Here is a 71911-nt window from a genome sequence, read left to right on the forward strand (position 1 = left end):
CCTGGCTTTAAAGAACACTTTTAACAGACCAAAAACAAAAAAACAACAAGCTTTTCAGTGCACATAAGGCTATCACGCTCAGCCAGCTCGATCACACGACACGCTCTCTTTCACATCTTTTTCCAAATGTCTTTTCTACGGATCGTGTTTCAGTGTTTTGAGTCATTTGGTCGTTTTGGAAATGTCTGCGACTGTCTTTTGGCCAGTCGGTTCGAGAGGCGACGTTCGTGTGGTGATCTGTGAGTTATGTCAGAGAGCATGGGAGTCTGGGATACAGCATGACCTGGCCAACTCACCCTCACTCAGACGGACGGGGGTGGCGGTGGGGGGGGGAGGTGGCATGGGACTCACCCCACCAGTTCCCACGCAGTACAGCTAGAACACTCGCTCACTCTCTCTCTCGCTCTCTCAGACACGTCGCTATAAAAAGAGCGTTAATAACGTCAAAATACACGACACATACATATGGATATCACAGCAGCCTGTTAATGTGTTATTCTACATTACATGGTGTACAAACTGCACACAAAGTTTTCTGGGGTATTTTTTTTTTATTAAAAAGGAACATTTTTGTATAAAATACAATCATAAATAAGAATGACTGCTCACTGCTTCCTGTTTGTAAAACCAGAAGTTCTGAGTGAGAGTTTCTTGACGTTTAAATGAGTGTTCACAGATGGATCTGGTTAATATCCTTACCTGATCTAAGAGTCACTTCACCTTGAGGAGAGTTGTGTGTAACCTTTGCCATCGCCTGGCTTTGTTTATTTTGGTTTGCTCTCTCAGTGCTGCATTGCTGAGTAGAATTTTATCTCTGGTGTGACATGCAGCTTGAACGCATCGTAATCAACAGCCAATCTCTGACTCAGACACATACACAGAAGCCCACACACACACACACATGCATACGCATACACATACACCTACCCTCTCTCCACAGTGTATACTGACACACTTTAACCCAACCAATCAGAGCTCAGAGAATCTCCTCCTAAAAGTGGGTGGTGGCTCTTAACAAGAAGTGTGTCTAAGGACAGAGAAACTTTTGGCAAACTCAGAGAGCTCTCTCCTTCTACTCTTTTTCTCTCCTGGGGCTCTCTATCTCTCTCTCTCATGCTCCTTCTCTTACATTCTCTCTCTCTCTCTCTCATCCTCACCCAGGTCTGCTCTTCTCTGTGTTCTTTGTGTTGCGTGAGTTCTTTCTTTCTTTCATCTCTCTGTGGGTGCTGTTGTTGTCTTGCTGTGTTTGGTGAAGGGTAGACAGACTCCTCATCTCTAGCTCGGATGGCTGAACTAGTAAGAGTTCGAAAGAAGCACCTGCAAACTCCCATCTCTAGGTAAGGGTACAACTTCAATTTCGGCAGAAGAGTTCAAGAGAGTCTGTGATGAATATCACAAATGTTTCTCTTTTTTGTTGTTGTTACTTGCTTGAATTTTGGACGAGTTTTCTGCAACTTGTGGAAAAATCAGCTTTCATTCTCCTTTGGCATCTTGAGCAGTTGTTTGGTTAGGGATTTTTGCCCTATTGTGTTCTTCAAACTCATGAATGATGAGGTTTGCTGAACAGTTGACTTTGCTTCAGTGACTAAATTTTTCTTATTTTTCTGGTTTTTCAAGTGAGGCAGACTATATCAGCACTCAACTTCAAATGAAACACTTTTTACTATATACAGCACGTGTGCTGTAAGTCCTTAGACTCACTGGTGTTGTTCGAGAGTCAGTGGTCCCATACACAGCAAGCTGTTGACAGGCATGTTAAAATTCATGACGTGGTAATGTCATGATTAATCGTGTAGATGGATGAGTCCATGTTGCGTAGCAATACAGTACTTAATCTTTGAGAGCGTGCCACTTTGTTTGCTATAAATTTTGTTTTGTTTTGTTTTTTTCTATATGTAAAATCACTTTTGAAAACTTTACTTCATCAACACAATGCCGCTATAAGTTGAATATAGAATGTTACGATTTGAGAACAATTCATTTGAACAACCACTTGTCAGGAAATGTTTGAACTTTAAGATGAATCTTGTAGAAATTCATACCTAGACCATGGCGATAGTGCACTAACATATACAAATATGCTGATGCGTAAGCAGTAGAAACGGTTAGGAACCAGAAAAGCTCCACTGCCCCATTTCTTTTTATAATTTCCTCCACCAAAACATCTCTCAAAGCAAAACAAGCACGTCCGAATTGAAAAGCCCAGCTTTGTGCCAGCAGCATTCCGGCACATGCTATTCCTGTGACTCAAATCCTGTGCCAGAGTGACAGACACTTGAAAAGCGGCGAGCCCTTTCTCTGAGAGAGGGAGAGAGAGAGAGTCCACCGCGTTTAGCTTGTTCTTAACTTGCGTTCTGGGCTCTGCTGAACTGTGGAGATTACTAATCTGTTGACTGTGTGGAGCCAAACATGACTGTCTTCGACTCTCACCACAGCTGTTTGGAGAAACATGACTTTAAAAAAAAAAAAACAAAACAAAAAAAAAGCCCCAAAAAACAAAGTTACACTTATGCACCACAAGTGTGCTTCAATGTACCTCCAGATTTTTCTTTCAAAAGTCTGTTTTTCCCAACTGCTTACAAATTGATTCAGTCTGTCGTGTTATGACGTATCCTGGAACCTCATGCACTGAAATCAAACTAAATTTTATCCTGACTTTCAGACAGAGAAATGAATCATTTTTATATGATGAGAGATTATGAAGAACATCTGACATATGTTACCAGATGTTAGTATCGTCATGAACCATCAGCAACATCAACTCAAACATATACTGAGATCTGGCATTGTCCATCGTGCTTACAGTGACTATTATATACATATATTTTGACTTAAAACAATAAAGAAGTAGGAAACTGACCAGAGTCACATTTAAGAATCTCTTCTTATATTCTGATTATTTTAATATCATATATGTGCGTGTGTTCAATTTCAAGCACATGCACTCAGATATGCACACCCTGATGTTGCGTCATAACTTTTGTGTGGTGAAAACCGTCGATAGGGCTGAGAGTGGCTAGCAATTTCCTGCCCCTAGCCACCGTCCTCAGCAGATAAAAGAACTTACCAGCATGTCAGTTTCCTCCTTTCTGAACTACCTGGAAAGCAGACTGTTTTACGTTTGTTTACGTGAATACACCTTGTGTGACTCGTGGGTTTATTAGCGGCAATCCACTGATGAGCCTGCATGTCAACCTGCTGTGACCTGTTTTAGTTCGGACATAGGTGGCAAGATTTTCCTCATTCATGGAGACGACAAAGCTTTTCTCACTGGGGAATCCTAAAAATAACCAAGACAAAATGTTTGAACGCAATAAGGGCTTCTCAATCCAAACCCTAGCGCCCCCCCCCCCAAAAAAACACCATTGTTTCCATGGCAACATGGTTATAGGCAACATAGCAAAGCAACCCATAAGGGCATAACCTAATGATAGGAAGTTGTTGCTCGTTATGGTAAATTTGACATTAATGACGTATCTTCATTACTTGCCACGCTCTGGCAGCATGGTATTTAGAATTAATGGCTTCCGAATCGCTGCTCTCCCGACTGTGGCTGAACTACGGATAACCCTATCTGTCTATGGCGGTAAATGGCTTCAACCTGTTGCCAAAGCATCATCAGCTCGAGAGCTTTTTCTAAAAAATATGGGTGAACTGCTGAAGAGTTTTCAGTTTCACGTGAAATGTTTACGTGAGAAGGTTGAATAATGTGAGGGAACCCGCAGACCGAACTGTAGACATTACTGGAGACATTTAGTAATGAAAACATACTGTGACTAGGTTTGTTAAGATCAAGAGAATGGGCCCAAACACAATAACAAACTTCAGGTAACTGGTTTCGTACCCCACTACCAAAAAAACAGTGATAAACCTTACAAGGGCAGCGCATTTCTGAAAAGCCTGCTGTAAAACATCTGGCCTTTTTTTGACATTTCATAGGTATTTAAGATACATAAGAGGAAAAATGTCTCATTTATGTATCACACTGTCATTTATACTAACACACACGCCTACACACAGACGCACGAACACATGGACACAAACACACATACACGTACACAATCAACACAAAGGAATGAGAACCACGTGTTACCAAGTTTTAATGTCAAACCCTTCAGTTGTCCTAGCACATTGTCTCTCTTAAGACAATCAAATAGGCTCTCTCTTTCTCTCGCTCTCTATGGAGTAAACATACTCAAACCTCTGTTCATCTCTGTTCGGAAACGATTCTTTTTTACCCTCAGAAAAGGGAACTAGTTTTGCTCTAGAGCTGAGTTATATCTGCACTTGGAGCAGTGTGTTTCCTCCACACCTGATGACAACAAAAAAATGTTACAATATGTTTACTGCTTTGGCCTAATGTTTAAATGGTCCCTACATGGTCGTTTTTATACTTTAACTGTTTTTCCTAACAAATGCTGTAAAACCAAAAACAGACACACACACACACAAGCACACACGTACGTGTGCTCTCTCTCTCTCTCTCTCTCTCTCTCTCTCACACACACACACATACACCGAGCAGAAGTCTAAAAACGTGTGGTTATACTGATCTGGTTAACATTGGCGGTTAACATTGGCTAGCACTGCAACAGAGAGGAACAGTTAGAACCATTTTGCCGTCACTTTAAGATGTTAACTGATCGTGTTTGCTATTCACTTATTCCCTCTGACCCAGGCTAAAGTCCATGGTCAGGCAGCTTGAGGATAACGATGTGGACTTCGAGGAGCTCAAAAAGAACCTGGACTACACAGCATCGTTGCTGGAGGCCGTTTATATTGAAGGAACAAGGTGAATTATTTGAGTTAAAGTGTTCAGTCATCAGAATGCAGTGTCTTCAAACGTTATTCTGACAAGAACAGTATTCAGATAACAGCATAAAGAAAGATTTTTTGGCGTTTAAATACTTGCCGTTTTTAGCGTCGATTTACAGTTACGAGTGTTTGCGCTAACAGTCAGGCTTGCAAACGAACAACCATTTTGTCCTGCTTAAATACAAAAAAGAAATGCTTTGAGTTCACCTCAAATAAATCACACAGGCTCCATTTACCTTATTACAGGCAATCTCTGGAAACCGAGGACGATCTTCAGCACCTCAGGTCGGACGGTGTGCCCACAGAGGTGCGTGACTGGCTGGCGTCCACCTTTACCCAGAAGGCTCGCAGGAACAGCCGCCGGTCTGACGAGAAACCCAAATTCCGCAGCATCGTCCACGCGGTGCAGGCGGGAATATTTGTTGAGAGGTTTGGAGCACTCATTCACCTGGTTCTGAATCTTTGCACTAGCCCTGCACGTCTGATGAATGTGAAACGACACAACGGACACAACTGTGTTAAAAGAAAAGACGTATATTTATGATGAAAGAAAAACCCCCATCAGTGATACAAAATCTGGTGTTTTAATTGAGAAATGTGCTCATGATTTTTTAAAACTCTTGATTTTGTCCCAGGATGTTTCGGAAAGCATACACTGCATCCATGCCAGATCAGCCTGCCGAGGTGGTACACTGTCTAAGGGTAAGACTTTGGATAAAAAGTTGATCAACTGTTTTGTATACACAGTCCTTACTCACAGCAATTACCTGAAAAGAAAGAATGAGAGAAAACAGTACTATTTTGTAATTGTTTTCTATTTAAAACCAGGGATGAGTTTTTAATGTGATAATGATCATTTCACTAATGTATGTTTTATAAAATTTTGATTCATATTTATTCCGCTACATCTTAGATTATTTTATTTTAGATTATTTTGACTTTGAGGGGTATTTGACTGAAAATAGAAGTAAATGAATTCACCTTTTGTTCTTTCATTAGGATGTGGACAGATGGAACTTTGACGTGTTTGCTTTGGACATAGCCACATCAGGACACGCCTTAAAAACACTGTTCATCGAGCTGATTATCAGATATGAACTCAACAGTCGCTTTAAGGTCTGTTTCATACCCCTATTTACTTTCTGTTCCACACACACAGAAGTATGCGTGCATACACACACACACACACACATGCAGCGCACATACCCTTTTCCCACTCACTCTCTCTGCTCACACACATACACACATACCCTTTTAAAATATGGCCTTAGTGCATGGTAGACAAGGGGATAAGACAACACTTTCCCCCTGTTGCACCTTGGTAAACTTTCAGTAAACTCACTGGTTCTGGTTAACTGGATGAACTGGATTAACAACTGTGAACTGGATTAACAACTGTAACAACAAAATAGAAGGATTCATATATTTTTTTAAGACAATACAGTAACAACCTTACAACACCCAACTCAGCATACTATTTGTACATTTCCTTTCCTCTGCTGTTGACGGTGGCCTGTATGTCTGCTCCACTTTTTTTTTTTTTTTGCTGCAGGTGCCCATCTCCTGTTTGATGTCCTTCCTGTGTGCGCTGGAGGAAGGCTATGGCAAGCACAACAACCCGTATCACTGTCACACACATGCTGCAGACGTCACACAGACAGTGCACTGTCTCCTCCTACGCACCGGCCTTGTGGTATTTCTCCCCTCCACGTTCACTCAGTACAAATGTATCTGGTAAAGAAAAGAGCTTTGGAAAGTGAAATCAGCTAGAAATCAGAGTAGACAAAACACAGACTATTGTGAGCACAAAGATATGAAGTTAAGGCAGTTAAGATTTTCACTGTGTTTTGATATAGCCTCCTGAGACTTTGCGAGCCACTCAGAAATTGTGAAGATGGTGAAAGTTTATGTTTTCAAGGTCAAACATCCTGTTTTAAATGATGTAAAATGGAAACACTGGTGGCATCTTACAAAAAAGTGTCAAACTTAATAATAATGGCGAATTTTGGCTCTCTTCTAACCTATATATACATATTTTTCATGTCTGTTTGAGACTTTTCTGAAATAAGTGATTCAATTTGTCTCCATGGCGCCAGGCTAATTACTTCAAATTTAATCTTTTCTCACTCAGTAAATGTGGACAAAGATTCAGTCTGACGGGGATGGTAACAAAATTGCTCGTTTCAAGTCAAACATAGAGATTAACATCTAAATGAGCTAAAATTGCTAAATTAAACCAATTGTGTAATTCTGAAATGCACTGAAGGCACGTTCACCCTTTTAATTTTCCTCAGTATAAAACTTTATATTTTTAATGTTGCAGTAATAAGATGTATCTTATGTTTCACTGCCTCTGCGTTTTTCTTGACTTCCCACTGTGCCTTTGGAGACTGATTCTCTGAATTCTCTGAAACCCAAGATTGACCATTATTGCTTTACTGCAGTATGCTGACCACGTTTGGTTGGTTGGGTGTTTGTCTCTAGGAGTCCCGTCTGTAATTCATCTGTCATTGTTATGATTACAGTTATTGTTATTTTTCCATGGATGGATATTTTTTCAGCTCCTTTGTCTCTCTCTCTCTCTCTCTCTCTCTCTCTCTCTCTCGCTCGCTGTATTTGTGTGTGTGTGCACATGTATTTGTGTGTGTGTGTGTGTTTGTGTGTGCGTGTGTATGTGTGTGTGCGCAGCATTGGCTCACAGAGCTGGAGGTCCTGGCCTCTTTGTTTGCTGCCGCCATCCATGATTATGAACACACAGGAACCACCAACAACTTCCACATCCATTCCAGGTATGTAAGACAAACACACACATACACACACACACACACACACACAGCGCTGTCACCTGGTTTTCATACAGGTAGGACTTTCATAAACTGTTAGGTGGTAAAAGAACCCTGTTCCAAACAAAGGAAGCACAGCTAAAAAAAAACAGCATAATGTCATTTTATTGTACTAATCAGCACTCATGTATTTTATCCTAGTGACTAGGCAATACTTAGAATCCATCTGTATGACACAGGGCTGTACATAAGGAGAGATTTGCTTATGACTGAAGGTTTTAAGCCTGTTGTTTTAGTTCCAGAACATTCTCAGTTTGATATGACTACGCGATCACAATCAGACCTCAGACAGAGATACTCCAAAGGTTCAGTTTGACATGATTTTTCACATACTTACGCTACAACCCAGATAAAATAGTTTCGAAGAACATTTCTGCATTTTTGAAATATTTTCATAAGAGTTTCGTTGGCCTGGTGTCTTCAGATGACGTCGGTTTCACAGCTTAACACAATACTAAAAACAAAACAAATAAACAAAAATCTCCTCTGGTGTGGTGTATGGTGTAAGTTTATTCAGTTGTATTTCGTTCCATATTAACAACTGAATTTCCTGCTTTAAATATGATTTGTTTTGGTTAGAATTTCCAACTTTCGAGATGTTTTGAAAGCAGAAAGGAAGGATGATGAACAATAACTGTCCATCATAAGCCAATAACTGGACATCTGATTCAGTATCAGAAAAAAAACAACATTCCTCTAACAAATGGAATAATCTAATGTTATAACGTCTAAACACAATACTCCCTCAGTTAGACTTTGCTGTTACTGGCAGATACAGATGAAAATATCTTCAGGATATGGCTATGCTCTTTATAGTTGTGTCTGTTGAAAGTATGTGAAAAAAAATAGCGTGATTTTGATAATTGGATGCAGTATCTATTTAAGTATATATCTTCATTTTTCACTTCAGCAAAACCACAGTTACCCCACATGTTTCTACAATGTTTGTACCCAAGTTCTTCATAGCATCCCCAACCAACAAAACCATAATTCTGATATCATTTTTTGGAGGGAGAAAGAGAAAGAGGAGAGAGAGAAATAGAGTGAAGCATGGAAGCAGAAAAAATGAGGAAAAAAGCTAGCTGCAGCTAGAGCAAACATGGCTCTTTGAGATGTCTAGTATTTTTAGCGCGATATTTTTCCACACACAGGCACTACAGTGCGCGGGTGCCTTGGCACCATTTCACTGTTTTTTATTTTAGGAACAAAAACAGAGCAGTCGGCCCTCGGTGGAGAGCTCAAGGTGAGAGCGTACACTAATGCCTCTCTCACAGAACCCCCAAAAACACGGGCTTTGCTCTGTGGAACACACACACACACACACACCATACACGCCACATCCACTGGAAAGTGTTTGTGTCATCACCAGGCTCTTGAAACATTCATGAACAAAGGCAAACTGCAAATTTCAGGAAGTCAAAAAGAGCTGCCTGTTTTTGCTGAGACTCTCTTCACTCTTGTAAAACTAGGCTTTGATAATGATGTTGAGAACTCCCTCACTAGTCACTCTGGTCTTCCAAAAGAACTTCAGTATTTCAAAAGAAAATGAAAATCAAATCTGCGTTCCACAATTCACGTAAATAAATCAGTGGAGGAGAAGAATGTATCTTATTGGTCCTGTTTTATTTGAATTAGGCCTCAACAGGAGGGTATGTATGTATGTGCATATGTATGTATATATATATATGTGTATGTATGTATGTATGTATTTATTTTTTATTTATTGCTGTACAGCACTGAAACATGTGTTTGGTCAGAGTGTGAGAATCTTTTACTGGGATGGGTCTGTAATCATCTCATAGATATCTTTCGTAAAAATCCATAGCTAAACATCCGTAGGTGTAGATCACTACGGAATGTATTTGAGACTGGCTGGGCCATCACTTGTTGTCAACCAGTTTACTGCACAGAGATACCTATCATCTTTTCCATTTTTCAATTATTATATTTATCAATAGGTGTGTACGTGTATGTGTGTGTGTGCACATGCATGTCCGTGTGTGTGGAGCCATGTGTGTGTGCAGATGTATGTGCATGTGTATATACGTTGCACTTTGTGTGGCATTTAAGTGTTTCTCTGGATAAAATAGTTGTGAACCCTATTCCTGAGGCAAATGTCTTAAGATATACTTTACAGCTATAATTATGTGTGTTGTGGCATGCCTAATTTTCCATAACTATTAAAGATGGAGATACAGTATGAGGCCATTACTCTAGCACATGGAATTTATTGATTTAATCAGAAAATGGTTCCATTTCTGAATTACTTATTTTGTTTGGCTTATTGCCATATTCACTCAGAAATACGAGAATATAACTATATACTTTACTCAAACCAATATCTCTTTTTTAACCCTTTATTTTTATAATAGCTCAACTAATATATCCTAACTAACTGTACCACAATAAAACATGCAAGGACACATACACACACACACACACACACACAATAACACATGCACAAATTCATTCATTTAATAGTTTGTTCATATTTGCATGTACTGTTTTGACATCAATATGGCTTGACATACAATACTTGTATCAAATTGCTCAATTTCCAAGACAGTCAGCTGCTTCACCTTTTGTTTAGTATACAGAATCTGGACAGGCAGAAGTCTAATGGACCTTTAAACTGAAGAAGAAGGGGGGGTGTGGTGGGCGGGGGGAGGTGGGGGGGGGGGGGGCATGCGTATTGTTTATAGTCTGCCCTCTATCACTGTGACAGGTCTGAACTTGCTCTGATCTATAACGACCGTGCGGTACAGGAGAGCCATCACCTCAGCGCCACGTTCCGCCTGCTCCAGGACGAACAGATGAACATCTTCACCAACCTGACACGAGCTGAATGGCTGTAAGAAACGCGGTGTTGTTTTTCTTTTTAGCCATTACACCCTCCCACATTACACAGCATGACTTTTTTTTTTTTTTTTTTTTTTTGAGGCGCCACGCAAATTGGTGTTCATTAGCTCAGAGGCCCTGCTATTAAGGAGAAATCAAGTTATTTATTGTTTGAGGTCAAATTTTGCTCTGATATTATAATGTTTGCCCATTAGTCTTCCTGCAGCCCTTGTTAGTTTTGCATTCTTTTTCTATTTTTTTTTTTTTTTGTCTTGATGAATAAGGTACTTAGGCCTATGTTCTGGTGAGCAAATTATCCTAGTCTTGTCACACTGTTCTTCAAAAAGGAACTGTCTGAAATGTCAAAATCTGTTTTTCACATTTCATTTAAATAAATCAATGACAGGAAAGAATCCAAACCAGTGATCTTGGTTTGTTTGAATAAGGCCTGAATGGGAAAGGTTCCTGTTTCATTGTAATGTTTCCATTAGTTATTTAGTTTAGCATCCTTTTTTTTTAATCGTGAGCAGATTGGTGCCTATCCTGTGTTCCAGTCGTAAATAAACATGTTTACTGAGCAGCTTCAGCACTGGCAGTCTGACAGTCCTGGTTTTCTGTGTTGTTGTAGTACCCTATTCTATGGCCTGTCCACTGCCGCAGTCATAGTTAGAGATGACTGTGGGCTCAGGAAGCGTAGAGCTCTGTAACGACTTTGTTAAGTCAGATGCGCTTGACGTATGCGTCCAATATGAAACTCACTGAAAAGAAAAATCCTGACCAATCTGAGCGCAGCATCAGGGGCCTCAGCCAGTCAAGTGCATCAATATCATTTTAAGGTTGGAAGGGAACTTGGGTTGTGTGATGCATATTGGAATCTCCATGTGTTGTAAAGGCTTCTCTAACACAGTGTTACCATGGGGATAGAGCACAGGGAGGGGTGGAGGGCAGAGCTCACTGGGGAAGCTGGAGTGTGAGTATGCAGTGTAATGTTTGTACTCTGGTTTGTGTGTTGTTGACAGAGAGCTGCGTTCTCTGGTTATAGAGATGGTCCTGGGTACAGATATGTCATCTCACTTGCTTCAGGTTAAAGCAATGAGGACCTGCCTGCAGCAACACGAGCAGTAATATTTTCAGTTTCTTCTTCTTCTTCTTCTTCTGTATTTGTTTGCTGTGACTAATACCACCACCACAATTCTCACACTGTTTAGAATTCCCTAACTGTCGATTAGAATGTGTTAAAGGCTATTTTTCAGCTCTCTTTCATGTGTGTGTATGTATGTGTGTGTGTGTGTGTCTGTGTGTGTGTGTGTGTGTGTACGTATGTGTGTGTACGTATGTGTGTGTACGTATGTGTGTGTATGTATGTCTGTGTATGTATGTCTGTGTGTGTGTGTGTGTGTGTGTGTGTGTGTTTGTGTGTGTGTGTATGTTTGTGTTTTGTCCACAGGATTGACAAACCCAAAGCTCTGTCCCTCCTATTACACTCTGCTGATATCAGCCATCCCACCAAGCCCTGGGCTTTGCACTCACGCTGGACCAAAGCTCTGATGGAAGAGTTCTTCAGACAGGTGAGCTGTGGCAGTGGCTAGGTCAGCTGAGCTCACCTGTTCTCTTACCTTTTAACTGACTGTGAAAGCTCGATCAACACGTTACATATAACTGTCTTATCAGTGTGCATGGGCACTGAAAATTGACCACTGAGAAACATTTTCCCTGTTCAAAAAGGAATTCCATTTACAGGTTATTTTCTGATAGACCACTGTGCAAATATGATAGGGACTCCGTTGTGAAATGTGTCTCTTTTCTGTACCAGGGAGATAAGGAGGCAGAACTGGGCCTTCCCTTCTCACCCCTCTGTGACCGTAGCAGCACCTTAATAGCTCAGTCCCAAATAGGTGAGACCTCTGCTAATGCAAGAATTTGCTTTTTAAAGTGCGATGTGTCATTAGGTTTATTTTATCTAAAGAAACTCCAGGATGTTTCTCTCAGCCTATTGTCAGAATAAAATGGCAATGAATGGGTCAAGGTTACGACACTCTTAAGAGCATTCGAGAGGGAAAAACTGAGATGTGGTGCAATGCGATGAGAAATCTTACTCACTTCCTGAAATGGCCAGCCACCAAATCAAACATCTTTTAACACTGATTTGATTGAGAGCCAAATCAGTGTTTCGAAAGCAGCTTTCCAAAAATAACACACTGCCATTTTCCAAGCTATATTTGGGGCTCTGTATGAAACATAATAATCACATTGAAAGCACATCTATGGACAGTCCTGTTCCCTTTTTCCTCTTGTGGTAATATGTCTGTGGATTTAATACTGTATATATATTTGGAACTAATCCTATTTCAGACGATGTGTTTGTCTGTAATGACATTTACTGACGAAGCATGTCAGGTTTTCTTGGATCCCCATTGCTTGTGAGAAAGGACATACCGTTTTTAGCTGACACATTACTCTAATAAAAGTCTCATTATGGCAAACATACAGGCTTTATTGATTTCATTGTGGACCCTACGTTCTCGTTATTAACGGACATGGCGGAGAAGATTGTCATCCCTCTGGTCCAAGAGAACCCTGAACCCCCAGATCCATGCAACCGACACAGGTACCTCCTGACACGACCTCCTCACCTGACAGCTACATGCTTCCTAAAACACAAGTTTGAGCACGGTGACAAATAAATGTAAAAAGACAACGTGCATTTAAAAAAAAAAACTTAACAGCTAGATTAGTTTATTGATTGGGCAATTCGACAGAGCCTCCGGAAACGCAAAGGCCTGGATTACATGGCAATTACAGAGTTCTTTGATTTGCTGAGGTGGTCTGAAACAGATCAATTAGAGACGGAAGAATGAGCTGTGTTTAAATCTCTCATGATTCATGTTCTTCTCATGCGTTCTTCAGTTCTCTGTGGAAGGAGAGCTCCAGAGGACTGCAGTGGAGTTTAGCCCACATTACCGCCGAGCTAGTCAGCTTCAGGTCCACTTGGACGCGACACACAGAAGATAACAAGTTCAAATGGAGAGAAAGTGAGACGAATGGTTTGTATTTTAGGACCTTGCATTGTCTTGTTTCTCCCATTGATTTCTAATCTGTAGCACAGAGAATGGCTGCTAGAAGACCTTGATTATATGCCTCAGTCCAAAGATGAACATCCCCATATACGCTTGCATACACCAACACTTGCTTTATCTTAAAGTAAATTGTAGCTTGAAGCGGTCCATTGAAGTACTACACTTTATGAGTCCTTCGGGGACTGTAAAGTCTGATGAGAAAAGTGCACAATCAGCTCCAGGCAGAGCACACAAACACCCTGGGCTGTATGGGTAGGAGCAGCTGTGGTCGTATGTCTCTTTGTATTTTGCCAGGCCATGTTCAACCCAATTCTCCTCAAACCCACCTCTCCTCAGCCAGCTGCAGTTTATGATGGGATGGTTACACCAGATAGAACGATCCATGGCAAAAGGCTCAGAAGTGACAGGGTTTGTCCCGTGTTTTTTTAATTGTGCTCCTGAAGTAATTTCTTTAGCGGCTTTTCGATCCGACGGCCAGTTTTAGCTGGTTGTACAGGTCATCCGTGATCTGGATGACATGGCCATCAGAGTTGATGATGTGTGAAGGTAACCTCAGTGGTCCTACCGTTGATCCTGTGTAGCTTAAGTGAATATTAGACACTGTTATGCCAGGTTACTTTCAGGGACACACTCAAAGCTTTTTTCTTTTTTTTTTTGGAGTTTTTTATGTGGTGTCCTTGTTTCATATCCATAGAGAATTGTGGATAAGTACACTCCCTGGTAGCCTGCTATTTTGGTGTGGAGGTGGAGGCTTATTGTTGCTGAAAGCTCTCGTTCTCACCCATCCAAACGAGGAAGAGTCCTACTTGATCTGGTTTTTGAATGTCGATAGTGCAGACTTCAGAGAGGATGCCCCTGAGGTACTTGAAGTGTGACACCACATTCAGTGTACTGTTTGAGATTGAGAAAGCAGATGGAACTGATGGAGGGGTGGATAAACACTGAAGCAGAACCCTTGTCGTTGAAGTCAGAAGCCCTTAATGTGCACACACAGACCCATTCTGATGTAAGCTCTTGCAGCAGCTGTAAGTATGGCTTAAAGAGCTTCTGTGGTATCACTGGTGGAAACTGAGATCTGGAGTACGTTCAGAGTTTGGCTTTGTGGTTACTTTGAATCTCTGAAAGCCAAGGTCATTCCATGTCCCTCTGTAGAATTGACAGAGACACACTGAATCGAGGTGGTGCAAGCACACAGCCTTCCCTTACCCCAGTACCGACTCAAATGGTGAGCTTCAAGGTGTAGACTCCTGGTCACCAACAGACATCTGGGCCATCATCCCCTCATGAGACTGAGTCAAGGTGCTGGTAAATTTCTTTAGGGCAGCAGTTCTGCAAGAGTACATTCTAGAGTTCATGGTGTACAATGTCAAAGGCGTCGGAAAGGTCTGTGAAGCCCATAAACAGGTCTTCTGTTTCTTCGTGTCACTTTTCTTGCAGTTGTGGTGTGATGAGGTCATGTCTCCAGTGTTTCTCTTCCACACTGAGGCACGCTGGATTTTTGTATTGCAATGTCTGCTCCATATAGATGTTACCATTCTGAAGGATCACACTCCTCCAGAAAAGAGTGGAGTGCTTTCCCTGCTCCCTGAGTAGTCCTTCATTCAAGATTCCAGTCTTGCTTAGAGCAGCAATGCCAATGTTATATTGCTTCAGCTCAGCCACAATTTCCACAAGGCCCCTCCCCAGTTGGGTTGAATAATGTAGCTCCTTAATAGAACTGTTCAGATGCACAGGAGTCTGCTGACAGCAGCTGCCACTCAAATCCCGAATGCTGACAATCAATAGCCTTGTGTCACTACCACGTAGGAGCCTGTCTGTTGGTTTCCAGATCAGTCTGCCCTGTCCATGTCAATTGGCACAACACACCATTGGCAGGAAATGCAGGAAGTCCAGATGCAAACTCATTGCAAAGTCAGCAGAGGGTACCTGTGCACTGGCATTGTTTGCAGTAGCATAGGGGTTGTGCTTGATTCTGAGGAGGTGTATTCAGGTGTATTCAAGGAAGAAATCCATGACAACCATTCCCTCCTCCTCACTGCTGTAGGAGGCTGCTGCAGCTCCAAACTGCCAGGGGACCACTTGTAGTCCACCTGCTGGCACTTGCTTTTCTTTCAGGGTGTGTTTCACTAGCTTTTGTCTCTCCAGACTTACCCACAAGGCAGGAGATCAGTGGTCAGCTGATACCAGGGTATTTCCAGGCACTGTGGGCCTGCACATCACACTTCTTAGGACCACTGCAGCTCCTAGATCCCCTCATGAATAGCTTGGTGTTAGAGAGACATTCAGTTACTGTGTGATGCCTCTTGGAGTGCTCTCTGGAGACTTGGTTAGAGAGATGCCACTCTCCACTGCCATGTGGGGGCTGCATCCCTTCTCACCACATGTTACTTATAGCAACAATGAGCTATAAGTAAGAGGGTTGCAAGCAAACAACAAGCAACGTATGCACCTTGCTTCTAGCCACAGTGCTACTGCACAAGATGCATCACATCACCCTGTGGCCATGACCACCAAAACTAACACACAGACACACACACACACACACACACACACACAAGCACACGTATGTGTGTGTTTGTGTACATTTTTGCTATTTCCTCCTGATTGCTTGTGTTATTTTCTCTCCCTATGTGAATTTGTCTGTCTGTGTTTTTCACCGTATAGGATCTACAGATCAGTTCCGGTACGAGAAGCCCCCACACAGCAAAGAAGAAGAGCTTTCAGAATCCGACTCCCAGGATTCCTCTGTAAACAACGCTCCACAGTAGTGAGAGTTCATACAGAGGCACTGGGGATCTGGTCAACGTCCCCACCTGTAAAACGAGTCGTGTGTGAAACATGCTGTCCATTCCAGGCAGAGCACAGAAGATTTATCACTACCCTCCTTCAGTGTACCAACCTCAACGTTTTCCCCGCGATTCGACAGTTCTGTAACCTGAAACACTTCTTGAACATGTTAGGAGTGTCAAGCAGTTACCCACGTCTAGAAATTACTGAAAACACAAGCAGTTTTATTTTTTATTCATAATTAAACCGGAATATTTAAGTTATATTTGTAAATGTACATTTAAGCATAAGCAATATTTGGTATAGACAGTGTAGACTGTCAGTTATATGTACATGTATGAGAGCCACTGTTTTAAGTCCCTATAAAGGAGACACAGCATGGTTAAGATCAGACATAGAGAGGTCTGTGTACACAACAGCTCAAGTCCTGCAGTAAGAGCTCACCAAACCACAGACAGCATCTAGAGGTAGCAATATGTCTGCAGCTTGTACAATACTATCCTATCAGGCCATAGGAAAGTATGCATGCTGGCCATGTGGTACTTTGAATGCCTTTTAGTCCTTTTCTACCATAGGGGGTTCCTTTTGAACACACTATTTAACCAGCTTCTAGTGGACTTACAGTCAAGCTTTGTAATAGCTATGTTCTTTTTTTTTTTTTGTAGTGAATACTTGCTGTAATGTAGATACTCTTATGTACTCAGATATATATGTATGTATAATATTTTCAATAAATTTTTACATGGAATCTGTGTTGCTGCAGTGTCTTTGTGATGAGAGAAGCTGGTGAGAGGGAGGTGGGCACACTGTTATCCCCATATCTGCCAGGGTCCGTCATATTCGCTCCTCTGATGAGTCTATGAACCTTAACAGAATGATGGAGTCGGTGAAGGTGCAGTATTTCACTTTTGAAACCGAAGGTATGTGCTGACTGTCAGGTCAGAGAGAAAGAGAGCTATGATGTGTCAGCAAGTTTTATATCTTGCCTGAGTTCATTCGATCTTTTTTTTTTTTTGCAGCTTACCTCTGCTGTGGAGCTCAGTCAAGAGATGGCTGAGAAATGAAATGGTATACAGTGCTATGCCGTGTCACAAAATAAGAGCAACTGAGTAGGCACTCTGTCAGGGTCTGTGGAATGGATTCCAAGGCTTAACACAAAAAAAAAGCACTGAAGAGTGTGAAAGTGTGGAGAATACCACTCTGCAGTGTGGTTTATCTACATATATTTGAAACTCCATAACACAGGAAATCTAATCATAATATGAAAACCACTTCCTCTGAACATATTACTTATTTACTATGATATACTGGGCATGTATTGTGACAGACTGCATGCTCAGTGTTTTCTTTAATATAGTCATTTATCAAAGGAATTCTGCATTTAGAAATTAGACTTGAGAAATTTAGATTCCTGTAAGTTCTCATACTGACTCCCTCAGTCTGTGTCCCAGTGCTCCACCAGTAGGAGGAGGTGTCGCTTAGAGTCAGGAAAGCCCCCCAGAACTCAACATCCACTCTCACCTTTTGGACATGAAACGTTAATCATATCTGCAGAGACATCAAACACTTCTGAAATATGTCATGTGCGGTAAACTTAAAAAAAAAACAGTGCATAATTGTAGGATAATTCTAGGTAATATGGGGAAATCAACACACACATACACAATATGTTATTCTCTATGAGGGTCTATGAGCACTCATAAAAGCATGTTAAATGTTTTAAAGTATGATTCTTTGGCATCATATCTGTAAGGCTCTCTCAGAGTTCTACATTGGAACTTTGGGAAATGCATTTCTGAGCTTGGTGAACAGTAAATAAAGCAGGGCTGTTATGTTTGTGAAATATTTATGTATGTTGTGCGGTATGCTCACTAGTCATTGGCCACTGAATAATTTATAGAGTGTCTTTCTATTTTAAGGGCAAGGTTGGTCGACCTTGCACCGGACATGGTCAGTGATGCAACGCTCATGTCAAATTAGTAAAGCTACAAAACGTTATGACCGTTTCCTACAGTGTGGAATAATCTGAAAGGGGGAAAAATGGATGGACCTTATTCACTGACGAGGTGAGATTTTTACTAGAAAAAAATATTGTCCTTCATTTTTAATGTGGCTCAGAAAAATCTATCATTTCGTTGATTCTATTCGCATCTGCAATAATTTGCATTTGTCTTTTAAAAGTGTCTAATATATTAATATATTAGGAGACCATATTTTCCCACTAAATATTAAACAAGAAACTATCACAGAATTTTTTTTTTTTTTCAACTATACAGTTTGAGTAAGGATAGAAAGAATGATTGAGAAACAGAGAGAGGTGGGAACGAGAGAGGGGGAGAGAGAGAGAGAGAGAACATTCATTGCTTTTTTGCTCGGCACTTTGAAATAGCTCAGCCATCAAAGGCATTACTTTGTGCTCTGGTTGCCTTTCATCTGTATATATATTGATAAACTTATTGACGTTCCATCATACACGCCAGTGAAGTCACTAGTTCTGTGAAATACCACCCCACTCTCTTTTAGATGAAAATATCAGAATTGTACCACTTCACTTGATAAAAAAAATACTCTTAAGTCAAACAGATTTGAGCACCAGTGAAAATATTTAGGCAGATTTATTAGAGGCAATGTTTTTTTAAAGAAATAAAAATGCTCAAAAAACAAAACAAAATCAACAAAACAAACAAACTATTCTTGAACACAGCTTTCAGTCATTCCTCCAAAGAAATGCATACACGTGTTTCACATCTGGAACATTATTAGACGGCTCTCTAAAGATGGATAAATTTCACATAGTGGTCAATAAGTCTACAACTTTAATTATAAATCACTTATCTTTTCACTGAAAGGGAAATGACTGCCTGTCAAGTACAATTCACACTGAAGAACAAAGGGCTAAAAAAAAAAAAACGCCTTTAAAGTGAAAATATAAGTCAATCTATTAGCATCCAAAAGCATGTCCAGTAAAACGGGAGGGGCTAGCACAAGTGAAAAGACAGAGAGTGACAGTGTGTTTCAGCGAGAGATCATTCAGCCTCCGAACAAAGCTTTGACAAAAAGCCCGTCAAAGATAAATGGCCCAATTCAGAATGAAGGGGCAGTGTTTAGATGGTTACAGAGCCCTGAGACAACTACACAGACAAAATGAATAGAGAAAATACAAACATTTTTTTGGCTGTGAATGTACACATTTGTGGACTCTTAAGGTGTCTCTTAATGTTAATCTTGCCCATCAACATTGGCACAGGTTCAGACACGTTCATTAAACAAAGGAAAAAATATGTTTTGCATCTAAACACCCTTTCTCGCGTGCCCTCTTCTGTCAGGGAAAGAACGTCAGGCAATGGATGAAAAGAGAGTGTGTGAAGAGATGGAGATGAAAAGAGAATGCAACCTCTTTCTCTGGAACTAGGCCATGCATCCTGTTGAGAGACTGGTTGATTGATACGAGGAAAGATAAGTTCCCATTCTGAATTCTGATGAACTTCACCAATCACCAGTGATAATACCCTTCTGCCGTACATTCCTACAGCTAAGAACCATGATCTATCAGCATATCTGAATACTACAACACATCATTATGTAAACAAATGCCAATATTGAAGTCAAGATACATTTTATGCTGTTAGAACCAAGACAAAAAAACAAAAAAAAACAAGTGAACCTCGAAATCAAATGATATGTATTTTCCTTTTAGCATGTACTTTTAAAAAATGTTTATCATCCTACATTGTGATGATATTAAAAACAAAAAACTCCTCTTTCTGCTAAACCACTTAAATACCAAAACAGAACCAGACTGGTAATGTACCCTGTTTTGTAAAGCCTGATTATAGGAGTGTAAGGGTTATTTACTCAACGGCAGTTCACGGGAATAAACAATGTCTGACAGGACAGAAGTGATAAGTAAACTAGTTGCCTTGTATACCGTATTTGAACATTAGGGCAGTGAGCATAAGCCAGAGATAAATGTTATTCCATAATTAGACTGAACAATAGAAACAGGCTCTCCGGACGTGTCTTAGCTGTGTTTATGTTTTAAAAAACCGCCGTTGCTCTCTGACGTAAATTGGGGTTGTTCAAGAGGCAATCCTACTTCTCTTTATCCGCAGTACTGTCTTTCAGCTTCTGCTCGTCTGCTTCTGAACTCCCAGAGCAGGGAGTTTTATCTGAAGGAGGAGAGAAGGAGAGAGAGAAAGAGGGAATTGTTACTCCACAGGGCTTACACTGAAAAAAAGATGAAGGGGATTCATTTCTTCTCAGAATCCTCCTCTAAGAGGGAGGTTTAAAGCACTGTTGTGTAATAATGAAAACAAACACATGCTTTATTTACTTGTTTGAACTTATTTTGAATTATTTATCGTTAAAATCAAATGAAAGTTATGCAAGTGGTAATTAATTATTTATCATTGAAGTAGTAAGTTTTGGGCCAATCTTTTCCTTTACCTTGGGCCAATCTTTTCCTTTACCTCAAAATAGACCCTATTATGTAATTTACTCTGTGTTCTTATGTTTGAAAATGACAATAACAACAAAAATGACAATAAAAGTATGGAAATCTAAAGTTACATTCATAAAACACAATTGAGAAGATCATTTCTATTGCAAATACTCTTGCAGGAACAGAGCAGTCTAATTTAAAGTGTAACTACAAAGATGTTACCGTGGCAGGTTAGCTGTCTGACAGGTAATTGCCAAAAGATTCAGGTTGTCTGTCTGACTGTACCTGCATGCATGTGTTGTTTTTGCGTTGCCTGGGAAACAGTGGAAGAGCCCACCTCTCCTGCTGATGGAGGTGGATCCACTCCCCCGGTCGCCTCTAATAAGCTCTCCCTTGAGAACTCTGTCAGTGGAAGGAAAGAAATTTTTCCTTTAATTCAGCTCCATCCCAACCAGCGTTGAATGAATTAGTCTCTATTGATCCATGCCTACCAGCAGCACACTCACTAAACAAACCCACCCCTTGTCTTAAACAAAGTACCTCTGGAAAAAAGGCCTCTTACAAGGTCTTGAAAATCAATTTGAAAATTATCTTGACATTTAGTTGAATGTTGTTAGAATGTTTGGTGAACTGGAGAAGAACCTTTGGGGGGGAAATAGAGGTGGTTATTGATTCTTTGTCTCTCAGGCCTTCTTTTTAGTTTTTCATGCAAGCAGAGACATTTACATTTTCTACATTAGATAACTCACGTTATCTACATTAGTTTCTGAGCTTTTGAATACTTTCAACATTGAGTAGGATTGTCTATGCTGCTTTGTGCTGGGAGACTCAAGCGGGGGGGGGGGGGGGGGGGGGGTCTCCAAGTATTTGTTCTGTTGTTCACACCCACATAGCTCCCTTCAGTGGAACGGTCAACTGTGCTCGCATTCTAATACAAAAGAGGCTAAGTTTCCCAACTCTGTCTTCTCAACGAATCAAAATCAGTCATTCAGCAATGCGTAGGCTCAAAAGATGCCATGGTTGTGATTTATTGCCTCAAGTCTAAGTAATTCAGGTTTCTTTTTTTTTTTACCCTTCTGCTCTCCAGGGTGTTTTTTTCTCTTTGTCTTTATTTCACTTGCTGTCTTTTAACAGGTGTTTAATATGTCTGCGAGCTGAGCTCTACCCTCTCACTGCAGTAGACCAATGCATCACCGAAAACTGGCTCTGGTCCCTGAGCAACCAGAAGTTTCTCTGGAATAATTAGATCTGAAGAAGTGTTTGATCCGAAGAAGTGATAGGCCTGAATGACCTGGACATTCACCTAGGAAACTGGATACTGTGTCAACACTCTACCAACCCCACAGTCTTATATCATTTAAGTTCTCCATTTTTCCATCGTTTTCACTCCTCCCCCAAATAAACTCCTTCAAAGGGGATAATTCTTTAGGTTAGTAATCCTGTTCACCTCATTCTCCACACCAATTTCAACTATGCTTTCTCTACACCTAAGGCTACTATGTGTTTTCTCTCTTTTTCTGTCTCTCTCTCTCTCTCTCTCTTTCCCTCTCACCTTCCATTTGGCAGCGGAGTTTCTGGAAGGCCTCTGCGGTTTCAGCGTCCGCCGTGCTCCAGGACTCTTCGTCGTCAGGCAGCTCTTCTCCAGCAGGCAAGTTGTCAGGGCTGGGCCTGTCCGACAGGCAGCTCTCTGAGGAGCATTCGTCTGCTGCTCCACCCTGCTGCTGCCTGTACAGGTGGTGTTCCACCAGGAATTGCAGCTCTGAAACAGAAAAAAGGGACGCCACGTAGTCAACAACAACGTCAAACAAGTGGCGTCAGGCTCTTGAACCCCAAGAACTATGAAAATGATTGTCCCACTGCTTGATGTTTGTTCAGAATCTCCTTTGAGTCTTGTTTTTGACATTGGACCTTGAATGGGATCTTGATCCAAAAGCCAAAACAGAAGATAAGCCAGCAAGTTGGAACCTTCCTTTTCATAGTAAATTGTCTTAACTATGGGTTTCTGCTTGCATCTCAAATGGTTTCATGTTAATCTTAATCTCTGGCGCATTGGTTTTAAGTGTCTCTAATCTCTGATCCATTCTACTTTTACAGTTTTTCTCAATTGCTTAAACACAAAAACTGGTTCCTTTAGCAATAAAAACTCACACTCTTACATCATTCCCAAAAACACACACACATTTCCGATAACCGTAAACACCATTCACCCGTTTCCACATGTTTCAATATTCAAAACTCTTTCTGCAAAACCTTACACAAAACTGGCCAAATAAATCATTCACTGCACTATATGTTCATTCAGCAAACCCATGCTCTCAATATAACTAACTCAAGCATCACAATCAAAACTCAAAGAGCACACCTTTCTCCAGGTGCAAACACTTAGCTTCAAAGTTGTTAACACACCAATCAGAATTGCAGGGTCAATGAATAGTTTTTTGACTTCTGTAGAGAATATTTGAGCTGTATGCCAGGGCTGACCCACATGAGTTAATCTTCACTGATGAGGCGTGGTTCAACCTATCAAAAAGGCGCAAAAGGGGGCGCAAAATCACTGGTCACCGTGCCATCATACAAGTTTCTGGCCAGAGGGGAGACAACATCACCCTATGTGCAGCCATCAGCAAATTGTGGCGTCCTCCACCGCCATGTCACAGTGGGTCCATACAACATGGCACAACTCCTTCAGTTTCTACACCAGCTGCACGATAACATTCTTCAACAGGAAGGGGAGCCAGGGCAACCGGAGCAAGCCCAATACGTTGTCATTTGGGATAATGTGAGTTCCCATCCGACTGCTCTGGTTCGTGCCTGGTTCAATGACCACCCCAGGTTCACCGTCCTTTTTTTGCCAGCATATTCCCCATTTCTGAACCCAATTTGGGAATTTTTCTCAGCATAGTGGTGGAGGGTGTATGACCACAACCAGGGGTGGACAGTAATGAAGTACATTTACTTGAGTACTGTACTGAAGTACATTTTTTCAAGTATCTGTACTTTACATTTTTGGAAACTTATGACTTTTACTCCACTACATTTGAAAGACAGATATTGCACTTTTCACTCCACTACATTTCTATGAAAGTTCTTGTTACTCGTTACTTTGAAGCATAGCTTTGAACTCAGCGGATAAATTTTTTTTTCTAAAAGGCGATAGGCCATATTGTGTTCATCACAGGGGAAAAACTGTAAACTGCTCCAATGCTGTCAGTCAAGTGTGTGCTGTGTTTTTTTAACAATTGAACTTGCTGGTTTTACTGATGGATGCTACTATGGCAGGTAAAGATAAAGGTTCCTCACCAGAGCACCCATGGCCATATCTTAAGTCCATGTTTGAGATTTTTGAAATCAACTGGTTTTGAAGCTAACTACTTCCCGTGTGCGTTCACGCGTTGTCTTCGCCTAACTTTTTTCGTAGCGTAGGTGGCTGTGATGTAGTGCTCACTGCTCACTTACAGTCATATTTGCCGCAGTAGATATGAGATGCGACTTGAAAATCGTGATTAATATGTTTGTAAACGTGTGACGAATCTTGTGACAGAGACAGACCACAACTGACATAAAAAAGAAAATGCACTTTTGAATACTTAAATGTTTTTAAAAGCAGGTACTCCAGTACTTTAACTCAGGTAAAAATTTAACTGAACAACTTTTACTTGTATTGGAGTAATATTTGACTAGGAGTATCTATACTTTGACTCAAGTAATGCGGTTGTGTACTTTGTCCACCTGTGACCGCAACCCCTACGCACAGCAAAACCTCCTGGAGGCAATGGTGGAAGCCTGTGGTGATGTGTCTGTGGAGTCACACAAGGGCATTTTTCCCGTGTTACCTGGCAAGAATAAACATAATGTGTGACGTTGATGAGATATTATGGCATGACCCAGACCTGAGACGCTGATGCTCATGCTGAGTAACCTATACGTTTGCTGCACTTGGAAATAAAGCTTTTGGAAATTGGATATTTTACTGTGCATGGACTCTTCTTTGTTTTGTCAGTGTGACATTTCAATGGTCAGGTTTTTGACCCAAGCAGCATATACAGTAGCATTCCCTTATCCATGAATGTAAGAGGTAGTTATTAGGGCACTGTTTTGAGTTTCTCTCGCCAGGGTGTTCCTGAAAGGGTTATCTGGATAGTCAGAACTGTGATTTTACAAACTTCCAAACTATTTCTCTGAAAACCTATTCTAAACATTTTGGTAGCAGTGTTTTGAATTAATCCCTCCAGTGTGTACCAAACAGTCATGTAGTCTGTGTTTTTGACAGCTTGTGTGTGTTGTCTGAGGGCAAAGTTTGAACCGGGGCCAGAAGTTAAATGTTTGTACCGTTGGGTGTGCATTTTTAAAATTGTGTGTGAAGATTTGAGAAAATGGTGAATTGTTCCAGGAATGGTGTCTAAGCAATTGAGAAAAACTGTAAAATGATTCTCTAACTCTAGACTAAGTAAGGCAGCAATGAGGTAATGACTGTGGGGACTAATATACTGAGACAACATGGGAATCATATAAAATAAACAAACGGAGTCATTCTGAGCGACATATCTCACAAGTACTGCTGGTGGCTTTATTTTTAGGAGTGCTTTGGGATGACGAGGGAATTTACAAAACCTACATTTGCTTTAAAACATTATGAGGTGCAGAACACTCAGACACATTCAAGGAAACTTGTAACAGCAGATACGTATTTTAATTAGTTACAACCTCGTTGTACTGCCGCATTGTAATTCAACAGCAGCATGAAAAGCACCCTTCATCAGGAGACTTTGTCTCGTTTCAAGACATTCATACAAAATTACAGATGATTAAACGTTTCATTCATTTACAAGGATACCTCTGGAAATTGGCTCTGACAAACTGAACCGCTGAGCTGAGGCAACCTGTAGACGGTTATGATCTGTTTCTTAAATCGGTAACAGAGCAGCCCGAGGACTAATCCTTCGGGTAGGCGGAGGTACATGCACACGGGCAGAATGATGTTTGAAATGGAAAAACCAGACCAATACATCACAATCATTGAGCTAACATTACTCTCACCCGGAAATATTAGCTTCTCAGTTTACACATTACATAAACAACGCCTTGGACTGGCTTATGTTTCAATGTTTACATCTTCACAGCTCTGATGGGGCGACTACAGCTTTAAGACTCCCACGCTGTAATCGAGAGACAATTCAGGGCATTATTAGAATAAAAAGAGAATAACAATGGTCATCAATGGAGAACGCACACTCTGAAAAGTTGGAGAGTAAACACACAAAAGCACTTCAGAGGTGCCCAATAACACGAGTTTTAACTCTCCACTACACATTCCCCTAACTCTTGTTTGAAGTACACACTCAAGCCCAATTTATACTCCTGCGTAGGTACGGCGTAGGCTCTGTATAGCCGCGTACCCTATGCCGTAAGGCTGAATTATACTTCTGCGCAGGCTCTACGTGGAGCCTACACCGTAGCCTACGTGAGTGGCCTATGCCGTTGTGAGCATTTATACTTCTGCATTGGTGTGTCTGCGTTGCTCTGTGATGAAACCTTCAAAATGCTGGTTTGCAGTGGAATTTCTATGCCAATGTGTTGATTTCCTCATGCATTACAAATGATGGAGTGGTGTTGGATAAAAAGTTGGAATTCAGTCATTGCACAGCAATATCTGTAAAACAAGCTCTGCGTTAAAAAGAAGGACTAGTTTCTAAACTTTGGGGGACAAACAAACAGAGCTCTCAAAACAACGAGCTAGTCCTTCTTTTAAACGCAAAACTTGTTTTACAGATATTGCTGTGCAATGACTGAATTCCAACGCAGAGGTATAAATGCTCACAACGGCATAGGCCACTCTGCGTAGAGCCTACGCGGAAGTATAAATCAGCCTTCAGGGAGCAGTATAAGCAGTATAAATTAGGTTTAAGGCTGATTTACACTTCTGAGTAGGCTCTACGCAGAGCCTACAGCCCAAATTTATACTTCTGCATCGAATCTACGCTGTACGTACGGCACAGGGTATGGCCTACGCACGCCTCCCTAGAAATGTAACTACGCGCAGACTAGGCTCCACGAGTGGCCTATGCCGTTGTGAGCATTTATACTTCTGCGTTGGTGTGTCTGCGTCGCTCTGTAATGAAACCTTCAAAACGCTAGTTTGGGGAGGGATTTCTATGCCACTGTGTTGATTTCCTCATGCATTACAAACGATGGAGCGATGTTAAATAAGAAGTTGGAATTCAGTCATTGCACAGCAATATATGTAAAACAAGTTTTGCATTCAAAAGAAGGAGTTTCTAAACTTTGGGGGACAAACTAACGGAGGTCTCAAAATAACGAGCGTACATTTTGCCACCGAAACTGAGTAGATCACGTTGGAGTAGGAGCTAATAAATGTTGAACAACAGTTACTTTTACTGAAATTACCGCAACACAGAAAATAGAGAAGACATCGGAGGAGATGGTGTGTATGACCATTGAACCGATTGAGCAGGAGGGTGATCCTACCAAGCGGACCAATCAGTTGTTATGGTCTGCTTCGACACGCGTCGCAGCAGCACGTAGTTATTTCTAGGGAGGTGCGCATCAGGCAACGGCGTAGAGTACGCAGCTACGCAGAGCCTACGCTATACCTACGGCATACATTCGACGCAGAAGTATAAACTGGGCATTACAAGGCCAATGGATGTGTTCTACCTTTCATGGTGGGTGTTCCTTTCGTTCCTTTCTTCCTTTGTCTGGGTGAGTTCAGCAAGGCTTGCTGGAAAACAAACAAAACAATCCAACAAACTCACAAATCTAGTTAATTCTGAACAATCACTGCGAACTCGAACCATCTGGGTTTGGGTTTCTGCCATAATGATCTGTTAAGTACCCTAAATGTCATCCGTTCAGTACACTTAATGCAGTCTTAATCACCTTTTGCTTTGTATTTCACATGACATTTTTTTTTCCTCCAGACAGATTCACTCCCATAGACTGATCTGTATTTTAATTATCACACAGTCTCACTTAGTCTGATGAGATGTTGTAATACAATCAAACCCCTAATAAAGCAAACAACTTCACTTGTGAGATCTGATTACATGAGGATTATGAAAATGTTCAGATTTGAGACGACATATGCTGACATACATGCCAGTGTGATGTTTAACAAGGGCTTATTATTTACACTTGAATGTCCTCAGATCTACAGAATATAAGCAGAGTACACAACTGTGAATTCATTTTTATGTTATGTGCATAACACTACCTTATATAACTGATTAGGGAGGCGATCTTCATCTATTTCTGCAAAAAAGAAAGAGAGAAGAGATTAGGAAACATCAAAAAATTTGAGTTAAGGAATTAAGTTTCCAGACATTTTGCTGGATGTAGGACAACAACGTGTAACTGAGCTCAGGCTTCACTGAAAACCAGTGAGAGATTATGGTCACAGCTGCAATTGAACAAGAGAAATGTGATACCTTTAATGACACAGACTAGGATACACCAAAATCAATATACATGACCGGGTAAGTAAGTCAGACATCACACACACAGTATACTCTCTCTCTCTCTCTCTCTCTTTCTCTCTTTCTCTCTCTCTCTCTCTCTCTCTTCTGATTCTTTTGAGAATATTAAGGCACCATCAAAAGGGCTTTACATTATGTACCACTGACTTTTCACTGTTTCATCTTACCTTCTCTATCTCTCAGAAGACTTACATACACACACCCACACACACACACACACATACACATACTCAAACAGAGATTAGAGAGGCAGTCCTTGGAGGTTTGTGAGTGAGCTCACTTGGTGTTCCCAAGGGCTCTCTCTCTCTCTCACTCTTGCTCTCTCTGAGGGATGGTGACCTTGTGATTATCCTGAATGCCACAGTGCTGCTCAGACAGATGCTTTGTCAACACAGCGAGCTCCTGTCAGTGGACCCCACACACATAAAGTCACAAAGTCATGAAGTCATGGTACACAGGGAGCTTCACTAAACATGTCAGGAGGCTCTTAGCATCATACACCACACAACACCCCAACAGTTTGTTATCAGCTGTTGAAACAAGACGACATATCTACAGAAACTAGGAAGCAGGAGAGTGCCAGGTGACAAGGTTAAACTGAAACGATTAACCACCAATCAATGCCCAGTCTGCCAAACCCACTCCCATACCAAAGCTTTAAACTTCTTTCTAGGACACCTTGTTGCCTAGCAACCAAAACATCCCCTGACACCAAACGCTGTTAAAAGTGTGTGTGTGTGTGTGTGTGTGTGTGTGCATTTCTGTTAAATATGTGTTCTGTGTTTGCATCCAAATTGCATTCCATAGCAGGGTTAGGAGGTAAGATAGGAGCTAAAATACACACAAACTATTTAACACACTCCACACAGAACCTCACACACATATCCTGGCAACTTTGTCAAATCGTTGCATACACACGATAACATCCAGATGAATTATTTTAGTAACTTGACCCACATGTGCACCTGTCTCATTTTCACTCTGCTGTCAGTCACAGATTTGGACAGCGCCCTGTATGTCTTGATGTGTACAAATAAAGGGGAAAAAACAGGCATATTTGAATAGCTTGGAAAGATTCTTCCAGTCCAATAGCCTGTTGTAATGGAGACATCTGGTCACATTTTTGTGGTGGTTTAGGGATGACAGTGGTACATTGTTATTCCTCCCAGAGGGGTATGAGTGTGTGTGTGTGTGTGTGCGCGTGCGTGCGTGCGCGAGCGTGTGTCTCATCTAATACTTCAGCTGTCACCTGGGGAAAAAGCTTTCACGGCTGATGGAACACAAACACTCCTTTACAAGTTCCAATGATATTAGCTATCACACTATGAATCAGTCTTCGTGATATGGTCTGGATGCACACATGATAAAACTGATATAAAAATATTATTAAAATGCAAAATGTTTAAGCATGTTCTTACATGACTGATTCAGTGAACAGGTCTCTATCCTAAAAAGACATCAAATATTTGAAGCCCCGTTGGCTCAGAATTCATCATTTGAGTGAATTCTACCCATTTGAGTAATACACTGAGTCATTGTGTCATCTGCTTAACAATCATAATGACATAGAGCATTAACAGGCTCTGCCTGTAAAAGGAAGATTGCAGAGATGAGAAATATTAGACAGAGTAGTAGACTTTAAATGTAAGTCTAAGTCATACAGGACAATGCTGGACTGCTCTTCTACTGATTCAGCATATGTGAAAGTGTGAACACAGCCTGGTCTGACAGCACGGTTCTCTTGCGCACACATAGACACACACACACACACACACACATCTCCATCTCACCAGACATCTGTCTCACAGACATCATTGCCAGACGTGTGTGTGTGTCTGTGTGAAAGAGAGAACGTGAGAGAGAGAGAGAGAGAGCGAGAGAGCGAGAGAGAGAAAGAGCGTGTGTGTGTGCATGCATATGTGGGAGAGAGAGACAAGCATACTGGAGTAGAGAGGACTTGGTGAATGTGTGTGTAGATGTGTCTGTCAGAATGAGGATGAGTGTGTCTGTGTGTGTGTGTGTGTGTGTGTGTCTGTCCGTGTGTGTGTGCGTTTGTGTGTGTGTGTGTGCGTTTGTGTGTGTGTGTGTCTGTCCCTGTGTGTGTCTGTGTGAGTGTGCGTTTGTGTGTGTGTGTGTCTGTCTGTCTGTATGTCTGTCTGTGTGTGTGTCTTCGTGTGTGTGTGTGTGTGCATGTTCAGTTATGTCAGTCCTCAGTGATATGCTGGTGAGAGATCTGGGGCAGGGTAGAAACAAGGGCAGAATAATCTGCAGTGTTAAATAATGTAGTTAACTGTCTGCTGGGGCACGCCATTGCACCAACGCCCCCAACCACTTCACGCTTGTTTCCTCACTCGCTCCCTTCTTTCTTCTCTCTCTTTAAATCCCCCCATCCTCCACCCTGTCTTCTACCCAACCTCTCTCTTTCTTGGCCTTGATCTTTCTCGCTCTCTTTCTGTGTCCTCTGTCAACCCTCACTTTCCAATTATTTCATATATTCTCCAGTTTGCTTGTTCCACTTTTTAGTCTCATGTGCTTTCTCCTCTTGCTCATTCCCTCTCTCGCTCTCAGATCTTGCCTGTGCTCAAAAGGAGGGGAAAAGGGGGTATGTTGTGGGGTGTTGAGTAAATTCCCTCAGTGATCCAAAGATGAAACCAGTGTTACACTTTTATTCTGGACTCTGCTACCCCAGTACATACAGTTCATAGAGTGTATGCATCGCATCAGGAAAATTATAGATCACATCTCTCTCTCTCTCTCTCTCTCTCTCTCTCTGTGTCTCTCTCTCTCTCTCTCTCTCTCTCTCTCTCTCTCTCTCTCTCTGTCTCTCTCGCTCTCTATCTCCATCTCTCTCTCTCTCTCCCTCTCGCTCTCTCTCCCTCTCTCTCTCTCTCTCTTGCATACTTTCTGTCTCAATTCAGTTTGCCTTACTGGCATGACTGGCATCGTTGTTTGATCACACATAGCCAAAACGTTAATGAGAAAATGACACTAATGAGGTTCAGTGATGGCAAAAGGAGAAGAGATAATGCCCTGGTCATGACTGTCTCTTGCAGTAACTGTGGTGCTGAAGACAGCACAATCAAAGTCTTCTTCTTTTTTTTTTTTTTTGGCTTTCTTGCTCAAACACTGTGCCATAGTGTTAAAACAGTAAAACTCTGGGAATAGCAAAATGTGATTATGGTCCCATTTCTTAAATATTAGAATATGCCATATGCTTTTTTTTAGTACCAGCACTATGATTCAGCCTACAACTCCCTCAGCAAATATCCGGCCGTCACTGCAATACTGTGACATGAATGGGTGAGAAATGGGCTCAAGGTGTTGTTACATTCATTTCCTCAGTGGCTCGGAAGATAATCCTGAAACCAGTTGTCAGAAATAGAAACAGGGACCTCTTCAGACTCCAGGCTTTCAAAAAACAAGACAGTGGAGTTAGCTTACAGCAATGGTTCACACCACAGATACATAGTCCTGAAAGATTTTTGTAGGTGGATGTCAAAGCCCAGACCGCGTAAGGAAACATAGAAGAGCAGGTTTATTAACATTATTTGCATATTAAAAACTTAGAGCATTGAACAGTGTACTACAAATATCTTTTTCACTGACTGTATTTCTGGTCTCAGACAAAAAAAATTTGCATATGTAAAATTCTTTGGCATAATGCTTAATGGCCTCCTTCCATTTAAATACCTTCCAAATAGTTAACATTAATGCTCATCCAATCCTGCATAACTGTATCACACACATAAACTTTAATCATTTTTTTCTTCCATAATAGCAACAGCTGCTCCCTTATGTTCCAGGGCTGCGGAGACTCCAGAGAGAAGAATTTGGCAGGGGGATTGGGAGGTAGGGGGGGTAGAGCCTCCTTCATTTTCTTCCAATTTTGGAATGTTTAATTACCCCTGACACATCATAAATTTCCTCTTAACATGACAGCCACTTCCAACAAGGCAAGCGAGGCTAACACACACCTCCTCTAACTGGCGTGAAGTTTGTCACTTTGTCTTTTCACGCTATTAGCTGCAAAGCAACTTCATACAATGTAATGTGTTAGGATGAGAGCGCTTTTCACACACACACTCCTGGGTTGGCTGACCATCAGTGGTAACGGAGAAACAAGACCAACACTAATACACTGATATAGCCTCCCAAAATCCAACCAGTTCTGTTCTCCTGATCATTCAAATGACAAATCCCAAATGTATGATAGATTTCTGTAATGTGTTTAAACCAGCTGCTCATCTCATTGGCCAAAAAGGAGAATTGAACTGAATGACTGCATTAAAACTCATAGAGCGCCATTAATGTACAGCTGTGAAAGTGGCTTCATGGGCGTTACCATAGTGATACTGTGAGAAGACCCACTGGGACTCTGCAATGGAGGTCAAACTTAGCATGTCTGCTATAGGTCAGATAGCATCTGCCAGTGCAGACACACACAGAGACACACACACAGAGACACACGCACACGCACACGCACGCACACACACACACATACACACACATACAGAGCTTATTTCAGAGCTGAAGTGTATGACATAATGTCCTCTAATGGGTGAACAGATGCTGGTGGCTAGCTTCCCTCTCTTCACCTCATCTCTGTCTTTCTTACTCACACAGAGCTAACTTGGAGAGGCTTGCGAAAAAATCAGTCAGATACACAGAGTCTGCATAAAACGTGTAACATTGCTTTAGCAATACGAGATCTCATTTTCAATGTTAGTTTTCTCGTCAAGTACATCACAGTACGCGTCTGACTATTTAATGTTTTATCTCGGTCTCTGACTGAAAACGCTCCCTTCGAACCCTCTACCTTGAGAACAATATGATCATAGTCTTATGCTTGTCGTTACAGCTGTCGTGAAATAGCCGTGACATTTAATGTAAGTTTATGACATCCGCAATACCAATGTCACAGCACAGCTTTCAGACTGACACTTTGACACATTTCATTCAATAGATTCAGATGACAGACTGAGTCAGTCAGCTCATGTGGCTTGGCTGCGTGGTCAGGACCTCAGTATTTGTTCTGGAGTTCTGACTAAGACTACCAAGCACTGCCCTGAGTGTTTGTCACAAATAGACCATTCAAACTAGTTCAGGAAGAGGTTAAAGATGATATCTTAAGGATATTACCAGCAGCATAAAGCTAGTAATTGCTTATGCAATGCTGTCTTATGTCTGTAGCATTGTTTACTGTGATATAACCTCTGCAGTGATGACTACTTTGCTATGACTATTTAAATTCCTCAGCAATGTAAGTACTTAGTAATTAGAAATATTCAACAAAGCGTGTAAATGTACACAAGATTTTGTGACCCACTTCATTGCATGCCTCAGGCATTCTCATGCACCTTTGTAAACACCATGCTCTGATTTCCAGATAACACACATGGATGGCTAATGTCCTGTCACAGTCTAAATGAATAATATATCTACATCTAATCATGTTTGCGATACTAAATCTTCTAGTTTTATCTACATGCTAGAAAATGCATGCACTGTGTGACCTCTGTTCTGAAAAGAAGTCAGAGAGAAAGTAAGAGAGAAAGTGAGAGAGAGAGGAGGTGAGGGAGAACGAGAGAGGGGGGGTGGAAGAATATTCTCAGAGTGAAGTTCAACTGGTATTGCTCAGTTCCCCTGTGACTCACCTCCTTAGACTATGGTGGTGAAAATGAATGAGGGATCTGAGAGAAGAAGTAAACGTGGTGAGATGAAGGGGTGAAAAGTGGGTGACTCATACAACAAAGGACTTTTGATGGTGTGTACATTCCCCCAAAAACAGAGAGGTATGGTTCAAAATGATAGAAAGGGGGGAGGGCAGAGAAAGAGAGAGAGAGAGTGAGAGAGAGAGAGAGAGAGAGAGAGAGAGAGAGAACATGTCTTGCTTTGCATTATTAAAATGCAGAAATTCAGAAATAGAAATAGCCTGAGTCAGAAAGAGTGACCTGGGACCATTTCTGACTCAGTGCCTGGAAGAAGAGAGAATAGATAGATAGATAGATAGATAGATAGATAGATAGATAGATAGATAGATAGATAGATAGATAGATAGATAGATAGATAGATAGATAGATAGATAGATAGATTCCTTTATTGTCATTACACAGAGAACAAAGAAATTGGGTAGCAATCCGGACAGTACATTCATACATAACAAACAGCAACTAAAAACAGAAAAGAGTTCAAACTAAACTAATTTAAGGTGCTAAATATATAAATCAAATATAAAATGTACGTATTTGCTGAAACCTATAAAACAATAAGATATAAAATAATACAATTAAAAAAGAGAGAGAGAGAGAGAGACAGAGAGAGAGAGAGAGAGAGAGAGAAATTATTAGCAGCTGAGATATTGGACTTCAGAATATTGCGAATATTGCACACTGGCTGAATTGCAGTGGCCCTATGTGATTAGAGTTGTCTCTGAACTAACGGGACTGTCTCTGAGCAAATGACTACAGCACAAGGACGGACAGAGAGAGAGAGAGAGAGAGAGAGAGAGAGAGGAAAATTACCTGGTGAGGACTGGTCACTGGAGGCCACCAGAGTAGCAGGAGTGGGCCGTCGTCTTCTGATCTGCACACACGCACACACACACACGCACACACACACACACACACACACACACGTACACACACACACACACAAAGATTTATGTTAATCGCTAGATGTACCGCAGAGGAGAGAATATGCCAATGACTCATTCACACAGCATAATAATAACACATTTACTTCACTTAACCTCACATTAAAAAATATCGGTGTAACCAACATAAAAATAATATTATTGTAATGTAAATAACACGTTTGTTTCGAACGGTCCTTGACTGTCATACATTTCATTCAGCCCTCCATTCACAACAACACATCTGAAGAGCACCTCTGAGTTAAAAAAAAAAAAAAAACTGCTCTTTTTGTCTCGTCCATAAGGATTTGGCAACTGTCCTTGGAAAACACCACATAACACCACCGGTTTGTTCTAACCCTGATTTAATACAACTACATCCAACATTCAGGGGCTGAGCTGAACCTAATCTTCATTAGCTGAATCAGATGCGTTTGTGGAAGGCTGACGAACAGAGTACCCTGAGGTCTTCCAGAACGAGAAACGACAACCATCACCTTAGACTGAAGATAACCCGTGGTCCCAGTACTAAATATGTGAATTATGGAGGTACCTGGGACTCAAATGGAAAACCACAACCTATAGTCTGAAGGCCAGCAGTGGAGATGAGATGATACTATGAATTAAAGTAGTAGTTACTGGTATGTACTGTGTATTTAACACTTTATCCAATGAGGTCTTACTATGAGTTTATATGTCCAACTCTCTTTAATTCATATGGATTTGCGTGGAGTCATACATTTTGCATAAGAAGTACTTAACAGTACTCCCCCATTCAGTTCATACTTTCTACATTCACCTCAGATTGGTGGGGTGTGCTGTAGTGAGAACACAACACTACCTAATTCATTTCACCTTTACACTCAGTACACATGATAGGATTATATTATAGTATAAAAACAGCACTACATTGTTCACTTCACTTCTCCATTCACTTCAAATTGGTGGGATGTACTCTAGAATTAACACTGCTTTGTTTCACACACTTCACTATACTGATTACATTTGAAATCATATATAACAGTAGTAGTTCATAACATACCAAATGCTACTGATCTATATCACATTCATTACAGTTATTCTCATTTGCATTCATGTCACACCATAACTTCAACTGCACGTCCCATGTTTACTAATATATGCCTGTAAATAATACTACACAAGTCACACGACAACAGTCGGCTATCTATGGCTTTATTGTCCAATGGAGAAAACGACCTTCAGATATTAAAATATGATATTTTTCTTGTGGAGAAGAAAGTCCTTATGCCTTTGGCTATGCAGCAGCTCTGTATTAGTCAGGAATTTAATCAAAGCCAGTGAAATCTAACGAAACAAGATTACAAGAAGGCTTTTTAGACCTTACACAAGAGCAGCAATATTTTACTGCGAGTCTGTCCCTGAAAATCATCTATACAGTGTGCTATTCTGGGTCTGTTCCAGCACTGGGCTAAATTAATGATGTCTGTGTACCAGTGGGGAAAACAAATATTCATCTGTCTGTTACAATTTGTCCCTCTGTTCTCTTTCTAACCCTCTTTCTAACCCTCTCTTTCTCTCTCTCTCTCTCTGTCTTTCTTCCTTTCCCTTTCTGTTTCTCTCATTCTCTCTATCTCCCACACACAAACACACACAGAGTGGGAAGAACAGCTTGGAGCTACAGGTGAGACAATGAACTGCAGTCAAGGTCCTTCTCCCTGAGGTCCTTACCCTGTTCCCTCACACCTATGCTACTTTCATAAAAATACAGACATGGAACGAGACCTTTGGAAAAGTCAAATGGCACAGCTCATCAGTAACACACACACACACAGCATGTGGCTGTGAGGCAGGACTTCAGAGAGCAGACGTCTCCTCAGTGCAGAGAGACTGATGTGAGTACCACGATAACAGTCCTCCAGATGGAGAGACATCTTCAATGTAACTGACACACATAAAGCCTGCTATTTTCGGCAGTCTTATCTCAAAGGTACACGACGCACAAATCAAATGATCTGTTGTCCTGAGAAACAAAGTTACTGAGGTATTTGGATGTTGCCTCCCGCAAAGCTCATAGCTCATAAATGAATGTTTTATTCATATGAGCTGATGTGACAAGACTCAAAGGAAGCTCAAAATTCAAGTGAAAAGACAAAAGTATTTATAGTCAGTGAATCACAGTGACTTTTTTTTCTCCTCTGTTATACGACAAATCAGACTGAGGAATCAAGCCCATAACCTGTAATTTACTAAGGTGTTTTCTGGGCCTCCAAGCCCCTACCTCCCCAACAGGCCAACCAAACATGTCTCTTCCCAAAAGAAAGTGATCTGTAGCCTGCAAAAACTGATTTGTTTGTTTTATTCTTCATACAGTTGCTGATATATATCATCACCCATCTATGGATAACGTAAACATTATTTATATTATTCAGTATTTATGATATACAAAATACAAACATACACCTACAGATGCATGTGCACATGCACACACACACACACACACACACACACACACACACACACGCACACACATACACACACAGTCTGAATGGCACTTGATAAGAGTTCTTCTGAATAATGACCGTCTCCATGGTCTCCCGTCTTGGTGATGACACTAATTGGGTATTCAAAAGATTAGCAGGCTTCACGCATACCAACAGCATGGGCATAGACAGAGAGAAAGAGAGCATATCAAAAGGAAGAGAAAAGTACTTGAAAGAGGAGAGGAAAAGAGGAAAGAGTGCCAGAAATACTTCCACTGGATAAGCCAAATATCAGAGAACAGGAACTGACCTTATGAGAAGAGACTGTTAACTGACCTTGTCTGGTTCATAGTGAATGAGAGATTTTTCATAGTTATGCATAGACAGGAAGAGAACTATTATATCAATAAGAGCTACTACTAGCTAATTGCCCAAAATTAGCCCTCCTTTCAGCAGAAAGGCCTCTCTTCCCCTATGTCAATGAATCATTCACTCATCACTCGTCTCTTTCTCTCTCAGTCTCTCTCTCTGTCTCTGCCTCCATCTCAGTCTCTCTCTCTGTCTCTGTCTCTCTCTCTCTTTCTCTCTCAGTCTCTCTCTCTGTCTCTGTCTCCGTCTCAGTCTCGCTCTCTGTCTCTCTGTCTCTGCCTCCATCTCAGTCTCTCTCTCTGTCTCTGTCTCTCTCTCTCTTTCTCTCTCAGTCTCTCTCTCTCTGTCTCCGTCTCAGTCTCTCTCTCTGTCTCTCTCTCTCTTTCTCTCTCAGTCTCTCTCTCTGTCTCCGTCTCCGTCTCAGTCTCTCTCTTTGTCTCTCTCTCAGTCTCTCTCTCTGTCTCTGTCTCCGTCTCAGTCTCTCTCTCTCACTCTCTCTGTCTCTGTCTCTGTCTCTCTCAGTCTCTCTCTTTGTCTCTGCCTCCGTCTCAGTCTCTCTCTGTCTCTGTCTCTCTCTCTCTTTCTCTCTCAGTCTCTCTCTCTGTCTCTGTCTCTCTCTCTCTCAGTCTCTCTCTCTCTGTCTCTCTCAGCAGATCACAACTACTAGCTGCTCACTAGAGTGTGTCTGAGCCCAAAAGGAGTAGGACAGCATGCCAACCAGCCCACTGTGGGGCTGACACACAAACACACACACACACACACACACACACACACACACACGCACTGAACACAACCACGGACACACACAGAAAACAGGAAGTGTTCCAAGGGACAGCTGTGATTTTCCCTACCCTGCACACACACACACACGAACACACGTGCATGCGCGTGCACACACACACACACACGCACACACACACACACACACACACACACACACACACACACGTACACGCACACATACACATACACACACACATACACACACACACACACACACACACTGCCCCGTGAGACTAATTTCTGCACATGGGGTCTTTCTCGTACTCCCACTCTCCTTAGAATGCAGCGCTCCGTTCTCCCCACGAGGAGCAGGAGGCAGTGAGCTTTGCCGCAGGACGACTGCCTGGTGGGAAGGCCGGATACGCCTCATCTGAATTTCATACACATTTCTGTCTTTCTTTCTCTCAGACCGTATCTAAATGTGCTGAATCGATTCAGTGTAGAGGCTTGGAAAGTACAGCAGCCACCTCAGCTCACAGACTGCGATGAAAACATTTTCTCATTGTCTCTTTCACACACTGCGATATACTTAGGAAATAAATAGGCTAGGCAGGAAGAAATTCTCCTTTCATCTCACAATGAGTTTTTTTTTTTTCTTTTAGAATAGAATTAAATAGTTTTGTTTTGTTTCAGGGTTTTTTGTACTGAGCTGCAGGTCCTTTTGTTTTGCAATTTATAGAAACTGTTAGCTATTTTATCAGTTACTGTCATTTTATGGACAAAACACAGTCCAGGGAGGCTGGACTATGGGCAAAATACAAAGATGGAAAAGATCCAAGTACGGCCCTGGTCAGGTTGCAGCCAACTCAATGCCATAATTCCTCAACCTGCTCCTCCACAGAAACTTCCAGACTTCCAGAAATGCCCTATCTCTCTGCATCCAGCGAAATTCTTATCATAACATTTGTTTACCATCACTAGCAACACAGAACAACACCAAGTTGTTGTTGTTGTTGAAGGTTTTTTCTCTAACAAAGCTGTGACCCCAGGACTACACATCTTTTGGCCTCCGCAGCTCAGACTGACTTTTGATGCTTTTAAAGGAAAAAAGGCAGTTTTTTGTTTTAGTGTTATGTCAGTGACTTCCCATTCCATCTTAGCGTGGAAGCTAATCCTCTTTTCTCCTAGGCTCTCCTGGGTTATCAGATCATACACTAATTTAACTGAAGGGATGTTTGTTTCAGCAAAGTAAAATATAGGGACTGTAGTCTATCACACATTAGTGTATGTGAATCAAAGTTAATATTAACGGTACTAGAGCAGCCAGAATACAGATTTTCAATCCATTACAATACTCATTCACTCTGTTTTTCACATCATTCACATTTGACTGACACATGTGATAGATCTCCCTGTATACAGTATGTATTCACATACACACAAACACACACACATATAATATACATACATATACATAGCTGTTATGAACAGAGTTCTATCAGGAGAGTTCTATCATTACATAAATTATACATTTATTTATGCTAAGTGGTGATAAAGCCTTATCTGTAATTGTCTGAGTAAATTCAGACATTATCAGTGGTACACATCTGTCTTTCCTTTTATCATTTTTGCCTCTAGAAACTGTTTGCGAGATGATGGGTGTTGATGAGGTGTTGGCTTTGGGAACATGCACTGGCTCATTGAGTGTATTTTATTCATCCTTTTAAAACCCTGAATTTTTCTAAAACACAGACAAATGGGGAGAAATAGGTTGCTCAACAGGGCAAACAGGAAAACTGACATCAAAGACAACTCACAGGTGTATAGTCTCCATTCTGCGTAAGCAGTGCAATGGGGGAGAGAGTAAAAACAGATTTACACACTACCCTTTCTTCCTCAGGCTGAACAATTTAGCTCCCACATGTTCTGATGACTTTTAAGACCTTGGGTCAAACTCCAAAGGAAACTGAAAAAATAAGGATGCTTCACAGACAAACAATACCAATTGTTGGCAGAAGAACCTATGGGAAGCAGCATTTGCTTTTTGGTTTTTAAAAAAAAGATGACTAAAAAGGAATATAATGAGAGTGGAAAGCAGCCAGAGTGAATATACACAAACAGGACGCCCTGACCTCTGAATACTGTCATTGCTTTAGCTATTGTGATCAGCCAGAGCCGGTGTTTTCTCTATTGTTAGAGATGTAGGGGAAAAACAGGATTTCCATGATGAATAAATCAGTTAACTTTTTGTTCAATGCCACAACGAAAAGATCATGATCAAGAGTTTGTGTGTGTGTGTGTGTGTGTGTGTATGTATGTGAGAGAGAGAGAGAGACAGAGCGAGAGAGAGAGAGAGAAAGAAAGAAAGAAAGAAAGAAAGAAAGAAAGAAAGTCTTCAGAAGGTCATTCCATTACAGCTAATTCAGAGCTGTGCCTTTGATTGACAGTGCACTTGAACTGCTATGTGAGTGTGTGTGTGTGTTTGTGTGTGTGCGCACCAGATCAGACTCCAGTGCTTGCTATCATCTCCTTACACACAGACATGCATTAACACACACCCACATACAGTACATACATGCACACACATACACACACACACACACACAAACACCCAGCTACACACACCCATATACACACATGCACACAGACACCTGACACGATGGAGGTTGTGGTGTGGCATGTTATACCATCACAAGTGTCAGAATTATTCATGACAGCCCTAGAATCTTGTTCCAGAGAGACAGCACTCCCACAGGATGGACAGGGTCAGAGCTATCTGCTCACTCAGGCTTAGAGAAATCACAGCACAGACAAAAGCCCCAGACTGCACATCACACTGAAACCACCTATACACATGCACACACACACTTACACACACACATTCACACACAAAGACACACACACACACAATTTAATGTCAGGAGGTGGCTATGCAGGTATAGCTCTACAGATACACACACACAAAGACATATTCAAAGGCGCACATACACTTAGCTATACACATGCATTAACCACTCAATATATCCACCCTGCAGACTCACACTCTTGTCCTACTTTTCAGTTTCCCTTGACAAACTGTTCACACTGCGCTCACTTACAGACTACTGAACTTCATACACTGGGTCAAAGTAATCAGTCCTGTTCTCCAACTCCTTCTCCTCCAACATTCACATCAGATCCCCCCAGATCACATCAACACAGAGCCTGCCTGGACAAGCTCGAATATCACAATCCATAAAGAATCAATCACACTGAATCATTAGGGTGTCTCTGCCTCTGAGCACGCTAAAGAAAATGACTGTTAAGATTACACATAATGGCCTTGCCCACATACAGTATACTCCCCTTGTCTGGGCTGCTTAATGTGGTCTTACTGTCATCTGAGGAGATCAAGTAATCTGATTTGGACACTGCTGTGAAAGAGAGGGCTAAAGCATTTCACAAGCCCTGCTTCCAAAAATCTCTATGGCAATTAGAAGCGACCCCACCCCCCAATAAAAAAACACAAAAAAAGCTGAGAACCTGTTTCATTATCAAACATGTCAGACATGATGTATCCCTGATGCCTATGTAGACTCATTCCCTGTCAAACTGCCCATAGAGCTGTATTATGTAACTACAGTGGTTGCCATGACGCAGTAACGCACACCTACAAGCACTCACGGAATATCCTTTAGCAGTAGGGGCAGTCAGCTATGCCAGCGGCAGAAAGCATACATACAGGCACGCACACACGCACACGCACACACACACACACACACACACACTGTAAGATCACATTAAGGAGCCCACACAAGAGAAGTATACATGTCAACAGTTATTTTCACACACACACACACACACACACACACACACACACACACACACACACACACAATGTACAACCAGACCTTTTGGTGAGGTTGTATGATACATAGCAAACACATGATCAGGGGAGTCCAGCTGTGACAGTGTGCTGGTCTGACGTAGCTAACAGTCCCCTTAGACTATGATTTCTCTGCATTTATTTAGAGAAGGATCAATGACGTGAAGAGACTCACTGGAGGATTACGTTACGCTGGCTGAGTGGCCACAGGTCACAGGGGCTCTCACACACCTCATTATTTTTACCAGACCAGCTCCAGGCTTCCTACACACTGACACAAAACTCTCCATTCAAGCGCTAACCCACAGTCTTCCCTACAGCGCTACACCTGCTTAGAGCCAATCCACTCTCTCTATAGCACTGTTTCAAATACCAGTCTAGTCCTACTGACTTTATTGTGCTCCGGAATTTAAATGTTGCCTAGTTCCCGCACACCTGATTCAATTAATCAGTGACTGGAGTTTGAGTTAATGAGCTAAATCAGGTATGCTAACACTGGGGTTGGACTGAAAGCAATGAGTTCAGAGAGGGCAAAAGGAATGGACCTTAATGAAAACTACTTCAAGCTATTGTCAGATCTACATCAAGAGACAAAAATCTCTTGGTTAAATAATAGAACCACCCTGCTCCATAATATGTAAATGAAGCAGTGAGGAGAGGAATGTGCTGTTTAGCATTGCTAACTGACATGATGAAATGCTGTGGACACGCCACGAAGTATCACACTAACAGGCAAAGAGAGAGTGCTGCCAGAAAAATCAGGAGGGATATTTTATAACTCTTACACACACAATAACGACTAAGAGCTTTAGAACACTTTACTATTTGCTTAGAGCCAATAAAAAGCCCTAGTCGTGGTCATAAAATGGTTTATGTACTTTTTTTTATTTAAAGAAAAAAAAAGTACACGAGGGAAGAACACTGCCCACAGTGGTATGGATCATCGGCGGTGGTCCTATATAATCAGGTTTTCTGGAGACTCAGCGATTCAAGTGCTGTTCATTCAAGCAGAAGTGAAAAGGGGAGCATGAGCAGTCATAAAACTCCCCCTCCACAGGCATTTAAATTTAGAATAGATGAGCTCTTTCATTCGTGTAATATTTATGGAACAAACTAAGTGGTTTCTTTTAACAAACGGCAGTTTGAGTGCATGGTGTTGATTCAGACAGTCTCTGAATAACTTCACAAATGAACAAGGCCATCCAGTCAGTCCTTCTTCACACAGCACAATACACCAACAACAACAACCCCTCAGCTGGCACAGAACTGTGTGTGTGTGTGTGTGTGTGTGTGTGTGTGTGTGTGTGTGTGTGTGTGTGTGTGTGTGTTTGTGTGTGTGTGAAGGAGAAAGATGCAGCACTATGCAATGGTAGCAACACCAGGTCCTCTGAGACACTTCAGTCTTTTAAACCGGTCTACTCCTCTATAGTATGTGTGTGTGTGTGCGTGCGTGTGTGTGTGTGTGTATGTGTATGTGTGTGTGTGTGTGTGTGTGTGCACGTGCACACTCTGAGTTTGTTGAAGATTGCAGAGCAGCATTAACCTAAGGAGTGGTTGTTTGTGATGTTTACTAATCATGGTGTGGGTAAACTTCAGTAACTCTCTACCATCAGCTGCAAAATGGAACCTTTCTGGTGGAAGAGTACTTCTGATCCAACTGCTAATCCTCCAGAGCCTATATAATGGTATTCTTCATATAGTGCAGCACTCTAACTGAAGTCATAACCCACACACACACACACACACTGTTCGGCACTCACCTGTTCAGCAGCCTCTGGGTCCAGGTGAGAATCCAAGAGAGGGACAGTGAACTGAATCTTTCGCGGGCTTCCTGTCTCCATGACAATAATGCCACACAGCGAGATCCCAACAAAGAGAGAGAAAGAAGGATAGAGACGTAGAGAGGACAATTTAGGGTGGATGGGATGAGAGAGAGAGAGAGAGAGTGAGAGAGAGAATGGAAAGGGAGTATGTTCGTTGAAGGTGGTTACGGTGTTGCAGTGTAATTTTCCTCCTCTCCTTTTGTTTCCGCTATTTCCCACACTCTTAAACGTTTGTAATTCCTTTTTCTCTTTTCAGGCTCCAGTCACTCATTCAGGCTTTCACTCAGCTTCACTGTTTTTTCTGTTGCTCCCTGTCTCCTCTACAGCTCAATGCGGTAGCAAGGACACCCAGGCAGTGATCATCATTACCCCCTCCCTTTCTCTCTCTCTCTCTCTCTCTCTCTCTCCCCTCTCTCTCTCTCTCTCTCTCTCGCTCCCCCTCCTCTCTCTTTCTCTCTCTCTCTCACTCTCATTCGCCAGCTCTGCCACCCTCTCTCTCTCAGTCCAACCCCCCACCCCTTTCTCTCTCATTCTATTGGCTGATTCAGCTTAGGACCATCACTAAAATGCAGACCCCACTCAAAACCCTCCTTAACTCTTTCAGGCAGATTTGAAACAAAATATAAAGAGGACAGACTGGCACAAAAAAGAAGAAAAAAAAGAGTACTCATAGTAAATAAATAAATAAATTTAGACGCATTGATCAGGAGTAAACTCACACTATTTTCTACCAATGAAAATTGTAGGGGAAAAAAAACAGAAGAAAATCTGATTAAGACGACATGTGAATGAGATTTGGATAAATATTTCATTCTCCTCAAAACTCTTATAACCCAAAGTAAACTGTATATTGTGAACACAGTTAAACTGGTATCACAGTCTCCACTTTGATGGCAAATCATATGAAAGAAAATCAGATCAGTCCATAGAAATATTTACATACATACGCACAGCTATACACTGGTTTGATCTCTCTTCTTGTTTTCACAACGATATGAATTTTCTTTTTGACTCGCATCTCACAAAATATTACCCTATTTTGTATTTTTTGTGAAGCCAAAACATAACAGGTGTACTGACTCCTCATTGTAGTGGCACTGATACAACACAAAACACTTTTTCTCTGTCAGCTCTGTTTCAGCAGAATGCAATCTGTTGTGTTCTGTGTTATCTCTTTGCATTGGTTGGCCAAGTATAAGAAATTCCCATTGACTGACTGTTTTGTCTCACATTTCCCACAGTAATTAAACTGAAATGGGAAATGTGAGACTAAGCAGTGAGATTATACCTGGATTACGCCGTAGCATGAGAGGACCAGTGACAGCACTGTAAACAGATCCTACCTAATATGGTATTACTTCTGTTTCCCTCGGCTCTGTCAATAGCCTGGGTTTCTTTACAGACACCCACAATCTGTCAGTGAGCATCACTGTGAGTGCTGTTACAAAATGTGTGTGTGTGTGTGTGTGTGTGTGTGTGTCTGTTTTTAAATATGGGGATGTGTTATTGAAATGGTAAGGATTAAAAAAAATATATATATATATCTATAGCCCTCTCGTGGGCCCACCACCTGCGAGGGGAGAAATAGGGGCTGGGTGCAATGCCACACGGGTGGCAGAATGGGGCAAGTGCCCCGGCGGACTGGACTTACGGTACAGAAACTGGCTTTTGGTACGTGGAATGTCACCTCTCTGGGGGGAAAGGACCCGGAACTTGTGCGGGAGGTGGAGCAATACCAACTAGATATAGTTGGGCTCACTTCTACGCACAGCCTTGGCCCTGGAACCAAACTCCTGGATGGGGGCTGGACTCTGTCCTTCTCTGGAGTTGCCTGGGGTGAGAGGCGACGGGCAGGTGTGGGGTTACTTGTTAGCCCCCAGCTGAGCACCGCTGTGTTGGAGTTTGTCCCGGTGAACGAAAGGGACGCCTCACTGCGCCTTTGGGTTGCAGGGGGGAAATCTCTGACTGTTGTGACGGCGTACGCGCCGAACGGCAGCTCACAGTACCCAGCCTTCCTAGATACACTGGAAAGTGTCCTAATGAAGACACCATCTGGGGACTCTGTAGTTCTACTGGGAGACTTCAATGCTCACATTGGCAATGATGGAGAGACTTGGAGGGGAGTGATTGGGAGGAACGACCTACCCGATGTGAACCCGAGTGGTGCTTTGTTGTTGGACTTCTGTGCGAGTCATGGATTGTCCATAATGAACACCATGTTCGAGCATAAGGCGGCTCATAAGTGTACCTGGTACCAGAGCTCCTTAGGCTAATGGTCGATGATCGACTTTGTAGTCGTCTCATCAGACCTGCGGCCGTATGTGCTGGACACTCGGGTGAAGAGAGGGGCAGAGCTGTCAACTTATCACCACCTGGTGGTGAATTGGATCAGATGGCGGGGGAGGCTGCCGGACAGACCTGGTAAACCCAAGTGCATAGTGAGGGTGAACTGGGAACGGCTGGCTGAGGACCCTGTACAGAAGATATTCAACTCACACCTCTGGAGGAGCTTCTCCCTGATCCCGAGGGAGGCTGGGGACATGGAGTCCGAATGGACCCTGTTCAGAGCCTCCATTGTTGAAGCAGCAGCTTTGAGCTGTGGCCAGACGGGCGCCAGGAGTGGATGAGATCCGCCCTGAAATGCTGAAGGCTTTGGATGTCGTTGGGCTGTCATGGTTGACATGCCTCTTCAATGTTTCATGGGAGTCAGGGACAGTGACTGTGGAGTGGCAGACGGGGGTGGTGGTCCCCTTTTTTAAAAAAGGGGACTGGAGAGTGTGCTCCAATTATCGGGGTATCACACTGCTCAGCCTCCCTGGGAAAGCCTACTCCAGGGTACTGGAAAGGAGACTGCAGCCAGTTCTCGAACCTCGGATCCAGGAGGAACAATGTGGATTCCGTCCTGGCCGTGGAACAGCGGACTAGCTGTTCACCCTTGCACGGATACTGGAGGGATCATGGGAGTTTGCCAATCCAGTCTACATGTGTTTTGTTGACCTGGAGAAGGCTTATGATTCCCCAGGGTGCCCTATGGGGGGTACTGCGGGAGTATGGGGTGCCAGGTTCGCTGCTGCGAGCCATTCGGTCCATGTATGATTGTAGTGAGAGCTGTGTCCGTATTCTCGGCACAAAGTCAAACTCATTCCCAGTGAGTGTTGGACTCCGTCAGGGCTGTACCTTGTCTCCAATCTTGTTCTTAATTTTCATGGACAGGATCTCAAGGCGCAGTCGGGGTGAGGAGGGCGTCCGGTACGGTGGCCTCAGGATTGCGTCTCTGCTTTTTGCAGATGATGTGGTTCTGTTGGCCTCATCAAACTGTGACCTCCAGCAGGCATTGGGACGGTTTGCAGCCGAGTGTGAAGCAGTCGGGATGAGGATCAGCACCTCCAAGTCCGAGGCCATGGTCCTATGCCGGAAAAAGGTGGCTTGCCCCCACCGAGTTGGGACTGAGTTTCTGCCTCAAGTGGAGGAGTTCAAGTATCTCGGGGTCTTGTTCACGAGTGAGGGTAAAATGGAGCGGGAGATCGACAGGCGGATCGGAGCAGCGGCGGCAGTCATGCGGTCGTTGTACCGGACCGTCGTGGTGAAGAAGGAGCTGAGTCAGAAGGCAAGGCTCTCAATTTACCAGTCGATCTTTGTTCCAACCCTCACCTATGGTCACGAGCTCTGGGTAGTGACCGAAAGAATGAGATCGCGAATGAGCTTCCTCCGCAGGGTGGCTGGGCGCACCCTTAGGGATAGGGTGAGGAGCTCGGACACCCGGGAGGAGCTTGGAGTAGAGCCGCTGCTCCTCCGCATAGAAAGGAGCCAGTTGAGGTGGTTCGGGCACCTAATCAGGATGCCTCCTGGGCGCCTCCCTGTGGAGGTGTTCTGGGCCCGACCAACTGGGAGGAGATCCCAGGGAAGACCCAGGACACATTGGGAGAATTATATATCTTGGCTGGCCTGGGAACACCTTGGGATCCACCAGGAGGAGCTGGTGGATGTAGCTGGGGAGAGGGATGTCTGGGCTACACCCCTCAGCCTGCTGCCACCGCGACCCGGTCCCGGATAAGCGGCAGAAAATGATGATGATATATATATATATCATCATATATATATATCTGACAAATCAAAACCCTCTGGTCAAATGTAAGATGATATTCTTATCATTTCAGTTTCTGTTATTCTGACTGATACATTACCATTCACAGATGATTTCTCTGCTGATCTTTGAATGTTCATAACCTCATCATCATAATCATCATCATCATCAACAACAACAACAATATGAAAAACAATATAATATGAAAATAAAATTGTTTTATTCCTTTGATTCTCATTTCTGTAGGAGACTGGATTCTCGTATCAGTCTTCTACAGTAATAGCCTTGTGATCTGAACTGGAAAGAAAAGTCATGAATTATGAAGACTTTTTTACTCTAAACCATTTCAGCCACAGCACTGGGCTGCAAAAGACACAGATGAAGCTAAAATGTGTGTGTGTGTGTGTGTGTGTGTGTGTGTGTGTGTGTGTGTGTGTGTGTGTGAAAGGTTTAAAAAATCTTACGGCCATAGTTCCAACACTGAAGTAAGCGGAGGAAATAATGAAGTTATAAGTTATGTGCTGGACCATTAGCATTCACTGTTAAATGTGTGAGTTAAAGCTGCCTATTGAAAGAAGGAGAATTATCATATCTGAAAGAGAAGATCCTTTGTCAATCTGAACATGTCATCACTGAGAGAGTGAGGGAAGTGTTTAAAATAATGTAATGAAAGTCTCTACAGACTCATGGATAAAAATCTACTGACATGCCTACTCTGTAGTGCCGGGGAAGGGGGGGGGGGTTGTGGGGGGCTCACTGGTTTTGCATACAAAGCATTTCTTCAGAGAAAGTCAAAAGCTACTGAAAAAAAATATTAGTTAGGGAAAAATCTACTATTTTACGTTTTTGTTTTGTTGTGCTGCTGTTTAGACAGAGGAGAATTAAAAGCTTTAACCCCAGCCATGGGTCAAAAATGCTTCTAGCGGTGTGTGTCTGTCTCATCAAAGGAAAATGCTGTGCTCACAAAGAAAAGAGATGTGCCGCAGTGTAGCACCACACACACACACGCACATACACACACACACACACACATGCACGCACTTCCATTCATATTTGCACATATATGCACACAGGCACACGCGCACACACTCACACATACACAGAAACTCTCTCTCAAACACACACACACACACACAATCCTCTCACACTCTGTGCATTTTATAATTCTTAATTTCAAAATGAGAGGCATAAAGTGGTTCCACATTCCTGCCTTTCAAATGAGTTCATTACCCTAGAGGGGGAAACAATAAAAAAACGTAGTGCTGATGCCAGGAATATACAGCGTACAGTACACAGCTTAAGAAACACCACAGATTCAGGTGAAATGAAAATTGACCTGAATGAGTGTGAACTCCCATCACAGGGGAAATGCATGGGCATATTCCATACCCACAATGAAACGGTTCGATGAGTCTTAACAATACTAGTCCTTTTTTTTATCTTGTAAATGCTCACTCTGTTCTTCAAATAGCCACATCAGCAGCTCATAGGTTAATCATTCCATTTCATGTTCTCAGTGAAAAATCAAACTGTCTCCATATGGATTGTGGGTGGCATGAAATGTAAAAGGTAGTATCCTCTATGGACTTGAAAAAATAGTAACACCAAAAAAATAATGAAGGAAGAAGAAATAAATTTTTTTTAAAAATTCCATTTTTTGATCTGTTGGTTATTCAGGAGCTCCTAATAAATTCCTCCCTAATTAGTTCCTCAAATGTCACTGCATTATGCCTTGTCAAGATGATGTTAATTTCTTTTTGTTTTCTATCTCCCTGACTGTCTGTCTGTCTCTCTCTCTCTCTCTCTCTCTCTCTCTCTCTCTTTCTCTCTGTCTCTCTCTCTCTCAGGCTCATCAGAGGAGTAGGCTGCAGATCCTTTGTAAGGACTGTATCTTTCTGAATACCCAGGGATGTTCAGATTTCATACATCAAAGGTATTAATGGATTCCCTCATGCTTTTCTGATGGATCCCTTGCCACTCTTTTTTTTTAAGTAACAAAACGATTATCAGAGTCTTTTCACAGTTTTGGGAAAAGGACCTGTGTCGGATTCAATTTTTCTCTATCAGCTTGAATACAAAGGAATTTTTGTAACATCTTCCATTAAAGCAGGGTGCTGTGGTGATGCTAGATGACACCAGATGAATAGACCTCTCCAACAACATTTTCCACAAAGACGCTGGTGACGTTTGTACACTAATAGTGGTTCTTTGTGTCTGGTTTGGGAAAAGGGATTATATTTAGTTGAATTTGCTGCCACAATGTTAAATCTTATTGTATTAGAGTAAATACTCATAGACTGTACAATAATCCTCATCAGTGCCTGTAGTGTAATCCGTAGGCTTGTTTTGATGTGGTTGTCCTTGAATGCCAAAGGTAAATGTGAGCTGATAACGAGATTCTATTCAAGGTCACGGCCACGACACAGATATTCAGACTGTCAATCAAACAGTTTTTTTTTTAATTTATTCTAAAGAGCAGATGAATCTCAGAGTACACACATTTCAACCAAGCCCCTCCGGATGCTACTGACAGAGCTCCGTCACTCCAAAGATGGTGTAAAGCACACAAATACAGGACGACCAGACAGAGAAGGGGAGACAGGGGAAAAAAGAGGAGGAACCTTTAAGAGGATAAAAGTCAGTCAGAAAAACCTCCATGCGGTTACAAGTGTATAGACTCTCTCTCTCTCTTTCTCTCTCTCTTTGTCTCTCTCTATCTCTCCCTCTGTGTGTATGTGTGGGTGTGTGTGCAAACAACACACAACACATATGAGCAATAAACCCACGTCTTATAGGGATCATAAGGAAGCACACACACACACATCCCACTCACACACGTATGCAGACACATGCACACTCACACAAACAAATGCATATTGCACCCCCTACTGTGTCCTTTGACTCATGAAATTCAGATGAGTTGTGCTTGCCTTTGTCTCCAGCTGTGCTGATTAGAGGGCTCCACTTCCTGTGGGGAGGAAACAAAGCCGCAGCTCTTCTCCAAACCTTCTGCACACACTCATCTGGACTCAGGTCTCATCCTTCTCTTCATGCGTTGACCTCTCTGAAAACACACTCACTCGTTCATGACAGAACACAGGGGTTGGATCAGAGTGTGGGGTCTTATAATTTAAGTATAATCTATGTCCAATTAAAGTCTTAAAAGACTTTTCTTAAAGTCTTCCTGATAACCTTGGGACACTGATCATTAATGCTCATAGGACCATGGTTAAGCCACTTATGAAATTACTGCCTGTTATTGCTTTTATGTCACTTCACAAGGGAGTAAAGAAGAGAACAACAGAGAAGGGAAGGTTGAGATGGATAGATAGAGAGAGGGAGAGAGAGGGAGAGAGAGAGAGAGAGAGAGAGAGAGAGAGAGAGAGAGAGCTTTTCAGTGTCTCACCAGTGTACAGAGTTTGATATTGAGACTCACTCCATTGCAATGGAAGTGCACGCACACAGACACATACACACACACAGTGAGAGAGAGAGAGGGAGAGAGAGAGAGAGAGAGAGAGAGAGAGAGAGAGAGAAAGAACAATTGAAAATGTGACAGATTGCAGTCTGCTCCTGTGTTCATTCTTCATCACAGTAACAGAGCAGAGACGGATGAGTGTCATTAGCCGAAGGAAAACACTATTATATTACGCACAATTTCAGCAGCGCCAAATTTAAGTCTCCTTTCTGTTTCTTCTCAAGTGTCATAAACAAGTTACAATAGGGAGGCCAGTCAAAGCTCCTATGCTCTGGTGCTGTGTTTGTGCACCCGTACCGCGGTAATTGGCCGTCGAAACAAAAGCAGGCGTTTAAGTAAAGTAATTGCATGTTGGCGTCTTTTAATTAGTGTCGAAGGTTTTACAGACCGGCTTCCCGAGCACACTTAACCTCGGCAGCTCTTCAAGCTCTTCACTCTGCCCTCTCTATTCATCATGAAACCTTACACAGCGGAGCTCTTTCCATAGAGTAAAATGTGCCTCATGATAGTGTAAACTGGTTTTCTCTAATGGAAACTTACAAAATGCCCTTTTGGTGTTTTTCCTTTGCAGTGCTAAACAGGACTTTGGATATTATACAACACCATTAGTGCAAATGTGTGCCTGATGATGTGTTTTGTGTTGTGATGTTGCTGTTACCATGGCAAATAATTCCAGCTGTGACATACACATGGTCTCTCGCGCGGACACACACTCACACACATACACATACATAGATAAAGACGAAAGCTTCCACGTTTCACGCTGATGAGAGCGTGGATCACTCTAGATCGCCTTCTTTATTAGTGACTTTACAGGTGATGTGAAGAAAACATATTGAACGATAATAACTCATTGACAGCCATGCTAGTATTACTTTCTCGGTTACATTTTTGTCTGCTGGTAATAGGCAAGTCGTTTTTAATTAATACTTCCACTAACTCCGATGTACCTCATAAAATTCCATGATCGTAATTCTAAATGTGACATCTTTAATGGTGTGCTTATCCAACTGAGTTAACCAAAAGGGAAAGTGGTAAGTTCAGGCTGTGGTTTATGAGAGTGTCCTATCACATTCATTCATTACTAATCAGCTCCTAATAAATTCCTCCCTGTTTTTCAAATTCAGTCAGCGTCCACTTCGTGAGCTTGAACTACATGTGCGTGGGCGCCGGCACTACTCACTCATCTGTCACCAAGGTAACCACAAATTCTATGAGAGATAAAATTACCCTTAATATGGATGTCTTGGAGAGCTTGTTGGGTATCAGTATCACCAGTCATCAAACTCTGTTTTATAATCCCCTCAATACATCTACTTCAGCACGATTTAAATAGGAGATGGCGGACTCAATCACTTCATTCGCCATGCACGTGTCGTCAGTTCGCTGGTTCTGAGAAACCAATCAAGGAAGAGTCGGTGGAGAGTCCTCACTTGAGAAGCTCCATTGGTTTTTATTATTGGGCGAATAGCAGCAGCAGCAGCAGCAGAGAGACGTTACCCAAAAAAGTATGTATTAGTATTCACAGTACTCCTCTGAAATCAACCTGAAATTCTTCCGTAGAGAAAAGAGAGTCCTGAATCATCTCACTAGAATTCGGTGAAGCAGGAGCGCAGTTGAAACGAGACATTTAGAAATGGGCGCGCTCGAAGTGTCAGACCTAACGGATCAAAGTGGTGCAGGTGAAGGAAAAAAACACAATCTATTACACTTAAATACACAGGAGGAGATTTTATTTATTTATTCATTCATTATTTGTCTGTCTTTCCGAGGGGTTTGGTGAGCGTAATCTTTCTGAAGCTGAAACGTCTGCAGGTGTATGCTACTTTTTGCCGAATCTTTGTGGCACGGCCATGCTCCAGATCTGTCCGGGAACCGTTTCCCAGTCACGAGACTGTATCCTCTCTTCTCCCGCCGTTCCTCCGCGAGTACCGCGACCAAACCTGGACAACATCACAAAAAATGTCATTTTCCCAAAGAACTTATGTTACTGTTTTTTTGTTTGTTTTTTTTTAACAAATATTATTTGTATGTTAACCAAGCCTCCTGAATACAACGTCTTGGTGTTGGCCCAGTGAATTAGTTCAGTTTTTGGTCAGTTTTTAGCTCAGTTGAAAAGTACGTTTCAGTCACCTCTGAGGGTGGTGGAGGACAGAGGGGCTGCGAGCGTTTCTCTCAGAGTCCTGAAGAAGTGAACGAAGCATGGCTACCAACAGACGCCCCTCCAGAACATGAGCAGTTGGATCTTCAGTTTCCTACAACAAACACCACAATAGACACATTCAACTAAAAAACGAAGTGATAAGACACAAAGATAACGTCAGATACACATATTCACCACTTACGTTGTAACACACATATACACATTCACAATTCCTATTGTAACACACAAAGATAATCACACATGTGCACATTCATTGCTTCAGTAATGAGATATGTCCAGTAGAGGAAAAAGTTACTTTGGCCAGTGACAAAGATTTTGGTGCCAATTTCTCTTAATTTTGACATTTGCTATGCACACTAGCTTGTTTTCAAAATACATATATCCTTCGTTCTTTCTTTTTTGTGTTATAATCAAAAGTGCTGACTCAGTGTTCTCTACATGATGCCTGATTAACAATCGATAACATTCTATAACTTCTTATACATGCTTATAGTAAATCGTACAGTGCATTATAGCCATAATTATATCACTGTAGCCTGTAACTTACTCTACATGATTACAATGTTCTGATCTTATAATAATCCTTTGTTTTAATTTAACAAGAATAGACCTTCTACACAAAGGTTGCTTTACATAATGTCCCATGGTTAAAACAAACACATAGGCTGCTGTTGTTCTGGTGTTTGTCAGTTCCTGCCTTCCTACATGATAAGTGTTTGTGAAAGCTCTGAGTGAAGTGGTGCTTCTCTTGTTTTGAAGAGCTTTTCTTGGTCATCCTGACGTTTCAGCTGAATAATGTGTGTGTGTGTGTGTGTGTGTGTGATACTGGACAGAAGGGCTTTCAAACTGAGTGTGACCGAGCTGCACACTTAATTACAGTCAACCCTGTTCACAAAATGATTGTTTACAAGTCAAACATCAAAGATATTTGATGAAAATTTAAATGTAAGTTTAAGAAAATGAAAAACATCAGCAAAAAATGAATGTTCCATCATTATGCCATACTTATACCATAACATGTGAATGTGCTCCACTAATAAAATTTTCCTCCACAGAAAAGCTCCACACGGCACTGGGTGTTTGGTGTTTGTCTCTCAGAAGCAGATGTCTGGTGTTGCAACAGGTTAGAAGTAAGGAAAAGTCTTACCGATGTCCCTAGTCTCTCAACCATGTTCTCCTCGCTGTCGCTTGGCGGCTGTTGACTAAGTTCCAGCAAACCTTCCCCTTGGATTGAGTGGCCCATACTAGCCATAGCTAGCAGCAGACCTAACAAAGTGAACCACACACCTGCATCCATTCTCTTTGATCCCTCAGAATGATGAATTAGCTCAGTTTACTAAAGTTGCACGGCTAAGCACCTAAACGTACTTCAATATACAGCAATTTTAAGGCTTAGGCAAAGGCTAATGCAGCAACTCAAAAGGGCGTTCTGACTTGTTTCCAGTGCAGTCTGATCTAACCACTATAATGACCGATTGTGGTGGACTTTATATACTCCCTGTCGTTCTCCCAAACTGGTTCTCTTGGGACGGAGAGGAGGATGGATAAAGAGTTTGAGTACTGGTGGGAGGAAGTGCTGCTTGCCGTTGTTCCATTTAGCAAGACAGGGGAATTGGTGGTGTCTGTGGCTAACCATTATGTGACCCATAGGAACATGCACACTCAAACACTTAGATGTATTAAACAGCTAAATCCCATCAGTGTAGAATCTAATGGAGGGCTGTAGGCCAGCGTACTAGTTATCTTCTCTATCGCTTATTGAGTCACAGGGAATCTGTTCCCAATAGCCTGAACTATTACAAACTGTTTATTGTGTCATTTTGCCAATTAGATGGTTAAAAATGTTTTCATATGCCCAGATTTGAAAGATGCAATGAATACAACAAGCACAAATCAAAATTCAATTTGCAAAATGAAGTTATATATGTATGTATATATATACATGCACAAACCAGTCAAGATGTGTGCGCATACACACACAAACACACACACACATACACTCATAAAGGTTTATTTTCAATAGCAGGTGTCCATAAGTTCAAATGCCACGTAGAGCAGTCTGATGACTTTGGATGATTTGATGATTCACATCCATTTCTCACTGTGCCCATTACCACTGTCCACAGTCATGAGGCCCTGTGGGAGACCACCGCACTGTCTCTGACGCTAACAGAGAAATTTAGCCGGATTACACAGGCAGCTGGCATATTAGATGGTCTCCACAGATGGTCAGCGCCGCCCTGAGGACCGACAATTAAAGATACAAATGTTTTCCTATTGACTCATTAACACCACAGAGCCCCCGAACACGTCGGACAAGCGCCCATTAATCGCTATGACAACTGATAGACGTAATGCAGGACGAATTTGAAGTCTTAGAAGGGTTTTGCCAGGATATTCAGTGAACTCTCTGAGATAGTCAGTAAGCTCATCAACATGTCAAAATGATCTCAATACTGGCATTTGTAGTATAGCACAGCAGGGCAAGTATTATACAGCATAACCACTTTTTTTGGAAACAAAAAACATGGTTTTAATAACATGGTGAATTTGGTTGATGCTTTTCTCTCACTGAAATTTTAAAAGAGGCCATTTTCATCATTCACAAAACTCTCAAGACTTTTGATATCTAAACTTTCACGACAACTAAAGTATGTGTGACTTGGTCACTCTTCTGTCTCCAATATTGTCCCCTTAAAAAGGCACCAGTTTAACTGAATATAGTGGGGGAATTACATGACAATATGACATATCTATCTATCTCTGTAATTATCTATCTGTGTGTGTGTGTGAGCGTGTGTGTTTGTGTGCACACGTGCGCATCTGTGTATATATATAATTGTGATTTATGTCATATTTAGTTACACATTACATAATTTATACACATTTTATGTTATACACTATTTACAATACTATAAATTACAGCGTGACCAAGTTTTAATGACTGAAAATGTACATTATTAGAACACTCAAGTAATATTTTCATCTTAGAAAGAATATTCTTTGTGAGAAAATTCAGCACTGATTTAGTAAAACTATACACAAATGAACTGAACATTTTGTCATTTGTAAATAAAAGTGTTCAAAACAAAATAAAATCATGTTTAAAATATGTCTTTGGGATCTTTATGCAAGTCAAATAAAAATGGTTTAATGTGCTATTGCCACCTAGGGGACAAAAACATAAAGTAAAATTGATTCAAAACATTGTCATTTAGCCAGCACTTCACAATACTATCCACCTTCACTCTGCCCATGCCAGGTATGAGAATTTTACTTTTATTTACAATAGTTCAAAAGTACAGTCAGTCAGCAATAAATAAACAGCGGGGTCATGACCAAAAAGAAAGAAAGAAAGAAAAGCGAAGAGTGTATCATGCAGCTAATACAAGATTGTCCAGCAATATCTATGCACAGATTCAGTTTCTATTAGATGCCCAATTCCCAACCAGCAAACTCAGAATTTCAACCTGTACCTCTTCTGTACCTTCAACAGTTTGTACACAAGACCTTCATGGGTCTCACTTTACATTTTACCTAATGGGTTTCTGTGTAAACACAATGTAAGAGCCATTGTCATAACAATTGTAACTGTAATACCTGTTATTTTAATACGATATCACCTTTAAATCTATGCTCAGGATTATGGTTTGGACCATGTGTGGGTTGTAGTTGATACAGGGATGCAAAACAGTCAGTACCGTACAAATAGTAAAACAAGTAAAACAACAACTCTTTGCGCAATAATCAAACATTTACTCCTACAGAGCGTACTCACATACTCTTGCACGAAGCCTGTTGTTGGGCATCCAACCAACAGCTGATATCATTTCTGTCTCTTTAGTATCTAGTTTATTCAGCTCTATGATAAGGCACTTACATCTTAAATACAACGTAAAGGCAAGCTAAAAGAGTTTGACAGTGTAGTACAAGTATTAGTCATTCACTTTTCTCCGGTAATGCATTCTACAGACACAGAGCCATATTGGATATAGTGGGACCATTTGGGCTAAAAACATTTTAGTAAACAAAGGCTTGAAGCGCAATCTGACATTCAGAGTAATAAACAAAAAATTTCTGTACACATCAAAGTCATTCAGAACAGCCAGTTGTTAGCATCAGTTTTGCGTACATTTACTGTGCTGAAAGATTTGTTTCCTCATTCTTTGTTACTGTCTCCTAGATGACAACTTATTTCAAGTTTCAGTATCAGAAAAGAATATTGAAATATTTTGAACACTCCCAAGAAATATTTTGAACACACACCAAGGACACTATTGTAAGTGCTTGCTAGCAACCAGCTAGCCACAAACAAACTTGGTTTTCACCAAACGGTAAAACCAGTTTGTGAAGTAGTAGCTCTTTGAGGAGTTTGTTATCTCCAGGATAGTCCTTTCTCCCCTAGTCAAATATGTAACAGTCATGTATTTCTATCGTAATTAAACAAATAAGTTGACAATCAGATTATTTTTTATCACAGAAACTGGTAGCCATGGTTACCTATTTACGAATAAGAGAAAACAATGTCAAGAATTGTACAAATAAAAACCATTCCATAACACACTTTTTTTTTTTTTTTTTTTTTTTTACCTTTAACTATTGTTATTGAGGCAAATTTAAATAATGCCATTTCTGTGCTAGAGGATTGAACAAAACATGGATCTTTTTTTCTCTTCTTTTTTTTTTTCTTTACAATGATTTGTAAGCAAAAATGATGTTAGAGTCAGTGTTCACAGAACCATGATGATGTCATCAGTTCCTGTTTACAGGGATGCAGCAGGATGCAATGGGTTTGTGTGCACTTCAGTCTTTCTACGTTGTGTTTAGAGCAGTCAAGGCTGGGCTGGGGGGGTTGGGGGGGGGGGGGGTTCAAGAGGTGCCATCAGTCCAGTGGGTGGCCCACTCTTTCTTGTGTAAAACAATGGACTTCTCATTCTGGAACTGTGTGCGTTCCTGCCGAGGGATCTTCACAGCGTGGTACTGGGGCACCTTGTCTTTATACTGCGCCCTCCGGAAGAAACCACACTGACAAAGAGAGCAAGATTAAGAGATAAAGATCAACCACATGGAGAAGAGATGAGAGAAGGAGAGATATGCAAATGAGATAAAGGCACATACCTAAGGCTGAACTAAAAAAAAAAAACAAAACATGTTAACAGCATTCTTCCCAGGATAATTAATCTTTCACGGTTTTGGGTCACATATTCAAGGATTTTTTCACACCATTTCTCTTCAGGCCTTAAAAATGCACTGATACTAGTCATTAAAAATGTTTGCAGACTAGAGCAACAAAATGTCCAAAACAATGCCACACAGCCGAGTAAGGCAGTTACTGTACTGTACTGTTATTGTTACTGTACTGTACAGTGATACAGTTATACTGTTAATATTATCATAACCGTGCAGGCAATAATGATGTTAAACCATACTAAACATACTGATGGCCACATTAAGCCGTCATTAAGACAAGATGCATTTTCAACTCAAAATCCTAGATTCTAGATTCTTCTTCGAGACAGCAGCATATTAACATTTCATTTTACCCTTTTACCCATCTTTTTGACTTCTGGCCCTTTTCATATCAGCAATATTCAGAGCTAGTATGACGAAACATGACTGACACACACACACAGCCATGACAGTGGAAATTCAGAAACCAAAGCTGTTGGTAAGATGAGTCTTTTGGGGCCGATCATTAGACATTAGCACGTACATATATGTGGCTGAAAGACGTTGCAAGCATTCCTAATGCTTATGTCAATTTGTGACCGAATGCATCTAGTATATATGGCACTGTTTGAACTTTAATTTGTGACCACCCAAACAAAATGTATTCAAATGTACTAAGCACCACAGATTTTTTGCCTGTTCACTAGAGGTGATTTTTGATTCCTTGTGAGATCTGTAGACTGTTACACTGGCAAGTAATGTGCAATCACGTTATATTCACACCGAGCAAAGCACCCAAAATAAACCTGGAGAAAAGAATCACCACAACTCCAAGCCACTTCAAACACATGACACTCAAGTTGTGCATTTTACTGTGAGACACACACCATTATATTATTTCATTATTAAGCACACAGAACACCTTTTTTACAAGTTGATCCTGGCTTTTGAATCATTCCATCCACAACATAGAGACCAACTGAAATGAAATTTCTTCATTAAACCCTGTTACTATGTCTAATGGATGGATTTAAATGGATGAGACTTGTGATGTAACACAGTGGGGAAACAGATAGGAATGTTTTTAGACGACAGTGACAGGGTTATGACAGACAATTGTGAAAATTTAAATTCACATTGATTTCAGCCATTTAACCAAGTGTCATATCCAGAGCGACTTAGAAAAGTGCAAAAGTATATTTGAATGTTAGTGAACAATTCAGCCAGGATGAACCATGCTGACGACTAAAACAAAACAACAACAAAGCAAACGCTATCCCACAAGGCAGGGGGGCAGCTTTACCGCGCGAGGGGAGGGGGAGGGGAGAACCGGATAGGTGGGAGGGGCCTATTGGAGCTCGGACGCCTGCTTCTCGGCGTCAGAGGGCTGCAGCTGCAGTTGGGCACGGTAATACTCTGTTTCATAATGAGGCCGTCGCTCCGTACGTCGGAAAAAACCACACTGAGCCGCAAAAGGGAGGAGAGGATGAAGAAGAGATGAGGAGGAGGAGAGAAAGAAGATGGAGTTAGGTAAAGATAAGAGAGAGGGAAGGGGTAGAGAGAGAGAGATAGGGGAAGACATGGAGTAACACAAACAGAAACTGAGAGGGAAAGAAAAACATGGTGCAAAGGTAACAAGGTCATAGAAGAAGAAGTATTGGACATGTCATGGAGGAAAAAACCTGACATGTTTAGCAGAGAAAAAAGAATGAAATGAACAGTTTGAGGTGCTACTCACCCACGCATCCTAAGCAGGATGTCCATAGTAATTGGTGTTTTTGACAGCAGCAGTATTTGTTTGCTCGTTAACTTGTTTACTTGTTATTTGTTATCTGACCAGACAAAAAGCATGAGGGACCCAGGGTGAAGCATTACCTTCCACAATATGCAGACCAGCAGGGCCAGCACCAGAATGCCAGCCAAGACTGCAACAAGGATGATCCACCATGGAATCAAGTACTGGTCTGATAGACTGTGCTCTGGGTAGATCATCACTGGCACCTACATGGATAAAACATCAGAGAACCACTGTACTGCTGCATGAGACTTGAGAGTTGTTCACATGAACTCATTTGTGTGTGTGTGTGTGTGTGTGTGTGTGTATGTGTGTGTGCGTGTGTGTGTGTGTGTTACTGCAGTACCTGCGTAGAAGCATCCCTCAACACAAGATGTTTTATACTGGACTTCACTGTGATGTTGGCTCTGACCATCAGTTCCAGCGCACTGACAGTGGAGAAGTCCTGAAAGAAAGAAAGACAGAAAGAAAGACAGAAAGAAAGAAAGACAGAAAGAAAGAAAGAAAGAAAGAAAGAAAGAAAGAAAGAAAGAAAGAAAGAAAGAAAGAAATGACAGGACTATCACATATAAACAAGTTCCCTGAGCTAGACCATTAGCTGTAATGAACTGCTTCCATGCTGCCAATTTGACACAAGCAGCTCCGTTAAACTGAATTTTGCTCTATTTAAGTAAAATGTAAGCATCTCATTTTAGGCACTGTGGGCTTGTCTAAGGGTTTTACCTCAATAAAGGAGCTGTTCCACAGATGAGCTTTGATCCTGAACATCGCAGAACCTGAGAAACTGTGAAGAGGACACTGGAATAGCACACATCGTGCCGATCCCAGCAAACAGTCCTGCAATACAGAAACACGACGACACATTAAGTCGTTATCACCCAACTCTCAATCCCCTCTCTTCATAACACTCTCGCTCTCTCGCTCTCTCTCCCTCGTCTCTCTCTTTTCACTTACAAGCTTAAGAGACTTTCTTCTCTCAGATGCAGCGACAGCTGGTGTGGTTCTGCCCACACTGTTTTTAGTTACGATTTTATCCTCCTCCTCTGGATGAGACCGTATCTTTCTCCTCATCTGTTCAGAAAACAAGTGGGGAAAAAACTCAGTACATTTGTAATACTGGCTTTCAACATTCCCTCTCCTTCACCCAGTACGGAGACTCTGAATGGGTAGATTAAGGTTGTAGCCAAATAAGACAGTAATACACAACAGCAGTGATATACACACAAACACGATAACAATGAAGGCTATTAATACATTACTTAGAATAATGATACTTTATTCCCAAATCAAAGCCCACGCTCATTCTAGCAGATTATAGACACATTCAGCTTCTCGGGAACATTGAGGAAATTGTTATGGAAATCTTACCTTGATGTGAGCAGCCTGGGGCTGATCCAGGGGTGGCAGGTCTAAGGGGTTTAGAGAAGTCCTGGGCGTGCAGTGGGTGTGTGGATGACCCTCTATATGTAGGCTGCTGGGGTAGAGTAGCCACTTCCCATTGGGTAGTTCATAAGGCCACATGATATTCAAGAAGGCAGAGCCTAGTGTCTGAAGAGACTGCCCAGTGTTGGACACCTGAGCCAATGAAAAAAAAAGAGCCCAAAAAAAAAAATAAACATGAGTCATCTTATGAGCGCCCAAAAATGGTAATCTACACTAAAATTATACTTTATCCAAAATTACAATCTGTACTACTTCCTCCCGTGCATGCCACTGCGCTAACTTCCTCACCGTAAACTCATATTCAACAGGACTGCCGATGTCATCCAGCGTCTTCATGGCACTCTCTCCCCTCACTGTCCCACTGAAGAAGAGCTGATGAGGCCGTGCGAGTCTGGCAGCAGAGCAGAGAGTTACATCAACATCCAACTCCAGGTAGAAAACTGCAAACCTACATATATCACTTTTCACTTAACATAGGGCTGGGCAGTATGGGCTAAAATTTATATCGCTGTAGTATATTTGTTTGGTTTTTTTTTTTCCAAGTATATTCGTTTTTGTTAAAATTTCAATATAAATGCTTCTGAAAGAGTAAAGCACTGGTATGGCAACTGTACGGCAGCTATTACTGTACTCTTAACTGTATATATTTCACATAGTACAGAGGTATTTGAAGAACAAGTCCACAGTGATGGCATTTGTTATGTCGGTGAACCGCTGACTTTTTTTTCTCGTAAAGACAGCCTATGGAAAATGCCTCGGTTAGTCAATAGATTAATCGATAGAAAAATAGTCGTTAATGGCAGCCCTAGCAGTAATTATGTAGTGATGTTGAAGAAAAATGTTTGTTATAATGAACTGAAGCGTTTTAAAGGTCAAAAAGGTAAATTCATTAAAAAAATAAATAAATAAATAATGATGCGTCAGTTTAAAATATTGATGTCGACGCATTTTCAGTGTCAACTTCATTGACTAAGTCGACTAATCGCAGCAGCCCTACTGTCTAGGCTTCCACATGGAGAAATACCTCGCAAATTTTGCCCTACCACTTTTTGCTCTGGGGGCGGGGTTGCGAAGAGAGCAAGCAATTTTGGCTACCCTAATAGTAGCAGTTAAGTTCGAGTTTTTTCTACCTCTCTGGTCCCAACTAAATTCATGTAACATGTAAACAACAACCCGTGTTGATGTAGACACAAATGGTTGCCCATCCATCTTTCAATCATACACATGTTTTCATGCTACATGTAGCCTTTAGCCTCTGCCATCTTGGTCAGACTTTTTTGTCACTCTAGGGAACGTCACATACCAAACACATCTCACACTGAACTGATCACGGTTCTCGTGTGGTCCTCATTTGCATAAAGTTGGGGATTCGCCAACTGAGTTTCACTTGCTTTGCCAGATTTGCTTTGACTTCGCCCAATCAGAACAAATTTCGCCCACCTACAACCTGAGCGAGAGCGAAGCAAAATTCGCTGCAATGGAACCGCACTGAGGGTCCTACCAGTCAGCACGGTATACTCGAAATCCATACCGTAAGGCAAATTCATTCTGGTGTACTTTCTAAACCATTTACACCATCCACTCCTAGGTTGACATGTACTTAAACTTTTTTAAAATTTTGGAGTAAAAATATATATAAAAAAAAACCCCACACAAATAGACATAGAAAAACTTGTTTGTTCTTTTTGTTTTGTTTTGTCTGTTTGTTTTGATAGTTTTGTCAGTGATCCTGGGTTCACTGAGTGAAACCCAGTATTTCTGATGAATACAAACTGCTATGCTTACCCACTGACCGCCAGGGGGAGCTCTATAACCACTTTGGCATATGCTGTGACTGGGGCCAAGTTTGGCTGCTCACTGATACTGCATTGATAGAGACATTAAACATTAATACTATGCAAACATAAGCATGTTACACAATGTATAGAATCAGAGAGTGAAATATGGTAGAATTTGGTTGTGTTAGTTATAATATAAGAGCCAGTTTGCTTTTCCAAGGTAACTAATTTATTATATAGTTTATGCTTTTAAAAAGAGTAAAAAGGACTTACGTTGACAATACAAGATCAACGGACAAATCTGTGGTTTCTAAGGTAATTGCAGAAGTGCTCATTATTATTTGGAACTTGAGCTGTTTGGAAACAGAGCAAAAAGATTGTAATGAACATGAGATGGGGAAAAAGGCAGCATGAAAACAATTTGAATAACACTATCTTTTCTTCTCTCTTTTTTTTTTTTTTTGCTGTGTTTACATACCATAGCATCTCTTTTCATAGGGTTACCAAGGTCACACTGCGAGCCATTCTGATTGGCCTGACACTCCACCTGCGCACCAACCTGGCACAACATATCAATCAATTTAGTATTATCTCACTTTTTTAAAACCTGACGTAATAAACCATAAATCATCACAAACCATTAGTGGCCGTGGTCTGTTTATGTGCATGCGATGATGTGTGTGTGTGTGTGTGTGTGTGTGTGTATGTGCGCGTGTGTGTGTGCGTGTGCCTGTGTGTGTGTGCCTGTGTGTGTGTGTGTGCATGTGTGCGTGTGCCTGTGTGTGTGTGTGTGTGTGTGTGTGTGTGTGTGTGTATACTGTACCTGTTTCCTGAGGCCTGAGTAAGACAGCGTGTCGGGCATGACCACCAGAAGCTGGGCAGCATGGGCGTCATCTCCATCCTCCTGTGGATTCTCAGGGTCAGAGGGCATGTTGGTCACAATGATCTCCAGCGTTATCGATCTCTGGTCAGACAGCGAGAACACGGGCACCTTATCCTCATCTCTGTGTTTGTGGGTGAGTGGAGGATGAACAGAAAATGACAGACACAGAGAATGAGCTTTTAAAGGCAGTTACAGCAGAGCCATAAAGACTGCAATGACTGCCTGATAGAATGTTCTCACAAATCTCAGAACAGTGTGTGTGTGTGTGTATATGTGTGTGTGCTAGAGAAGACAGCTGATAGGGCAGAGTCACAGAAACATTTGCAACTCTGACTGTAAAACCATTCTTTGTACTCCAACACAAGATACACAAGGAAGAGGAACAGCACTGTCTTTGAGCTGTTATCTTTGAGCTACATCCCTGAGAGCCTTTGCCACACGAGTGCCAACATTTTATTTCTCACAAATTGAAACATGATTCCATACAAAGACTTAAGTGTTCGGATACACTGATTGGATACACTAGTTCCAGACCAGAAATTTTACATAAATGTCATAAATGTTAGCATTAATCTACACACACACGCACACATGCACACACACACGCACACATGCACACACACACACACACATGCACACACACACACACACACACACACACAGGGGCTCTTACACTGACAGAGGAGTGAAGATGTCAGAGAGTAGGGCTGTGGTGCCAAACTGGTATCCAATCTTCAGGTTGCTCTGGCAGATCTTATCATCTCCACAGCCTTCCCTCAGAAAATTCACCTGTCAGACACAGAAACACACACACACAAATTTAAACCTTCTCGTCTTTACTACTTTAAGTCCCCTTTAAGTTATCTGCCCCTGCAACTGCACTTCAAGTCCATTAAATGGTCTTTCAAGAGTTAATGGTTACACTTTGTAATCAAAAACCACATAATTAAAACATAATGACAGCGCTAAGTGAATTTATTCAAAGCTAATATATATTCGGGTAGATTCACTGACACACTGAAGACAAGACCCTATAAGTCCTCGTGTTCTTTCTCTTCGTTCGGATCTGTGACTTGAAGCAGAGGTAGACTCACCTCAGTGAGGTAAGTGTTGGACATGGCGATGCTGAGCACAGGAGAGAGGAGACCCAGGTGTTTGGAGCCTGGTGCGTGACCATGATGCCGTGTCCTCTTGATGGTGTGTGTGACGGCCAGGGAGATGGGCCTCAATTTATCCTGAATCTTCTCCTACACCAGATTAACAACCACACGTATTAGCACAAAACACACAACTCTAAAATCATACCGTGCCGGTATATGACAGCCAAGCAAGGATTTGTTCTTGAGCACGGTGTCTTGGCACGTTGTGGAAATTATATTCATCTACATCTGCTCCACCTACAGTACCTGTAGGACGAAGGTGGCGGTCTGGCATTCCGGATGTTTCTGACCCTCAAGCTCCACCTCCTCAGCATGGACGTACTCTGGCTCAGACGCACTCCGACCCAGGAAGTGAACTCTGTGAGGCAGACCCAACTTCCTGCGCTCTGTATCAGCTTCAAAGTGTACTCCCAGAGCTGATGAACATCAGAAACAAAGAGAACAGAGAGAGAGAGAGAGAGAGAGAGAGAGAGAGAGAGAGAGAGAGAGAAGGAAAGATTAAGGGTCAGACTGAACAATAGCAAAAGGAGTAGAAAAAGCATGTGTCTCATCTTAAACTCACTTATATGTGGTGAGTAGCTTTCCGGGTGAGCAGTGTAAGTATAACAGGCCTTGATTTCCACACTGACAAGAGAGAGCAGTCAAATCAAACCATTATCATCTTATCATCTGAGTGAATCTCACAATTTAACATGTTTATGTAATAAAGATCTTTATGAGACGAATCCAAAGATGATAATATTTTTTTGATAAAAAGCTTGGTCCTGCCCTATTCTTTGAGATCCAGCTTACCACACTCCATCTCTTCCTTTGCAGTTCTGTTGGCTCAGGTCAATATTGTGAGGCTCCATCGATATGTCTCTGATCACGTGTACCACTGGACGAGACCTTAAGGTCAAAGAACCAGAGGGTCAGGTCAATGGGCATATGTAAATGAGCATAGATTTTATAATCAGTACATTTAAATCACTGAACGTGTATGTATGTTAATGATAGGCATTAAATTCCATTTAAATATTCAGCATAAGTCAATCTATTTGGTCCGGTGTTCTACTGAGTTTAACAGAGGCTTATAACTGCTGAGATCACCCTAGAATCAAACAGGTGGAAGGTTAAGTCTATCAGTAAAGTCTTTTAATATGTGCATCCCATTAGATAAATGTGTCATGATAATTGTTTACGATATTATTTAGAAACATAGTTCAATAAGTTTTCACGTAATTGATTTAACATTTTCTGCCTAGAAATCTGTCATAGAAATTACTTGCTACCACACTATTGGTTGATATCGGTATTGAGTATTAAATCCCTCTCTGATTGACAGAGAAGGTAAGAATGCACCACTCAATTCTGAGGAGACGCTTCATGATACGAAGAAGGGGAGATACGACGAATTACAGATTACTGTACAGTTAATTACTTTTTGCCTTTAAAATACTCTCAAAATAGTCTTGCATCGATTCGTAAGCGATATTGACATTGATATTTTCTCGGTGGGTTACATTGACTTCAGTTTGAGTCAAGTAAGATGGCCTTCATTAAGCCAGTTCATTTAACCTGTGTTCTACGAATTGTGCATTTAAACTTAATAATTAACTTTAAGATGTTGAATAATTTTTAATCATATGCAGATTATTACTTCGTGTTTATATCGGTATGTGTGTATTAACTTTACCCTTAGAGTCGATAGAGGATAAGATAATTGGTATTGCTAACAGCGTCATCATTTCCAGAATGTTCTCGCCAACCATGGAAGTCACGAGTTCACCGAGTTATTCGTTCCACGCAACTATAGCGCGAGTATGCTTTAGACTTCATGCTTTATATTGCTGGTTGCTTTATCATTTTATGTTATACCATGCCTACAAATATACTTGTACAAATATCTAAAATATTTACTTAGAGTCACCTGTGATGTATGTGTTGCCACAGTTGCATTTTTTATTGCTCTTAAAAGGTGCATTTACTGTGAGTAGAGGACTAGAACCCCGTCTCTATAACACAGGCTAGGTTTTCTCTGTGATTTTGATTTTGTACTACAATGGTGGGCCAACTTGACTAAGAAGAACATTGCATGCATGGAAGGAAGACTTTAGTACAGTGTCCATTGGATTCACCTGCTGAACTTTGTACGACCGAGGTTCGACTGAGTGGTCCACACACAGGACAGGCACACACACACACACAGGTGTTTTTTTTGTTGTTGTGGTTTTTTGTTTTTTTTTTGGTTTTTGTTTTCTGGGGGGGTTTTGTAAGGACGCACCCAACATTGAATTATCTGCAGATTAGCTAATACTGAAATTATGTTCATACATAGAGAGAGGGTGTACCTCTCATTTGAATTCCTCTTTGGGTACATTTTGGGTTTTGAACATTACCTGACGTTCTCTTGAGTGAGTACTAACTCAGCACAGTGTTTATAAGACACAAATAAAACACAGTACTCTTTAAATACAACATTCCTTGTAGTTTTTATGCAATCTACATTCATTAATGTAAAGATGAGAGGACCTGAATGCAGTGCTCTTTCGCAAACAACTATAATGACCTTGTTGTTTATGAAATATGAAGAGACTGAATACTTCATGAAATTAGCATTTGAACCTTTTTTTGTGTGAGACATTGCAGAACAATGTATTTCCTAACGTTTTGACAGAGTAGATGAAAATACCTGAAGAGGACCACCTGGTCACTGAGGGAGCCCACTGCCAGGTCAGGGTACAGGTTCCCATCCATGTCCAGGCCTCCAGATATAGAGTAACCAAACCTCTGCACCCCTGCACTTGCTCCATCCAGAATCTAAAATATGACATCATCAGTGACTGCGTAATGATGCCTGACTCACTAATGCTCCCAGAGGTATTCTGACACTGGGAAACTGGATCAGCTGGACCAAAGCATAAACACATTAGAAGGGTATATATGACTGTATACTCTGTATGAAGCTGTAAGTGACACTGGTTATGTCTTCATAAAGTCTTCATTTAGGCCCTCTATTTAGTCAGACTGCAAGATCAGATACAAAGAGATACAAAGCAGCCTGCTGAAAAATAATAATAATGACAATAATACTCATAATAACGATAACGATTTGGATGTTGTAAAAATAATTTGATCTGCAGTGGTGTTCCTCTAACCTGGGCGGGTTTTGTCTCAATGCCAGAAACAGAACCACGGTAGATGAAAACCTTTCCATCCCCGTCAAATGGAGCTCCCACAGCGATATCTGTTGTACATGCAGACACACACTGTAAGTTCACACATCATAATCATATCTGTGGAACCATACATGACAGTCAGTGCCATAATGCGCATAGGATAATAATGACTTTACCTGCATAGCCATCTTGGTCCAGGTCTCCCACACTATTGACAGTCATCCCAAACATGGAATCATAGGTACCGTTAAGTCGGATTGGCCGAGCTTTCTCCCAATGACTGGATGGGTTCAGGAAAACATACACAGCTCCCCCAATCTCTGCCTTACGGTCAAAGAAGTTAGGAGCTCCGACTATCAGATCTGTCCAGCTGTAGGATACAGAGAATATTACATAGTGAAAACATGATATCTGTTACATAATTAGCACATTATTTTTATAACACGCTGGTGGATGACTGACAAAGCTGCGAGCCACAGGTAAAATATCTAATTATTTATGACACTGCACAGCAGTTGTATCAGAATGATTCAGACAACTAACATGCACTTCATTACTTACACAAATTACTTGTTTAGCAAATGCAGTACTTGTGCAAATTCAGTAGGCACTTCCTGGCTTAGTGAACAATGAGTAACTAGTCTGAATAAGACAAATGAACCATTATCAGAGCATCATAGTGTGCTATCCCTAGCAGTGAGAAACTGTAAAACTATATTCCCTTCTCTTACCCGTCACTGTTGAGGTCAGTGGTGGTGACGGAGTAGCCAAAGGAGGAGGCCAGCTCCTCTCCCAAAAGGATGTGCTGCGGCACCAGCCGATACACGTTATCCTTCCGCAGGAGCACCACAGCCCCCGTGTGATTGGCTCTTGGTGCCCCCGCTACAAAGGTCAGCTCCGTCCTGCTCATCACAGCCTTGGCCGAATCGACGGAGAAACCTGCACCGGAATTGGGGGAGGGGGAATGAGGAAGAGACGTTAGTATCGATCACGGACTATGTCTTATCTTCGGCCTAATGAAATGTGTGTCTGAGAGCATATTGATTTAATGTCAAACACATGATCAGAGTCATCGCCTCTGTTAATGAGAGGGCCGAGACATTTAAAATGAGAGTATGTGGGGACGTGGTGGGGTGTCTCTGACAGTAAAGGTGAAAGGAAAGGGGGAATGTGTGCAAAAAAGGAAAAAAAGCAGAGATTGTGGAGATTTTGAATTTTGTAATCTGCATTTGTTGAAGGCGCAGTATGCAGTCACTCCCTGTGTGACAACAGAAAGCTCACTGGTCTGTGACACTGGGGATGTGTCACTTATTTGACATTTTTACACAATGCAATGATTTTGATTCCGTAGGGAGAGCACAGGGGGTGTGTGAGAGAGGATATAGAGAGCAGGGGAAAATGTGTCTGTGTGTCAGTCTGTGTGTGTGAACTCCAGTTGGGTGGCAGAAACTGCATGAAAGGTGTGTGAAATGTGTTTACAGGATGGTGTGAAAAATCAAACTGCATATACGTGCATCGTTTGGTCAGCAGGGTGATAAAACATAAGTCTGTCAGAAACAAATCATAAAATTAATAAAGAAAAAATCACAAGTAAGCAAATCATTCATTAACATCCAAAAAATGCATTACTTATAATTAAATCTGAGAGAAAAAAAAACTAAACGCACACACACACACAATGTACCAAGGTTAGAACATGCAGGAGTGAATACTGAACAGCATATAGGAGACGATTGTTAGTTCAGGCAGCAGCCACTAAAAGACAAACAGAAAGACAAACAAATGCTAAATAATTCCAAGGTGGCAGGTGAGGAATGTGGCACTGTTCAACAGACCTCTGCTAAAAACTGAGGCAATTTGGTGTGTGTGTGTGTGTGAGAGTGAGTGAGAGCAAGAGAGAGAGCGAGAGATAGAACTAGGTTATTCCTTTCATAGCAGTTGAATCCAAAAATCTGATTCGTACTCCAGTGTGTTTATAGAGTGTGAGAGAGATAGATGAGGACCAACAGACTTGGCAAAAAAAAAAACTCCAGATCCATTTAGACAGCACATAAATAATCTGTAAAACTGACCTGCAGAGAACTGGCCTGTGAAACGGGCCTTCAACCTTTTAATCTCATACAGCTAAGATATTTTGTCTAACTTAAAGAGTGAGAGTCAACCTGGGGACAGATTCTCATGGTTAGTTTGGTTTCCGTACAGACTACAGGGAGTAACAGACAGATTGGGGTGTGTATTAAGAGTGTGTTGACTGTGGAAAGTAAGGCAGATACAGGGGCAGTGCAGTTCAGTGAGCTAACTGAAGCAGTACTTGGCACGCTTTTAGTGGAAAAGGTCTCCGGCTGCCTGACTTGCGAAAGAAGCATAGTTGAAATAACAAGATATAAGTGGGTATGATTTGAGGAGGTGATCCATGTAATAGCTGCAGTCTAAACTAAACACACTACACACAGTGTCTTTATCTGTCTCAATTAATTACTGAGGAAGCTACCATGAGTAAAATGAACGGGAGACTATGACTATTATAGACTATTATAGCTCTATTATAGCTCGCTCTCTTTCTTTCTCTGTGTGTGTGTGTGTGTGTGTGTGTGTTTTGTGCCATGTTGTGTGTTATGGGCATGCACATTAC

At 41.6% G+C, this 71911-nt stretch overlaps 4 protein-coding genes across 5 annotated transcripts in view; 1 reads left to right on the forward strand and 3 right to left on the reverse strand.

Annotated features, from left to right (window-relative positions):
- Positions 1–4678: 4678 nt before the first annotated feature.
- Positions 4679–16341, forward strand: LOC115815263 (calcium/calmodulin-dependent 3',5'-cyclic nucleotide phosphodiesterase 1B-like). The gene is made up of 13 exons (XM_030778220.1): positions 4679–4792; positions 5062–5244; positions 5451–5517; positions 5815–5931; positions 6368–6508; positions 7504–7604; positions 10384–10509; positions 11516–11617; positions 11944–12064; positions 12310–12391; positions 12987–13104; positions 13404–13540; positions 16238–16341. The coding sequence occupies exons 1-13, from the start codon at positions 4689–4691 to the stop codon at positions 16339–16341; spliced, it is 1503 nt and encodes a 500-aa protein (XP_030634080.1). The 5' UTR covers positions 4679–4688.
- Positions 16342–20452: 4111 nt separating this feature from the next.
- Positions 20453–44185, reverse strand: LOC115815264 (protein phosphatase 1 regulatory subunit 1A-like). Its single transcript, XM_030778221.1, has 7 exons — positions 44105–44185; positions 34816–34876; positions 28033–28070; positions 27477–27540; positions 22354–22560; positions 21087–21203; positions 20453–20529 (listed from the first exon to the last, which is right to left on the reverse strand). The coding sequence occupies exons 1-7, from the start codon at positions 44183–44185 to the stop codon at positions 20453–20455; spliced, it is 645 nt and encodes a 214-aa protein (XP_030634081.1).
- A 9366-nt stretch (positions 44186–53551) lies between these two features.
- Positions 53552–55190, reverse strand: npffl (neuropeptide FF-amide peptide precursor like). The gene is made up of 3 exons (XM_030778222.1): positions 55041–55190; positions 53863–53984; positions 53552–53672 (listed from the first exon to the last, which is right to left on the reverse strand). The coding sequence occupies exons 1-3, from the start codon at positions 55188–55190 to the stop codon at positions 53552–53554; spliced, it is 393 nt and encodes a 130-aa protein (XP_030634082.1).
- A 3572-nt stretch (positions 55191–58762) lies between these two features.
- The window catches only part of itga7 (integrin, alpha 7), a 31810-nt gene continuing 18661 nt past the window's right edge, over positions 58763–71911 (reverse strand). For both annotated transcript variants that reach the window (XM_030776577.1, XM_030776578.1), the window contains 20 exons: positions 70011–70218; positions 69456–69649; positions 69259–69347; positions 68793–68920; positions 66914–67009; positions 66684–66745; positions 66368–66537; positions 66056–66208; positions 65635–65750; positions 64902–65082; positions 64557–64637; positions 64352–64431; positions 64086–64163; positions 62589–62691; positions 62226–62432; positions 61812–61928; positions 61581–61694; positions 61204–61302; positions 60938–61063; positions 58763–58918 (listed from right to left, as the gene is read on the reverse strand). In XM_030776577.1, coding sequence (XP_030632437.1) covers positions 58763–58918; positions 60938–61063; positions 61204–61302; positions 61581–61694; positions 61812–61928; positions 62226–62432; positions 62589–62691; positions 64086–64163; positions 64352–64431; positions 64557–64637; positions 64902–65082; positions 65635–65750; positions 66056–66208; positions 66368–66537; positions 66684–66745; positions 66914–67009; positions 68793–68920; positions 69259–69347; positions 69456–69649; positions 70011–70218 — 2558 coding nt within the window. The remainder of the gene's footprint in view (positions 58919–60937; positions 61064–61203; positions 61303–61580; positions 61695–61811; positions 61929–62225; positions 62433–62588; positions 62692–64085; positions 64164–64351; positions 64432–64556; positions 64638–64901; positions 65083–65634; positions 65751–66055; positions 66209–66367; positions 66538–66683; positions 66746–66913; positions 67010–68792; positions 68921–69258; positions 69348–69455; positions 69650–70010; positions 70219–71911) is intronic.

This window comes from Chanos chanos, chromosome 6 (genome assembly GCF_902362185.1).
Source record: "Chanos chanos chromosome 6, fChaCha1.1, whole genome shotgun sequence".
In the NCBI taxonomy this organism is placed as follows: domain Eukaryota; kingdom Metazoa; phylum Chordata; class Actinopteri; order Gonorynchiformes; family Chanidae; genus Chanos; species Chanos chanos.

What these genes read in the sequence shown, in the direction of transcription:
- LOC115815263 (XM_030778220.1), top strand. Translation starts at nt 4,689, where the DNA reads ATGGTCAGGCAGCTTGAGGATAACGATGTGGACTTCGAGGAGCTCAAA. An exon ending in TGCCTGCAGCAACACGAGCA is followed by an intron (nt 11,618 to 11,943) that starts GTAATATTTTCA and finishes TTTTGTCCACAG; the next exon opens with GATTGACAAACCCAAAGCTC. An exon ending in GAGAGAAAGTGAGACGAATG is followed by an intron (nt 13,541 to 16,237) that starts GTTTGTATTTTA and finishes TTCACCGTATAG; the next exon opens with GATCTACAGATCAGTTCCGG.
- LOC115815264 (XM_030778221.1), bottom strand. Translation starts at nt 44,185, where the DNA reads ATGGAGACAGGAAGCCCGCGAAAGATTCAGTTCACTGTCCCTCTCTTG. An exon ending in TCCCTAATCAGTTATATAAG is followed by an intron (nt 27,541 to 28,032) that starts GTAGTGTTATGC and finishes TTTGTTTTCCAG; the next exon opens with CAAGCCTTGCTGAACTCACC. An exon ending in AAAACAACACATGCATGCAG is followed by an intron (nt 20,530 to 21,086) that starts GTACAGTCAGAC and finishes CTCCTCCTTCAG; the next exon opens with ATAAAACTCCCTGCTCTGGG.
- npffl (XM_030778222.1), bottom strand. Translation starts at nt 55,190, where the DNA reads ATGGATGCAGGTGTGTGGTTCACTTTGTTAGGTCTGCTGCTAGCTATG. An exon ending in TTGAGAGACTAGGGACATCG is followed by an intron (nt 53,985 to 55,040) that starts GTAAGACTTTTC and finishes TGTTTGTTGTAG; the next exon opens with GAAACTGAAGATCCAACTGC. An exon ending in GTCCTCCACCACCCTCAGAG is followed by an intron (nt 53,673 to 53,862) that starts GTGACTGAAACG and finishes GATGTTGTCCAG; the next exon opens with GTTTGGTCGCGGTACTCGCG.